At 45.9% G+C, this 72,089-nt stretch overlaps 1 protein-coding gene across 1 annotated transcript; it reads right to left on the reverse strand.

Moving 5' to 3' along the window:
- Positions 1-25,989: 25,989 nt before the first annotated feature.
- cyyr1 (cysteine/tyrosine-rich 1) lies at positions 25,990-49,290 on the reverse strand. Its single transcript, XM_039743453.1, has 4 exons — positions 49,011-49,290; positions 37,026-37,125; positions 33,803-33,966; positions 25,990-26,705 (listed from the first exon to the last, which is right to left on the reverse strand). Exons 1-4 carry the CDS (start codon positions 49,060-49,062, stop codon positions 26,572-26,574), a joined length of 450 nt encoding a protein of 149 aa, XP_039599387.1. The 5' UTR covers positions 49,063-49,290; the 3' UTR covers positions 25,990-26,571.
- Between the last annotated feature and the right edge of the window lie 22,799 nt (positions 49,291-72,089).

Consider the following 72,089-nt stretch of genomic DNA (forward strand, 5'->3'; position numbering starts at 1 on the left):
ATAAATATAGTAGTTAGGATATAGCAGGCTGGATAATGGATGGATATATATAATAAATGTGTATATATATATATATATATGTAGCCATTCATTATCCAACCTGCTATATCCTAACTACTATATTTATATTTATATATATATATATTTTATGAGAGGGGGTGCAGTGAGTGTGTACGCCTGATGGGCCCAGAATTCTTTTGTGTACTCGTGTATTATTTGACAGTAAACTATTGAATCATATATATATATATATATATATATATATATATATATATATATATATATATATCACCGTATAAAGCGTTTTCATGCAGAATGGCGTCCTATAAACCAATACTGTTTTCAGCCTTACTTTCCCACTAGAAGGTAGTTTAGTGGCTCAGTGTTCAGTTAGCACTACTGCCTCTGAGTTCCAATTCCATGTTCTTCCTGTCTCTTTGTGTCTTTTTCTGGGAATTTCCAATGTCTGGCTAACTGGTGCCTCTAAATCGTCCCAGTATAAAGTGTGTGTGTGAGTGGGCTCTGTGGTGATCTGATGTCCTCTCCAGGGTTGGCTCCTGACTTTCTCCTGGTGCTCCACGTACATAATGGTCTTTATATAGCGCCTTTTGCCGTGTGCTCTATTATAAAGAGCTCTGTAAAACATTAAAGCATAACAAGCCATTTACTAATATGTATACAGCTTTGGCTCCAAAGGTGCTGCACAGACCTCAAATAACTCATAAATCAATAAATCTTGATATAGTGCCTTTCACTCTGAATGCCATCATAAAGACGTTTTTCTTAAACCCTTACCTTTACGTCATGTGCCCCACACTAGAAGTGACTACAGTCTTCATATAGCGCCTTTCACAGTGTGCTCTGTCATAAGGAACTCTGTAAAATGTGAAAGAATAGCAAGTCGTGTATTCATATCTATAGAGCTTTAAGCCACTGCTGCTGCACAAACCGTTATGTAGCGCCTTTCATTAAATGAAACAATAATACTTTATATAGTGCCTTTCGGGTGGCATGGTGGCGCAGTGGGTAGCACTGCTGCCTCACAGTTAGGAGATCAGGGTTCACATCCCAGGTCCTCCCTGCATGGAGCTTGCATGTTCTCCCCGTGTCTGCGTGGGTTTCCTCACCATGCAGGTGAGGTGCATTGGCGATTCCAAATTGTCCTTGGTGTGTGGGTGTGTGTGCCCTGCGGTGGGCTGGCGCCCTGACCGGGTTTGTTTCCTGCCTTGCGCCCTGTGTTGGCTGGGATTGGCTCAGGCAGACCCTGTGACCCTGTAGTTAGGATACAGTGGGTTGAATAATAGATGGATGGATGGATGGATGGATGGATGGATGGTGCCTTTCAAACTGAATTCCATCGTATACATTCCTTTATGTTTCAGCCCTATTTATGTGACGTGTTCCACACTAGAAGTGATGGTCTTCATATAGTGCCTTGCACGATGTGCCCTGTCACTCAGTCCCCTGTACAGCACAGAATGCCCATGGTCACCAATGGCACTGACGACATATGACCCAGTAAATCTCTATATAGCTCCTTTCACACCGAGTTAGCCTGCCATCTGCTGTAGGATTTATTTATTTTGGATGGCGCTTTCCTTTCATGATGTATTCCTTCATAAAGCACTTTTGGAAAAGCATTTAGGGATTTTAAATAATTCAGCCAACTTTATATACAAAGTAGTGAAGAAGATGGCCATGACCTGACCAGTATGTCTACTCCGCCTTGCTGTTATTAATCCAGTGGGTATCCCTCGAGTTCCTGCTGTCCCGGGTTCAAATCCTACACTTGGTGGTTGCCGGAGAGGAGTTGGCATGTTCTCCCAGTGTCTCTGTGCCAGGTGGGAGTGGCCTATTGTGGATTGGCGTCCCATCCAGGGTGGTGCCCAGCATTCCCCATGACCCTGAATTGGAGAGTCAAATCTTTCTGTTGCTTTCCTCAGCGAGTTCTTTCTTTTGCCAATCAGAAAATGTGTGCACTCAGTCCTTTATAGCGCCTTTCAAAGGCAGTATGGCACCTTTTTATATATCTGCAGGGATTTCAAATCGCTTTACAAGGAGATTCATCACCAGAGCCCTCGTTAATCCTGTCCCACTGAGTGACTATGACAGACCCTCGTTAACTAAACACAGGAAGCCAGTGCCAGTCTGCCAGTCGGTCTTCACAAGCATCACATTGAATGAATCTGTGGGGCAGGCCTGCTCCATGACCAGCCTACCCACCGCTCGAAGTAATGGCTTTTAACAAAGTGGACCACTTCCAGGTCTGCTAGAAAGCTTATTCTCTCTCTTCTCCCACCATTTCCAGATGAAGTGGCCGTCCACTTCAAACCCTTCTGCCCGGGCAGCCCTCCTGCTATGGACTTCCTTTGTCTTCTTTCAACCTGACGTGACTCCAAACCCCATCAGCTGACCAAGCTGGCAAACATGGACATCATGTATGGAACTGCATCTCCACAGATGTCACTTCACTCCACAAGTCCCACCGCTTTCTTCAGGTCTCTCTTCTCTGGTCCCGTCTTCTCCCTTCCACCATCTGCTCTACTCCATCTCTCCTCCATGTTTCTCTCCTCCTGACCACTCTGTCTTCTCTCCTAGAGCCATCTGAAGACACAGCTTACGGCTGCCGAGAGGAGATGGAGAACGTCAAGGGCTCAGGTTGAACCGGAGGAGTGTGACCTCTTCTGCTGCTACCAGCACTAAGTAATGTTTCCTTCAAAATTCAATTGGCACTACTGGCACTCATCACTTGTTCTCTGCTTTCACGTCTCTCATCAAACCTCCACCCTCAACCTCCTTGGCTGCTGATGACATTGCAACCTTGTTTTCTGACTCTCCACCCTTCTCTCTGGTCGTCCCATGATGTGACCATGTCCCCTCAGACTGTCCGATTTCTGCAGCTACACACATCATCATCATCATCATCATCTCCTTATGCCACACCTGCTGTGTTCAAACTCCTCTTCTCAAGATGCCCACACTTGACCCATCTCAAGTAGGTCATAACAGGTCAGGGTTTGCCATCTCCATTCTATCCACAACACCAATCTCTCACCAAGCCTCTGCGTTATTGATTTATTTTTCTTTTGTCACATTTCACAATACCTGTTGCATATTTAATGATGCGTGAGCATAAAGTATTTAGTATGTCATGACGTGTTCAGGTGGTACCACGGCACAAAGTAGGGCTTACCAGTCCCCACAGCACCCCCTGGTGGCAGCCATGGACGCCAGCAGTGCTGAGCTAAAGAACTCCAGTTCCCATGAGGCCCTGCAGGAATCTGTGGTGCTACTGCCATCTAGTGATCCAGGTAAGACATTACCCTGTGCATATCATCGCCCACAGTCCTTCCAGTTTCAGAGCGGCCCAGCTGGGTAAGGGTCCCGTCCATCCCTCACAACGTCTAATCATTTTCCTCGGATTATGACATCTGATAAGGGATACAAAACTATTTGAGTTCTTTTTGTCCCTTTATGGATTGCTAGCCAAAAATATGCAAACCGTATCACAGGCCTTCACTTGTATGACATGCTCAGATAGGCCTGACCACATTCTGATATTTGGGTGGTCAGCAAGCTGGCAGACATCTGGCACATCCTCTCAGCTGCAAAAAAGCAGAAAAGAGACATGAAATACCGTATTGTACTGTACAGCACCGTCACAAAATACAAAGAGCACGCAGCACGTGTGTGTCACCCTAAGCGGGGCTCGTCCGGCGCACACACCTTTACTTCCCCTTGTGGAGATCAAACTTGGGACGCCTATTTATTTAATGAGCTTCTGTAACAAAAAAAAAAAATAATAATAAAGTTGTATCTCTTCATCTTCGCATTATATAGTGCCTTTCATACAAATAAATCTAAAATACAGTGCCTTATCTATTAAAAAGTGCCTTTCATATATATATATATATATATATATATATATATATTGTGGAGGATGGCCGGCTGTTTATCTCGGCCAATACCCCCAAGCCGCCAGGTGCAGTCCTCCTAGCAGCATGGAGGTCCCCAGAAGACCAGCAGGGCATCATGGACAATGGAGTTTTTATGCACCGCCCTGCTGGATGCCATGGGGGCCATGAGAGGGAGCTGCAGGGAGGACCGAAGAGTTCTTTGTGCCCTATGACCTGGAAGTTTGTCATAGGAAGAGTACTATTTACCCTGACCCGGAAGGAATAAGGACTTGTGGACTGTTGGATAGGAACACTTCCGGGTCAGGGAGTATAAAAGGACTGTGGGAACTCCCAGACAGCGAGCTGAGTTGGGAGGCAGGGTGGCTAAGCAGCTGGGAGTGGAGGATTGGTTATTGTATTATTGTGTTTATTGAGAATTGTGGAGAGGAGCGTGCGTTGTGCACATTATTATTATAATAAATAATAATTGGACTTTTTAATCTGGTGTCTGATGAGTGGTCTGAGGGTACAAGGGTGCGAGAAAACCCTTAATCTACCACTATATACATATATATATATATATATATATATATATATATATATATATATATATATATATAGTCTGGTGTTATTCATATATATATCATTATATTATATAGTGCCTTTCATATATAAATATATATATTTATTGTATATTGTTATTCATATATATTATTATATTATACTAGCCAACCCACGGCGCACCATACGCCGCATAATCAGGCCGTGCTTTTAATAATTTTTAAGCACAGGGAGAAAATTAACATTTGAAAAATCGGTAATGTAATAAATCAGCAAGAAAAGCAACATTGTAACAATGCACGGAACGAACCAACACACAATCGTCCGTGCGGCGTAGTGAGGTGGGAGGGCGGTGTGTACAAAGTGCAGGAGCACCTAAGAAGACGCATGTTTGTCACGCATGCGAATTGCTGTATGTAGCGTGTAAAACAGTTTGCTATGCTGCACGCGGTCGAGCGTTGTAACCGAAAACTCGGTTTTTAAAGACTGCTTACTTCATTGTGTTTTAACCTCAGTTGTAAAGGATTGATTTAAGGATCCCATGGGATACCCCTCGCAAGCCGTTTTACACGCTGCATATGGCGATTCACCTCCGCGACTCTGCAATAAACACGAATCTATGAACAGTCAACGTGGCTCGGAGGTGCATGTGGCCTCTACGACAGATGAATATAAATGACGCCGTTTTTTCTGTGTTGTCGCGTCCGAGTTGGTGGGCGTGGCTCTGTAAGTTGTCGTCGTATCCAATGGTCTTGGAGTTGGTGGGCGTGGCTCTTTCCTGCGTGCGCCATAGGTGTCTTACTTGTCAGCAGCTCAGTGAATCCACGCCCCTTCCGGCGTGCTTTCCATGGGTGTCTTGCCTTAGTGGATTATACAGTATATATATATATATATATATATATATATATATATATATAGATAGATAGTGCCTTTCATTTATATATATATATATATATATATATATATATATATATATTGTGAAAGATAGCGGCCCGGACACACATAGGCGGACACCATTTGCTCCACCACACACCGTTTATTAACAATAATATTTATATTAATTGTGCTCACGTGCACCCCCAGTGCCTCCAGCACCGTTCCCCCAAATGTCCAGGCCTCACAGTCTCTGTGCCTCTCTCCTGGCCGCCTCCCGTCCTCTCTCCAGCTCTGTCCTCTTCCACCCGACATCCACTGCTGACTGAAGGGAGACGGCCCTATATGGGAACCGGATGGGGTCCAGCTACTTCCCGGCAATCAGTCATGGCCACACCCCAGTGTGGCGGAAGTGCCGCTGCGCACCGAAGCCGTCCGGTGTCCCCTGTCTTCTTCCCCAGCACTTCCTGGTGTGGCAGAAGTGCTGGGCTCCAGGGATATGCAGGCATTGGGGCGCCGCCTGGTGGTGGCCACGGGTCCCTACAGGGCTGGGCTTCCAAGCCCTTTACCCGAGGCCCCCTACATAACCAGGACGGACGCCCCTCACGTTCTGGAGGAGGCACAAGCCCTCCTCCGGTCCTCCTGGGCGTCACCCACACGGGATATTCTGGCACGAGCCACCTGGCGTATATATATATATATATATATATATATATATATATATATATATTTTGTCTGATGTTATTCATATATATCATTATATTATATAGTGCCTTTCATATCTATCTGTTATACAGTGTTATTCATATATATTCCAATCTATTATACATTACCTTTTACACATACATACAGTGGTACTTGAAAGTTTGTGAACCCTTTAGAATTTTCTATATTTCTGTATAAATGTGACCTAAAACATCATCAGATTTTCACTCAAGTCCTAAAAGTAGATAAAGAGAAACCAGTTAAACAAATGAGACAAAAATATTATATTTGGTCATCTATTTATTGAGGAAAATGATCAAATATTACATATTTGTGAGTGGCAAAAGCATGTGAACCTCACGGATTAGAAGTTAGTTTGAAGGTGAAATTCAAGTCCGGTGTTTTCAATCAATGGGATGCCAATCAGGTGTGAGTGGGCACCCTGTGTTATTTAAAGAACAGGATCTATCAAAGTCTGCTCTTCACAACACATGTTTGTGGAAGGGTATCATGGCACGAACAAAGGAGATTTCTGAGGACCTCACAAAAAGAGTTGTTGATGCTCATCAGGCTGGTAAAGGTTACAAAACCATCTCTAAAGAGTTTAGATTCCACCAATCCACAGTCAGACAGATTGTGTACAAATGGAGGAAATTCAAGACCATTGTTACCTTCCCCAGGAGTGGTCGACCAACAAAGATCACTCCAAGAGCAAGGCACATGTGTAATAGTCTGCAAGGTCACAAAGGACCCCAGGGTAACTTCTAAGCAACTGAAGGCCTCTCTCACATTGGCTGATGTTCATGTTCATCAGTCCACCATCAGGAGAACACTGAACAACAATGGTGTGCATGGCAGGGTTGCAAGGAGAAAGCCACTGCTCTCCAAAAAAAACATTGCTGCTCGTCTGCAGTTTGCTAAAGATCACGTGGACAAACCAGAAGGCTATTAGAAGAATGTTTTGTGGACGGATGAGACCAAAATAGAACTTTTTGGTTTAAATGAAAAGCGTTATGTTTGGAGAAAGGAAAACACTGCATTCCAGCATAAGAACCTTATCCCATCTGTGAAACATGGTGGTGGTAGTATCATGGTTTGGGCCTGTTTTGCTGCATCTGGGCCAGGACGGCTTGCCTTCATTGATAGAACAATGAATTCTGAATTATATCAGAGAATTCTAAAGGAAAATATCAGGACATCTGTCCATGAACTGAATCTCAAGAGAAGGTGGGTCATGCAGCAGGACAACGACCCTAAGCACACAAGTTGTTCTACCAAAGAATGGTTAAAGAAGAATAACGTGAATGTTTTAGAATGGCCAAGTCAAAGTCCTGACCTTAATCCAATCGAAATGTTGTGGAAGGACCTGAAGCGAGCAGTTCATGTGAGGAAACCCACCAACATCCCAGAATTGAAGCTGTTCTGTACGGAGGAATGGCGTGCAGGAATGAGCAAAAGTTACCGGAAACGTTTAGTTGCAGTTATTGGGGGGTCACACCAGATACTGAAAGCAAAGGTTCACATACTTTAGACACTCACAAATATGTAATATTCGATAATTTTCTTGAATAAATAAACGACCAAGTATAATATTTTTGTCTCATTTGTTTAACTGGTTTCTCTTTATCTACTTTTAGGACTTGAGTGAAAATCTGATGATGTTTTAGGTCATATTTATGCAGAAATATAGAAAATTCTAAAGGGTTCACAAACTTTAAGCACCACTGTATATATATATATATTCTATAGTGTTATTCATATTTCAGTCTATTATATAATGCCTTTCATATCTATCTGTTATATAGAGTTATTCGTATATATCAATCTCTTTTACATTGCCCTTCACATCTGTCACCGTATTGTGGTGGGCCTGTGATTTCCAGAATCACTTCCTTCAAAGCCCTCCATCCGGCTCTGCCCCCCCAGGTCTCTTAGACACTCAGCCAGCGATTTCAGAAGAATTGCAAAAGAGGCCACTGGGAATGAACTGAACGAGGTCATTAGAAGAGCGGGCCGCGCTGTGCTGTGCTGTGCTGTGCCACGTCGCCCTGTGTTGCTGCAGCTGCTGTGCCCTCTTATTATGGTGTCATTAGTCAGTTCTTTATAAACACCACAGATGAAAATGGGCACTAGGGCGAGTACCCAGGGTACTAGGACTTGGGTGGCATGGCTATAGGGTGCCAACTGTAAAATGATGTGCTCATTTCTTATGCCATCGGTTATCATACATTATGTAAAATGGCTCCTTTGGGTTGTGTGTGCTTTTGATTGAGCAAAATGAAAAATCATGTATTTAAATCGTAAACATCTAACTTAAATGTTAAGTGTCCAATGTCAAAGATGAGACAAGAGAGACAAAAAGAAGGTTTGGGGCAGCCTCCTGTAAAACTGATCCACTAGGCGATAGATAGATAGATAGATAGATAGAGACGTGAAAGGCACTATATAATAGATAGATTGAGATAGATAGATAGATAGATAGATAGATAGATAGATAGACGTGAAAGGCACTATATAATAGATAGATAGATAGATATAAAAGGCACTATATAATAGATAGATATAAAAGGCACTATATATCGCATACATACAGTACATGGCTTCACAAATCCCTGGGTTCATTTGCTCGAGTGGTCCCCATCTCACCCTGTGTGCCCCCCAGCGCCACTCTCTGACAACGGGACCCTCGCTTGTCCTTAGTCTCATTTCCGCCTTTTCTTTACCCTTTTATTATTTCCTTATCCCGAGGCTCTCAGCCTTCGCTCTGTGTACTTACTAAACAAGTGAACTGTCAGAGCGATGAATTTAAAGCGGGAGGCGTCTCGTCCCAGCGCGGCACTCAGTTCATCCATCATTTCGTTTCCATCGTCTGTATCCTCCTGTTCAGGGTCGGCGGGCCTCAAAGCCGCGAGGTGGGAGTGAATAATTAAAAAGATGAGAATTAGCAGAGCAGCAGGACGGTCATTAAAGCTCGTTATTAACACGCTAACACTTCCATTTTAATATCCATCCCATAAACTCCCCCATCTCCTTGATCGTTAACAGCCATTCGCTAGACTGCAGTTGGGTGCTTCTGACAAACACAATTAAAACCTCCATTACAATATCGGCGAAGACTTCTAAAAGGCTAAAACAAAGTAGCGTCTCTTAATAACATTCATTACAGTGTGGGCCATCGGAAATTAAAAAAAACAACCCCCAAACCCAAACCCCCAATCAGTAAAATGCAGAAGACTTTCAGGCTTTAAACTAAATGCCTGGCAACTGTAAATGCCACAAGGGGGCGCTGTTTCAGCCATGCTAGGCTCACTTCACTGCAGATGGGGATATTATTTAATAATAATAATAATAATAATAATTTTCAGGTCAGTTATCATAACTCTTTTTTTTTTTTTTACCTAAACTGGCGCTCAGGCTGGTCAGGTGACCCACTCAGAAATCCAAAGGTCCTGTGCCCAGGTCTCTGCCCCACACCGGGTGGCGATGTGGACGACGGCTTGACAGAATAAGGTGGGCAATTCTGCGTGAAACGGTGGCAACACTAATTAAAAAAATAATAAAAGATAGTGAGGCCACAGCAGTGGCACTGGACTGTGGAGGGGGTCTTCTGGGGCTTTAGCCCCTGATCAGTGAGTAGACTAATAAGACCCCCTGCCCCCCAACCCCACCTGTCAAACAGATTTAGGCTTTTAACCCTCGCAGCTCACAAGCTCTGCCCTTTTTCCACCCGTTTTGGTATTCTGGCAATGCTGGTATTGAAAACCCAAGAAGACCCCCCCCCTCCGCCACATTCATTAACCCCATGACAAACTACAAGAAGGGACCCCCAAAGGAGTCCAAAGGAGAATGAGAACCAACTGCTTTTCCATCTACCTTACCTTTGGCCAGATCCTTGATTAAGTGCTGAAGCTAGTGATGCCCGTGGGCATCAGAAGGTCAAAATGCAGACATGCCCCTCTCTGCAAAGTTAAAATGAAATCCACAAGCCAAGTCCTTCCATTCACCAACCAATCCTTTCACTTTTTTAGCCCGCTTGTTCCATCACTGATCTGGACACAGAAATGGAAGGAGGTCTGGGTAGGATGCCAGCTCACCAAGGGGCACACCCAGTGGTGTTGTTTTTTCCCAGGCTTAAGCCCCTGATCTCCGGCACTTGTACCCTGATCTTCCAGTTACAAAAATCCACAATAAATAGTAGTAAGCCCCCAGTGATCATACCCATCATATATAATGTAGCCCCAATCAATGGTAAACTGCTTATTTAACCTCCAAAAGTGACTTCTTTTTTTTTTGCATACAAGTTATGCAAAACCTCAAGTGGGAAGTGTCCCCCCTTTAATGTTGTGCGAAACCCCACTTTTCAGATTCTTATCTGTGTGTCACAGGAGGCTAAGACCCCCTAGAGATGCCCCTGGGCACACCTCCACAGACGGGGAATCTCCATGTTGTTCTTTGTGTTGGTTAAGGATGCCCGTGCGATCAACGTGCAAACTCCTCACTCATGGGGGTCCCTGCGCAGGTCAGGTGAAGGTAGCAGAGTGAACTACTAGGCCACCATGATGAGCCCCCCTAAAGGAAGGGTGGCATTGGGGTTAAGGCTTTGGCCTGCAAACCTGGAGATAGTGGGTTCAAATCCCACCATTGCCACCTCCGCAGGTCACTTCACCCGCCTGCACTCCAACTGGAGGAATAAGAAAAGAAACGGAACCAACCGTACCCTGGAGAAACATGCTAGTCAGATATTAGTACGATTATTACTATCATAAGGGGGTACAGTCAACGATACAGGCAGGCTGGCAGTGCCAGTGACCCCCACCCCCAGACTGGTGACCCCTTGGAGTCTCCTGTGGCTGAGCTGCTGATTCTTGCTGTGTTTTACAACAGCCGCAGGTGGCAGCCAATTGTGTCTCAAATGATGTAAGTCGCTTTGGATAAAGGAGTCGGCCAAAGAAGGAAATGTAAATTCACCCCCCGCTATTCATTCATTCAAATCCACCTTTTACAATTCAGGGTCCTGGGATGTTGGAGTTTATGGGGGGGGGCACATGGTCATGGGACACACACACACGGTGGGCAAACTCACTGATGCCACATAAACTCACAGCTTGAGGAAAAAAAACTATTTTTATATAGCGCCTTTCACACTGGGATGATCGAGACAGGACCCCGCAGTGTCTGCCACGTGTGCCTTCACGACTGCATAGAGGGTTAGGTACACTGCCGCTGCTAAACTGGCCCGTGCGTGTGTGTTTGTGAGTTTGTGTGTGAGTGTGTATGTGGGTGTGTGTTTGTGTGCGTTTTTGTGAGTATGTGTGAATATGTGTGTAAGTATGTGTGTGTGTATGCGTGTGTATGTTTGTGTGTGAGTGAGTGTGGATGTGTGTATGTGTGTACGCATGCGTGTTTATATATGTTTGTGGGTGTGAGTATGTGTATGAGGGTGTGTGTTTGTGTGCGTGTGTGGGTGTGTGTGAGTATGCGTGTTGACCCCGTGATGGACGGGCCCCCTGTCCCAGGACTGTCCCCACCCTCTGCCCTTTGACAGCTGGGATCGGCTCCAGCTTCCCTGCTATAATGTTCAGGATTGAGCGGATAGTCAAAACGGACGGGCGGATAATAAAACGTGAAAGTCACCCAAGAGAAGAGCCCGTTCTGACTGTACACCACCACCTGCTGGCTCTTCTAGGTACTGCAGTGCACCTCTAGAACGTCAAAAGGCCACCACTCTCTGGTCACAGCCGTCCCTCAAGGGTGCAGGCCACATGTGAGGGGGTCGTTAGACTCTCCCAGCTCGGATGGGTCAAAGAAGGCAGAAAGCATCACTTCAAATGGAGTCTGACGTCTGCTGCCAAGACTGAGGGGCAGCAAATCAAAAACATTAAAAAAAAAAAAAGGTTTTTGTGAAAATGTTTAAAAAGAGGAGCAAACATTTCACAAAATATTCAGAGCTTAAAAAAAAAAAAAACAGTGTGAAGTTGAAGATAAAATCATCTGGCACTATCTCCTTTAACAACAGCTCAGTGAATTCATCTCAAGATGTCCTTCCCACTACAAATAAGCTAAGAAGAACAAACCGACATCCTGGTGATTTTCACAGAAGTGGCAGCGTGGCATGGCACAGTTAGTCCAGCAGGGGGCGGGCAGCAAAGAAACCTCACACATGAGGAGAGACCACTCAGTCCATTTGCTGTTCATTCATTTGGATAGATAGATAGATAGATAGATAGATAGATAGATAGATAGATAGATAGATAGATAGATAGATAGATAGATAGAAATGAAAGGCACTATTAGATAGATAGATATTATAGTATAGTAGGCAGGATAACTTAGATAGATAGACAGATAGATAGATAGATGTGAAAGGCACTATATAATAGATAGATAGTAAAGTTGTTCCCGTATCTCCAGCTCCGTCTTTAAGGCCATCGGAGGTTTTTTTCCTTCAACTCCACGTTTCAGGAGTTTGTTCCCGATTCCCACGTCTCTTTGAATATGGAAGCGTTTCCTGGCGTTCCGTCCCCTTATTTAGCATAAAGGTGTTCTCAAATGTGGGATTCACTGTCAAGATGAAAGAATTCTGCTGGATCTGCTTTGTCGTTAGGCGATTTCCCACCGAAGGATTCCAAAGAGTTCCCATGCTGACCACTTTTTCAAGTGTTACGTTCCCACCACACAACAGGAACTGCAGCCTTTATGCAAAATATGTGACGGGCAAAGAAGAGTGGCATGGTGAGAAGCAAGGTGTGTTCAGGTGTATCACCGGGAGACCCCCAACCAGACTGCCTCAAAGCGATTGCAACTTCATGTGGGGAGTTGCTATGAACGGAGATGCGGTGTGAAGTGCGGCGCTCCGTCTTCACCAATAACTCTCCAAAATTCAAACTACTGACACATATGTGAGGTGTCGCCAGTGCTTGTGGTCACCCGAATCCAGCCCATATAGCTTCTGGTAGAAAGAAAAGTACAGTCGTGGGCAAACGTTTCGAGTGGTGGAAAGGCCCCTAATGCCTTTGAGCATTTCAAAGACCTGGGTGAGGGTCCCCATGCATCTCCTCTGCTCACAACTGAACAGTTTTAATTCTGTCACAGCAGGAGGTGTCCTTAAGCCCCCTGATGTTGTCCAAATCTTTCCAATTTGCTGGAACACCTCCAGTTTTAAAGCCATTTGTGAATCGGACAAGTTTAGTAACTCAGTGGCACTAACATAATGCAGAAAAGTTTAACGGTCCAAGGGCAGACCCTCTGAGGGACTCCACTCCACATCAGAGGCAGATCTGCCATCAGGGAGTTCTGGGTGGTGCCTGCCCGGCAGGGAGTTGTTTCATCCCCCTCACACTGAAATGTTTAAATGTGTCTGCCATGTGTTGATTTTACCTAAGGGGGGTGGACCTTCATACCCCACCTCCATGGAACGATCGAATGTCCGTAGTCACCAAGGGTGGCGCACAGAAACGATCTGTCGAAAGTAAAATCGACTCCTTGTTAAGCAGCTCAGTTCATTAAGTCACCCGGGGGACTGCGGGGGTCCCGCTTGCTCAGTAATGGAGCAGTCCCCTCTCATCTGTACTCTTGGTGTCCTGCCGGTGTGTGGACTTGAGATCCACTTTTGCAGGTCACCTCTGATGCCTACAGGGCCTTTTAAAAAGTCTAAGTCGAGTCATCCCAGCTGATGATATTCCCGATTACACCCTACAATTCTGGAATGTTCATCCATCGATCCATTATCCAACCCGCTATATCCTAACTACAGGGTCACAAGGGTCTGCTGGAGCCAATCCCAGCCAACACGGGGCACAAGGCAGGAAACAAACCCTGGGCTGGGTGCCAGCCCACCGCAATCTATCTATGTATCTATGATATAGTGCCTTTCACTCTATGATATAGTGCCTTTCACTCTATCTATCTATCTATCTATTATATAGTGCCTTTCACTCTATCTATCTATCTATTATATAGCGCCTTTCACTCTATCTATTATATAGTGCTTTTTATCTATCTATCTATCTATCTACTATCAATCCATCTTTCAACCCGCTATATCCTAACTATAGGGTCATGGGGGTCTGCTGGAGCCAATACCAGTCAACACAGGGCGTAAGGCGGGAAACAAACCCCAGGTGGGGCACACACACACACACTAGGGACAATTTCAGATCGCCAATGCACCTCACCTGCATGTCTTTGGACTGTGGGAGGAAAGCAACACAAACACGGGGAGAACATGCAAACTCCACGCAGGGAAACAAATCCGGGTTTCCTAACTGCGAGGCAGCAGCGCTATCCACTGTGCCACCGTGCTACCCAGAATTTTCATCAGTATGCAAAATACTCCCTGGTAATTAGGGGGTCCCATTAACTCTCGGTGCAGGTAAGAGCCCTGAAATCTCATTCTGGTGCTGTGGAATACGTGATACAGGAGCTCGTTCAAAGCCGTCCCTAGACTGGTGTGATAACATTGACCTCTTGTGTAAGTCACTTTGGATATTGTAAATGTATTGAGAATATGATTCCTTCTTATATGCATACCTTAAGTGGATGAACCACGTCATTCACGGACCCACACACCGATAACAACAACCCACCAAACAAGCGGAACGTCCCCTTATCTTATCTACTGGGATGTCTGGTGAGGGTAGCGAAGGCTGACTCCCTCAAATTGCTGGCTTCCTCCCATCAACCCCTGTGCTCCCCCAGTTGACTTCTGGGAACTGAAGTCCTCTCAGTGGCTCTCAAATGGACCCAACCTCCTCGACTAAACTTTTCCACAGTCCCACCATTGCTTAGAATATCTGATTTACCGGCTCCTAGTTACTTAACGTTGAACTTTTTGACAAGTGTCCCCTTCTAAAATGGACGATGAAATCTGATGTCACCTGCTCGTTTTATGATTGGACAAAAGTAATCTCTTTGTCACCCTAACATAACACTTTACTGCACTGCCGATTGGCAAACGAGAAGCCCATCAAGTTGGAGACACAGAAACTGTGAGCACAGGGTGGCCAATGACCTCCATAACTCTTAAATGGATGAAATTTGGAGCAACCACAAACTCTTCCTATAGAGATGGCCACCCAGCCATACTGAGCAATCATGGGAGATGGGCTTTGGGCAAGGGGAGGTGACCAACAACCTGACAGTCCATCTGGCCGAGCTCGAAATGGGAGAAACTTCCAGAAGGACAGCCATCACAGCAACACTCCAATAATCTGGGCTTTAAGCCAAGGTGGCCAGACAGAAGCCACTTCTCGGTAAATGACACAAGGAAGCCAGCTTGGAGTGTGAAAAGAGGCACCTAAAGGAGAAACAAGAATCTCTGATTCTGATGAAACCACATTAGTGCCATATCTGGAGGAAGCCAGGTGCCACTCATCACCTGTGCAATGCCATTAAAAGTGTGGCAGCGTCAGGGGACTGGCAGACTAGTCAGGGTTGAGGGAAAGTACAGAGATGTCCTTGAAGGAAACCTGCACCTCAGACTGAGCCAAAGGGACAACCCAGAAGTGGCTCAGGGACACCTCAGTGAATGTCCTTGAGTGGACCTGACCATCTCTGGAGAGACCTGAAAACAGCTGTCCATCACCGGTCTCCATACAACCCCACGGAACTTGTGAGGAACCACAGAGACGAACGGCGTAAAATCCCCAAATCCAGGTGGGTGAAGCTTGTGGCATCAAACCCAAAGAAGGCCGAAACTAATAAAATGTTGAGCCATCTCTCTCAATATGTGTTAATGGAATATTGTAATCTATACTAATAAAAGGCAAAGCCCTCACTGACTCACTCATCACTAATTCTCCAACTTCCCATGTAGGTAGAAGGCTGAAATTCGTCAGGCTCATTCCTTACAGCTTACTTACAAAAGTTAAGCAGGTTTCATTTCGAAATTCTACACGTAACGGTCGACAACGTCTGCCATGTTGAACGTTCTTATTTATGGCCCCATCTTCACAAAATTTGGTAGGCGGCTTCCCTGCGCTAACCAAAACCGATGTCGATACTTATTTCGTGGTATGATGCCACTGTCGGCCGCCATATTGAACTTTTCAACAGTCTTTGTTACTTATGGGCCCATCTTCAAGAAATTTGGTACGCGGGTTCCCAACGCTAACTGAATCCTACTTACGTACATATATACGTCCATAGCCTGCAGCTCGGTCACCGTGTGAGGTGGCGTTGGGTCCCCCATCTAAACGCCTCCCACGTTGTTGGCTGCCTGCCTATATAAGGCCGTCCGTCGCTCCGGTCCCTACATTCCCTTCCTTGCTTCGCTACGGGATTCATGTCTCCCTGCTGATAACTACAGCCTTTAAATTTAATTCACGGCTTCTCCGCTGTTTTATTATTCGTTTATTACAATTATAGTTATTGTGTAGGTATTTTAGACTTCCTTTACATTGTTCAGGTACCCATTTCCTTTATCATTCCAACCGTACCCCCATTAACATGTCTATCAAGGTGATCACCATCGATCAAAGAACTGTCACTTACCGAGTGGTTTCCATACCACCATAGATGGCACCTACCTTTTCAATTCTCTTTGTTACATATTGCACGGCCATATCAGGCTCACTCTTGATATCCATTGTGTCTTATGTATTGAATGACTGGACAGGTTCAAGGTGTGGAATGCTGACGGTACAGGAGATAATTAGACTACACAGGAGCACTAGAAGAGTGAAATGCTTAAGCCCTTCACCTGTGGATCTGCATGTGAGTTGATGGCTGCCGCTGAATTGTTCGGTTGTCGCTTTCAAGTGTACCGAAATGGCCAAATATTTTACACCTTTGGACAACCGCCAATGCCTCTTAAACATCTTAGATTGACAGGTGACGATTTCAGTAGTGTACACTTTGATGTTTATGAATGTTTAAACTCTCAAAAGCTGGATGTGAAGTTATCGATATATTTATACTTACAACGCTTGACAGATGCCGAATGTCACTTCAACACAAGTCCTACAAATACTGTCGTCATTGAAACAAACCATGAAACTCATACCGATTATGACAGCAGCAATCCAAGCTGTGAGATCTGAGACAAGATTACTTTTCAATGGCCGACTGTACGTTACATGCTCAAGAGTAAGCTCAGCGCACAGCTTGGTCAGATTACAACCGGAGGGCCGAACTGACAATGTGGTATACAAAGAGATCCTTAACAAATAATTATTGGCATATTTTCCCTCAGTTTAAAAAGGTTTAATTTTCTTCTTAATAAAAATTTTAAGGCAGCTGCAAAGCGCGGGTATTTTGCTAGTTCTTAATAAATGTGCTAACATTTCTAAAATCCTCCTTTCGTTTTATCGTTCGTAAGTGTTGAATGATTGGGGGGAGGTTATGAATTTAAATGATTTTGATGCAAGGCTGCAACGTAACACAATGTGTAAAAAGTGGACGAGTCTGAAAACTTTCAGAAGGCGCTGTAAATGTGGGATGTTTTCCAAAAAAACAAACTTCTAACAAAAAGTTGATCATTTATTTGATAAAAGTTAATTATTGAGTTTTAAATCAGTTTCTCACTGGTTAAAAATCGGTGGACGGAGTCCTAGCGCCTATAGCGCAGTAAACGCCAGTTAAAAAGTTTCTCTGCCACTCCCACACACCTTGCTATAAACTTCTGGCTTCCATACCGTACCGTCTCTCTCGAAGCACAACTTTCTCCCCGATTTCAGCTGCCATTTATACTGTCTGCCTTCTGCCGTAACAATGAAAACGAGGAGACGAATGTCATACACCTTTTCACGAATTTCACTACGAGTGCTCACGACTCACCTTGCGGCAATACATCCAGACGGCCATCAGACGACGAGCGCCAATTACCACCTCCGCCCTCGGATGAAGTGCGCATGCCCTCCAATAAGCCGCCGAAGGAAGGATTCAAAATCCCGAGAGTCAACGCGCTGAATCTTGGAATTTTGAGTTCTCCTGGTCAGTCTCGGCTAATCACGTCAGGTTATTAGAAAATACGGCATCACCGTTTCACAGCGCAATTTGTTCAAAGCGCCCGCATGAAAAAGTTTGTATTTCTTTTTGCCTATGAAAAGACTGACGAACGAGAATGCTCTTATTTAATATACAGTATCTTAATTAATAAGCTTCATAAAATCTCAATGGTCCAACAATCGTTACCTTTCAATGCGCTTATCCTTTTTTGAGGGGGACTTTTCAATTTCACGAAGGGGAAAAACAAACGAGTCTTACTGTATATGTTTAAGGTAAAGGTCGATATTCGGGAGGAGCACTTTTACCCTCTCATTAAAAAAGTCGAAAATGTTATGTTGTTTTCAGTTTACTAAGACAACATCTTTGAACCAGTACCGACTTCATCGTGTAAGACTGCATGGGAGAAAGCAGCAGGTGAACATGTAGATAGACAGATAGATAGATAGATATATAAGATAGACAGATGAGACAATATATAAAAGGCAGGTATAGAGACACAGAGAGAGAAATATGAAATGCACTGTATAATAATAGACATGAAAGGCACTATATAATAGATAGATAGATAGATAGATAGATAGATAGATAGATAGATAGATAGATGAAAGGCACTATATAATAGATAGATATTTATGAAAGACACTATAAAGATAGATAAATATATAAGATAGACAGATGAGACAATATATAAAAGGCAGATAGAGAGACAGAGAGAGAAATATGAAATGCACTATATAATAGATAGATAGATAGATAGATAGATAGATAGATAGATAGATAGATAGATAGATATATAGATATGTGAAAGGCACTATATAATAGATAGATAGATAGATAGATAGATAGATAGATAGATAGATAGATGTGAAAGGCACTATATAATAGATAGATAGATAGATAGATAGATAGATAGATAGATAGATAGATAGATAGATAGATAGATAGATAGATATGTGAAAGGCACTATATGATAGATAGATAGATAGATAGATAGATAGATAGATAGATAGATAGATAGATAGATAGATATGTGAAATGCACTATATAATAGATAGATAGATAGATAGATAGATAGATAGATAGATAGATAGATAGATAGATATGTGAAAGGCACTATATAATAGATAGATAGATAGATAGATAGATAGATAGATAGATAGATAGATAGATGTGAAAGGCACTATATAATAGATAGATAGATAGATAGATAGATAGATAGATAGATAGATAGATAGATAGATAGATAGATATGAAAGGCACTATATGATAGATAGATAGATAGATAGATAGATAGATAGATAGATAGATAGATATGAAAGGCACTATATGATAGATAGATAGATAGATAGATAGATAGATAGATAGATAGATAGATAGATAGATAGATAGATAGATAGATAGATAGCCGTTTTTTAGACACTCAAAGCACTTCACATAGGCATTGGGGGGCACTTCACCCACCACCAATGCGCCGTATCCACCTGGATGATGTGATGGCAGCCATTTTTGTTTCTCCAGTACGTATTTGTGTTCAGGTCGCTTCACACAGATGTCTTTAGTGTGAATCAGAAGTTAACGTATTTGTTGCCCACTCTGCAATACGCCCCTCAGGTCCAGTGGTTCTCAAAGTGTGGTCTGCCAGCAGGTGCCAGGTGGTCATGACCTGACCCAGTCATCTTTCTTAGATGACTTTTCTTGTGTATGAGGGCACATGAAACGTCCTGAAGACACTGTCTGCAGATCACTGTGTCGGACTTTCTTGCAGACGCTTATGTCTTTTGTTTCTACGCCATTCCTTCCCTCTCCAATCCTGTACTCTGAGCCAGCATGGTTGCTCCTACAGAATTTGCCTGCAGTGTACAAAATGATCTTTTTTGGGCTGAAAGCTTAGCCCCGCCCCACTCCTACAAATGCAGCGAGGCGCGTCCCAAATGTCACCTTTGAGTACACCCAGCGATGGCCGAATGGACTGATATTATACAGACAGAATTTACATACATCACCCCCACACCTCGCGCCTCCCCACCCCACCACTGAAAACGATCTTCTCACGAAATCCTCGAAGCGGCTGCTTGTGGTGAATCAGCTCAGGGTGCGATCACACGTTCAACGGGGATTCAGTCACCAAGCAGATGGCGCATGGTGGGAACTTCTGGCAAATGCGATGGAAGTGAGTGCAACGCCAAACTGGGGTGTCCTCAGGAAAACTTAGCATGGAGGGGGGGTCTTGGGGGTCTCAAACCCTCCGGCAAATGCTCTTCGTCACCCTAGTAGGAATGACAACCCATGTAAAGCTTTAGTGTTGCATTAGTTTGCCTCATGAAAGGCGCTATATTGGAGGACTGGATGACTTTCTGAGGAGAGCTGATTGAGGAACTTCAGGGATTTGGGGTCCAACATGGGCAGTGGGCATTTCGTATGTTCTCCCAGTACCTTTGTGGATTAAAGTGGGTCAGATCAGGTCAGCTCAGGTTAGGTTGAAGTGATAGGAACGTTTCAGTTTTCAGCTATGGAAGACACAAGTGTGGCGGTCAGGTTGTCGTGGTGAGGTGCTGCGTGTTGATTATCACATGCAAGTCAGAATTTCCCTCAAAAACCTACAAAGGTAGATATGGAGCTTTTCTAAACTACTCAAGGGGTCTTCAGTTTCCGCACCTCCCCCTGGTGACAGCCACTAAGTCCAACAGGGCTAAGCTGACAAATTCAGTTCCCATGTAGCCCTGGGGTTGCCAAGTAGCATTTTGGGTGAGATAGTGGCATTCAAATAGACAGTGGGTAGCCACATCAGCCACCACTAATGTGTACCCTCCACTGGGATCAAGTGATGCCAACCGTACTTGCGCCAGTACGTTCGCCACACATTGGCTGTCAGACTTCAATAAATGGCCCCATGTGACCGGGTTGATGGCCTGTCACCCAGTGCCATCCTGAACACTGAAAATAGATGGATGGAGGAGTTACTCAGTCAGGCTCCCTCTCCTATGTTACAGACTCCCTGTTAGGTCATTAGGGGGCTGAAATTTGGGACCACCGTGAATGTGAGTGTGCCACCCATGACTGCTGGGTTAAGCCGTGCCCTTCAAAACCCTTTAATGGATGAAAACGACTCAGAAAATGGGTGGACGTAAGGCACTTCATAATCAAGCAGACAGAGTGAGATTAGCCACGTCAGCCTGTTGGTAGAGTTCTCCCAATGGAAGGCGCTATATTTAATAAAATAAATAACACTGATGGAAAGCATGATGCCCGACGGTCATGCCAAGTGTGAAAGGCACTATGGGAAGTAGACGTTTCATATTACAAGAAATGAAATGGACCGAGCTGTTTGGGAAGCAGGGACCACCGATACAGCAAAAAATAAAAAGGACTGGTGACACTGCTCGAGATGAAGGGCGCTATATAAAAGACGGAGGTGTCTTTACGGTGACATCAGAAGCTCTATGGAGAATGAAACAATCGCAGAGGTGAAAGAAGTGACACACAACTGGTGACCTCATGTATAACGCCGTGCGTAGAACTCGCACTATAACATGGCGTAAGCACAAAAGCCGAAATGTGCTTACGCACAGAAAAATCCGGATGCAGGAATCTGTGCGTACTCCAACTTCCACGTTCTTCTGCTCTATAAATCCCGGTCAGCGTGAAAACTAACGCTCGTGCACGCGCATTTTGTAACGCCCCAAATCCTCCCAGAATTACGCCTATTTGAATATGCAAATCAATATAAATCGCCCTTAAGCGCAGCCTTCTGTGAAAAGACAATGGGAAAAGCACGGGGAAAATATAAGAATTTCAGCGAATACCAAGTGGAGGCAAATGAAAAACATACTATTTGTTCAAATAAACCGTTGTATAATCAACAAAAGGAAGCTGATCGAGTAACATAGCGTGTTGGAAAAACTTGAAAGCTCACGTTCACAAATCGCACAGTGCCGGAACACATATCAAAGTCGCCGTGAAAAGCCGAGTTGTAAGCCCACTGTCTGAGTGTCATATGAAAGCTTATTAGGGTACAGAGAAAAAAGGCACACGGTGGGGAAAAAGCACGAAATGTCAACTTCAATCTCGACATTTCCACTTTAATCACGTAGTTTATTTTGTCATTTAGTAGAACATCATAAACTTCATCTTAAAATCGTTTAATTAACCAGTTTCTCAAATCACATTGTAATTAAAGTAGCACGTTAAATGCTTTGTTTTGTATTTGATCTTCTACTCGTATGTGATCTGTGTGTGTGAATCACTACTTGCTTCTTAAACCGGCTCTCTTCCTCCAACTGGACACAGAGTCCATTACATTCGTGATATTACAGCTCTCTGAATAACTAAAATACTGAGATGTATACGTGATGTCATTTTCATGATGATAGGAAGTAAAGCACGTTATTAAACATGTGTTTCACTTCGATGAAATAATTTATTGCAGCAGTACCAGGGGCGGCTCTAGGCTTGTGGTGGCACTGGGCAGAGGAAGAATCGGTGGCTCCTTCGCCCGCCAATGTCATGCACGGTGGATGGCCACGTATGTTGCAGACACTAGCCACCTCGTGCTCATGACACAAGCATTTATCTTTTGCCGAAGTCTGTCGCTGTGTTTTTAGCTGTGTTGTTATTTTCTCTTTCTGTTTTATATTCAATATATATTGGCGTGGCCGTCACTGCAGTCAGTGCTTTTCTTTCCCCAAGTAACCGATCGCCACACAATCAGCTCTGTAATAGACGTTAAGCCGTCTGTAAGCTTAGCGCCGATTCTTCAAAACGTTTAAAGAACATTGAAATATCTTCGTAGTACATGTTTAATTATTCTATCCTTCACGACACTCCCAGTGAAGAATATAGATTATTTAAATGAAGTTCAAGTTTTATGTGTATAATTTAACAAACATATTTTGCTGCATTTCACCTTAAAAATGATATCGTCATCATATGTAAATACGCGCTTTATAAAGTGACTCAGGTTGTGAGATATTATAACTGTAGTGCAAGTTTACAGTGCGGTGATTGTACTTATAAGTCCTAACAGTTCTACAAGGAGCAATTGATTGAGTGCATTTAAAGTTATTGGGATTAAACTGTTTCTGATCCGCGATCTTTATTATAGAAGTCCAGCCATTCGTTTTCTAGCCTGCTTATCTAATAAATGTCCAGTAATGGTACCATTAGTGGGGAGCAGCCCTGGACACAGCACTGGACAGCATTCGGCAGCCTTAATACACGGTACAGCACTTCACGGTGGTCTTTATTATGGTCCAGCCATTCATTTTATAAGCAGCTTATCTAATTAAAGGTCCAATAATTGGGCGCTTGGGGCGGCAGTTAGGAGACCCGGGTTCGCTTCTCGGGTCCTCCCTGCGTGGAGTTTGCATGTTCTCCTCGTGTCTGCGTGGGTTTCCTCCCACAATCCAAAGACATACAGGTGAGGGGCATTGGCGATCCTAAATTGGCCTGTTTGTGTGTGTCCTGCGGTGGGTTGGCACCCTGCCCGGGATTGATTCCTGCCTTGTGCCCTGTGCTGGCTGGGATTGGCTCCAGAAGACCCCTGTGTTCAGATTCAACGGGTTGGAAAATGGATGGATGGATAATTGTGGGTTTGGGTGGGAAGCAGCACATTTATGAAAATCAATTTATTTTTATTTTCTAGCCTGCTTATCTAGTGTGATGGATGGATGGCTGGGTCCCATTCCCGGCCGGGACGTCCCTGCTGCATATGTTCCGGGGGAGCAACCATGGACAGCTCAATACCTGCCCCGGGACGATTGGTGGCAGCCTCCCGCCTGCAGTTCCATGGGAGATGGAGTCCTCCACAGTCACAGTCATAGCCACTAGGGGGTGCTGCGTCCGGGTGGGCTATAAAAGGGGTCGGGAGGAGCAGAACTATGCTTGGTGAGGAGGAGGAGGAGGAGGAGTGGTGGAGGAAAGTGAGTGTTTTGGGACTGTGTATTGCCTGTGGGGTTCATGGGGAGGACGTGCCCCACAGGTGAAGAGAAATAAAAGCCTGTGATTATTTTGTACGTGCCTCTGTGTCAGTCGGTGCCGGGTCGGGCGCTTATATAGCGCCTTATTACACTAGATAAACATCCAGTAATGGTACCATTAGTGGGGAGCAAACCTGGATGGGGCGCTATATCAAACAACCTTAATACCCTTCTAAAACAAGTATTATAAACGTCCAGCCATTTATTTTCTAACCTGCTTATCTATCTGGTAGATGTCCAGTAATGGTACCATTGGTGGGGAGCAACCCTGGACAGCACATTTATGAAAATCCATCCATTTTTATTTTCTAGCCTGCTTATCTAATAAAAGTTCCATAATGATACCAAATGTTGGGAGCAAACCTGGATGGGGTATTTCAAGCAACCCTAATATCTCTATAATGCAAATCCTGGCGATCTTTATTATAAAAGTCCAGCCATTTATTTTCTAATCTGCGTATCTAATAAATGTCCAGTGATGGTACCATTAGTGGGGAGCAACCCTGGACACAGCGCTGTACAGCATTCGACAGCCTTAATACACGTACAGCCCTTCCTTTTCAAACCTGCTTATCTAGTTAAAGGTCTAGCGATAGAAGATTTGGTCTGAAGCAAACCCAGACATGGCGCTATATATCAAACATCCATCCATCCATCCATTCATTTTCTAGCCTGTGTGCCCTCCAGGGGGCGCAGCAGTTCCTCAACACCTGACACAATAGGCACAGGCATAAACGCGGAAACACACACACATATTATCACAACATACAATGCAGCACTTTTCTCTCTTGTCTGTCTGTCTGTCTGTAGCCCCGCCTCCTGGTGACTCATTAGGGATGTGGTGGAAACCCAAAGTTGGGCTCCGCAGCTCCCCCTGGTGACACCCACGCAACCCAACAGGGCTAAGCTGACAAATTCAGTTCCCATATAGCCGTGTGGGAATCCGAGGCACCTTTGCAACCCTTGGGGGGTTCTGCCAAGTAGCATTTTGGGGGACACAGTGCCATTCAAAAGCCATCTCCCCCATTCCTATTTTAAAGAGGCAGGTAAAATATGCCTGCTGTCCCTCACACCCGAGGTCCAGTAATGGCAGGTTCTGGACGAGAAGTAACCCAGCACAAGGCGCTATATCAGACAAGCCTAATACATTTATAAAAGTCCCTCTGATCATTTTTTAACTTACCTGTAATGGTACCAATCCTGGATGGGGCTCCATATGAAACACCCCTAATGCATTATAAAGCACCTCGTGACAATCTTCAGTATAAAAGTCCATCCATTTATTTTCTCACCTGCTTGTCTAGTTAAAGGTCCAGTCATTGCGGATTTGGCTGGGGTGAAACCCTGGAAGAGGGCGCTATATGAAACAACATCTCTACGGTACTTCATCATAGTCTGTCAATTCATTTTCTAGCCTGCTTATCTAAAGGTCCAGTAACAGTGGGACACAACCCTGGATGGGATGCCAGTCCACCGCAGATCCCACCGTCACACGAAGCACCCGATTTATGACGAATTTCATTGGGATACGGGAGACGAACACCGAGTGCTTGCCAGGAAGCTCCACACACACACACACACACACACACACACACAGAGAACATGCAAACTGTACTTGGGTGAGAAGCACTCACGTGTGGGAGCTGCGGAGGGTACCGATATACATTGGCATTCCCCTAAACACACACCCACTCAGGTGCCCCCAGTGTGGTGGGGCTGTAAGGTGCTGTGCTGAATATGAAAGTCGCTATATGAGAAAGGCAGTTTGATGCCGTAATAAGCCCAAAGTAAGGTATTTCACTGTGAATTTTTTATCAAATAGCATTTCCTTTTGTGTGAAAGGCGCTATATGGATGACCCCAATCTGCTTATAAAGTATACACTCCTAGTTACTGCAATATGATTTGAATTGGCAGTGCCCAGCAAGATGGCAGTATAAGACCAGACGCTAATGTCCACTAATACAGGAGCTACCTAAAGATTGGCAGAAGGGTCTTGTAAAGGCCGCTAACTGAAACAAACCCGAGTTCTCATTTTGTGACATCCGCGCACTGAGACAAGGCGCTCTTCTGGGTAACACATGAAACAGACGCATACTTAGATATAATAAAAAAAACAACTTATTGCATAGTAAATAAACATTTTCAAACGATCCCGCATAAAAAAAAAAAACGTTTGCTCCAGGTTCTCCCGAGCATTCCGTCCAGTAATTCCAGTCCTCCATTTGTCAGCTCTGTAGCTCGTCAACAGGCTTCACCAACTCCAGAGCGCCCCCTGCTGGCTTCTCGTCGTAGTGGCCGTGCGGAGGGCTGAGGCTGCTCGTTTCACTCTCTCTCTCTCTGTCTCGAACTGGTCAGACGGTACTGGCAGGTCCACCACTACCGAAGACCCCCGCTTCCAGACGGACACATCATCCACAGATGGAGACAATCAAGAGCTGCGAGTCTGCAGGAGGAAATCAGAACAGCAACGGATCGCGCAGTGCAGTGCGTGGAGGCGGACGAGGCGTCTCATCAGCCGTCGCTGTCCTTGTGTCCTCGTTCCACCTCAGACTGGAGGGGGCGGGGCGATTCTGGCGTCACCGACCATTAAGAACACGTGCAACGGGAGGCGGGTCACTTCCTGGAGTATCCGGGATACGGCGGGGGAGGAGGGAACGGCACCGTCCTGGGAGGGGTGGGCGTGTAAGGAGGCGGCAGGTCAGTCTGCGAGTCCATCTCAAATTCATAGCTGTATGGAGGCGGCGCCACTAGAGGGAGACAGAGAGACAGGAGGAGAGACAGCACGGGCAGGGTCAGCTATTGGTGATAATAAATAATAAGAATAATTAATAACAGTTGGGTGGGTGTTAAGACTTCACTTTCAGGTCGTTGGACTAAATTATTGCATTTGCTTTTAGGATTGTGTTTTATTAATATGACCTTGGTTTATTTGTCCAAGTCAGCTTAAAACATTTACATACAATTGCTTACATTTTCTTTTGTTGTTCCAGGTGGAGCACAGGCAGGCGAAGTGACTTGTTCAGGGTCACACAGTGTCACCGGTAGGAATTTAAACCCATAACCTCAGGGTTTAAAGGTCAAAGCCTGAACCACTACAGCACACTTCCTATATGACTGATAGATTAATATGAAAGGCAGCATATAATGGAAAGACGGATGTGAAAGGCACTATATAAGTGACAGAGTGATGAATACATTTTCTTTTTTTCTGTTGGAGCACAGGCAGGTGATGTGCCTTGCTCAGGGTCATACATTATCAGTAGCACGGTTTGAAGTCATGCCCTCAGGGTCTTAGGTCCAAAGCCTTACCCACTATGCCACACTGCCCATCATTAAAGAGTTTTCTTCTTCTATAAATAACTCATCATGATAACAAACAACCTAACATTCTCAAAGCTGCCTAATCTAATTCAAGGTTGTGGTGGGCTGAAGCCTACGGTGATGGCACAAGGATGCCAGTCCATAGCAGGGCACACACCCACACCGGTGCCAGTTTAGACCTGCCCATTTCTAAAAATGGACAGATTTGGAGGTGAGGGAGAAATACAAAAATAGTAACTGCAATACATTTTGCTCATATAGCGCCTTTGCCATGCTCAAAGTGCTTCCCAGATATTTAAAAGGAATAAAAGCAGAGAAAAAGTTCAAGTTAGTAACACTGAATACAAACTATTACCAAACCTTAAACACCAAAAAAAGAAATTCTCAGTTTTTGGGTTAAACATACTAATCGTCCATCAAGTATCCAACCCGCTATATCCTAACTACAGGGTCACGGGGGTCTGCTGGAGCCAATCCCAGCCAACGCAGGGCGCAAGGCAGGAAAGAAACCCCGGGCAGGGCGCCAGCCCACTGCAGACATAATCATCCATCCATCCATCCATTTTCAAACCCGCTGAATCCGAATACAGGGTCACGGGGGTCTGCTGGAGCCAATCCCAGCCAACACAGGGCACAAGGCAGGAACCAATCCTGGGCAGGGTGCCAACCCACCGCAGGACACACACAAACACACCCACACACCAGGGCCAATTTAGAAGCGCCAATCCACCTAACCTGCATGTCTTTGGATTGTGGGAGGAAACCCACGCAGACACGGGGAGAACATGCAGACTCCACGCAGGGAGGACCTGGGAAGCGAACCCGGGTCTCCTAACTATGAGGCAGCAGCACTACAGACATAATCATTTTAATTAAATTCCTTTAATTTTCTTAACATATGCGCATATAGGGGTGTCTTGTGGATCATTTAGGTCGTTTAGTAATTCTGTCCGGCTTCTCCCTGCCAGGGCAGTAACGTCAAACGGATTGATGAAGGCGCAGGAAACTTGTGCTGAAATAGCGGCACCCTGTGGCTACATGAGAGCATTGCATTAAGGGAATATTACAATGGAAAATGAACCACGGCGCAAGCGCATTAATTAAATGATACGGAGATAGAAACAAAGAAACATATAAAACATGGCATTCTGTGCCCATAAAGAGTTCGCACGTTCTCATTGGGCTTGTTTGGGATGTCTTCTGGGAATTCAAGTTTTCCACCATCATCATGGGAAAGGCACTAACCCAGCCACAGGGGATGCACAAACCAGTTTGTGTCTTCGTGTCGGTCCCAAACCCGGATACATCGGGAGGGTTACCTCAGGAATGGCATCCGGTGTAAAATTTTAACAAATCAATATGCAGACAGCAATATAAATTTCCTTACCGGATTGGTCGAGCCCCGGGTTAACAACGACCGCCATCAGTACTGTTAGCCAACAGGGTGCTGGTGGAAATTGGACTACTGTTGGCCAAAGAAGAAGAAGAAGGAGAAGAAGAGGGGGAGCCGTGTCTGGAGGCAGAAGGTAAAGAGAGTGGAACTGAGGGTAGGAACTTTGAATGTTGGCAGTGTGACTGGTAAGGGGAGAGAGTTAGCAGATATGATGGAGAGAAGGAAGGTTGATATATTGTGTGAGAAGAGACTGAATGGAAGGGGAGTAAAGTCAGGTGGATCGGAGGTGGGTTCAAATTGTTCTATCATGGTGTGGATGGGAGGAGTAATTGAGTAGGAGTTATTCTGAAGGAACAGCATGTCAAGAATGTTTAGGAGGTGAAAAGAGTGTCAGACAGAGTAATGATTATGAAGCTCGAAATTGGAGGTGTGATGATGAATGTTGTTAGTGCATATGCACCGCAAGTTGGGTGTGTGATGGGTGAGAAAGAAGATTTCTGGAGTGAGTTGGATGAAGTGATGAACAGTGTACCCAAGGGACAGAAAGTGGTGATTGGAGCGGATTTCAATGGACATGTTGGTGAACGGAACATTGGAGACGAGGAGGTGATGGGTAGGTAAGGTGTCAAGGAGAGGAATGAAGAAGGTCAGACGATAGTGGATTTTGCCAAAAGGATGGACATGGCTGTGGTGAATACATATTTTAAGAAGAGGAAGGAAAATAGAGTGACGTACAAAAGTGGAGAAAGATGCACACAGGTAGATTACATCCTATGCAGAAGAGTGAATGTGAAGGAGATTGAAGACTACAAAGTGGTGGCAGGGGAAAGTGTAGCTAAGCAGCATAGGATGGTGGTCTGTAGGATGACGTTGGAGATCAAGAAAAGGAACAGAGTGAGGGGAGAGCCAAGGATCAAATGGTGGAAGTTGAAAAAGGAAGAGTTTAGGGAGGTGGTGAGACTGGCACTGGGTGGTGGTGAAGAGTTACCAGACAGCTGGGAAACTACAGCAGATGAAGTAAAGGTGACAGCAAGAAGGGTGGTTGGCATTACATCTGGAAAGAGGAAAAGGAAACCTGGTGGTGGAATGAGGAAGTAGAGGAGAGTATACAGAGGAAGAGGATGGTGAAGAAGAAGAAGTGGGATAGTCAGAGAGATGCAGAAAGTAGACAAGAGTACAAGGAGATAAGGCGCAAGGTGAAGAGAGAGGTGGCGAGGGCTTAAGAAAAGGCGTATGATGAGTTGTATGAAAGGTTGGACACTAAGGAGGGAGAAAAGGACCGGTGGGCTACAGAGAGGGGCCGAGCTGGGAAAGATGTGCAGCAGGTCAGGGTGATAAAGGATGAAGATGGAAACGTACTCACAAGTGAGGAGAGTGTGTTGAGCAGATGGAAAGAATACTTTGACAATCTGATGAATGAAGAGAATGAGAGAAAGAGAAGGTTGGATGATGTGCAGATAATGAATCAGGAAGTGCAAAGGATTAGCAAGGAGGAAGTAAGGACAGTGACGAAGAGGATGAAGAATGGAAAGGCCGTTGGTCCAGGTGACATACCTGTGGAGGTGCTTAGGAGAGATGGCAGTGGAGTTTTTCACCAGATTTTTTAATGAAATCTTGGAAATTGAGAGGATGCCTGAAGAGTGGAGATGAAGTGTACTGGTGCTGATATTTAAGAATAAGGGGGACGTGCAGGACTGTAGTAACTACAGGGGGATGAAGTTGATGAGCCACAGCATGAAGTTATTGGAAAGAGTAGTGGAAGCTTAGTTAAGAAGTGAGGTGATGATCAGTGAGCAGCAGGATGGTTTCATGCCAAGATAGAGCACCACAGATGTGATGTATGCTCTGAGGATGTTGATGGAGAAGTTTAGAGAAGACCAGAAGGAGTTGCATTGCGTCTTTATGGACTTGGAGAAAGCATCTGACAGGGTGACTGAGAGGAGCTGTGGTATTGTATGAGGAAGTCGGGAGTGGCAGAGAAGCACGTAAGAGTGGTACAGGATATGTACGAGGGAAGTGTGACCGTGGTGAGGTCTGTGGTAGGAGTCACGGAGGTGGGATTACATCAGGGATCGGCTCTGAGCCCTTTCTTATTAGTAATGGTGATGGACAGGCTGACAGACGAGATTTGACAGGAGTCCCCGTGGACTGTGATGTTTGCTGATCTGTAGAGAGAGTAAGGAGCAGGTTGAGGAGACCCTGAAGAGGTGGAGATCTGCTCTTGAGAGGAGAGGAATGAAGGTCAGTAGGAAGAAGACAGAATCCATGTGTGTAAATGAGAGGGAGGTCAGAGGAATGGTGAGGATGAGGGGAGTAGAGATGGAAAAGGTGGAGGAGTTTAAATACTTGGGATCAACAGTACAGAGTAATGGGGATTGTGGAAGAGAAGTGAAAAAGAGAGTGGAGGCAGGGTGGAGTGGGTGGAGAAGAGTGTCAGGAGTGATTTGTGTATCAGCAAGAGTGAAAGGGAAGGTCTACAGGATGGTAGTGAGACCAGCTGTGTTATTTTGGCTGGAGACGGTGGCACAGGAGACGGAGCTGGAGGTGGCAGAGTTAAAGATGCTAAGACTGGCATTGGGTGTGACGAGGATGGACAGGATTTGAAATGAGGACATTAGAGGGTCAGCTCAGGTGGGATGGTTAGGAGACAACGTCAGAGAAGGCGAGACTGTGTTGGTTTGGACATGTGCAGAGGAGAGATGCATGCTGGGTATATTGGGAGAAGGGTGATAAGCTGCCAGGGAAGAGGAGAAGAGGAAGGCCTAAGAGAAGGTTTATGGATGTGGTGAGAGGGGACATGAAGGTGATGAGTGTGACAGAGCAAGATGACGAGGACAGGAAGATATGGAAGAAGATGATCTGCTGTGGCCACCCCTAACGGGACCAGCCGAAAGAAGATGATGATGATGATGATCATGGGAAAGGCACTATATAAATAAAATGTATTACGGTATTATTATTATTCATAAAGATGTTTAAGGTTTGGGTCCTGCCATGTGCCTTATGCTGCTGGGGAAGGCTTGAGCTTCTCATGACCCCAAAATGGATTAAGCAGGTTTGAGAATATCATGTTATTTAGTACAATTCTGTGTAATTGTGATGTTTCTATTCATTAATGTCTTTTAAAATTTTCCACCACAAACGCTTCGACAGCACAGAGTTTTTCAAGTAGATTACTGAACCTTAGGGTGAGCCTCCATAATAAAAACTAAGAGTGCACCCTTACTAAATTAATGAAGAGTGCTTCACAAATATTCAGCTGAGTATGGCAAACAGCACAGAACAAAATCGAATTAGTGAGACTGCGTACAACATGAAACACTAAACACTCAGGGTTTCACATTGAACAGACTGATGGGTTTTTTTTTTTTATCAGTTTTCTTTACTTTTATTTTAAAATGTAAGCATACAGGAGGTCTTGTAGATAATTTAAGAACTCCGTCCGGGTTTTCCTAGCCAAGTCAGTAACTTCAAACTGAACGATTAAAGGGCAGCAGTCAAGAAAGGAAATCTGTAGGGAAACAGCGGCGCCCAGTGGCCACATGCATGTAGTGGATGAAGGGCGCTCGCTGGAAAGCTGCTCGTCTGCTCCTGCCTGCAGTGTCACTGAGACTCGCACTGTCACACGTTATTCACGAGTGACGCTGAATTGTGGGGGATGGCAGGGGTTCAACATTAACAGCACATCTGTCAACCCCAGGGTGTTTTCATTAAAACATCAGGATGGGAATTTCATTCGCAAGTCATCATCATCTATGGTGGAACATACCAGAAAGCTTGCAATGGTGCCAGCTTCTTTGGCATGGAAGAAGCAACACTGGCACATTCTCAAAGCCCAACAAATCATTCCATTCATTTATTTTGACACCTAGCTGTGCTACCCCATCAAAGACAGGTAGAAATCCAAATGATCAACGTAGACCTCAGCACTAACATTTGCAGTGTTCCATCTATTGGAATGTGTTTCGTAAAGCACGAACTGTAGCAATAAAATGCATGGCATTTATCAATCGCACAGATGGTGCATCACAAACAGTTGTAGTGCATTACTAGAAATGTTTGTGCAGCTCCATCTGTGTCAAATTCAATGCATATGTATCTGTTATATGCCATTAGTTATGAGATTCATAAAATCAAAGTTAATGTTTGTGATGCACCATCTGTTGGAATGACAAATGCAATGCATATGTTTTTATTATATGCTATTTGGTACGGGATTCATAAAAGTAGTCCTAATGTGTGATACATCATCTGTTTGAGTGACAAATGCAATACATTTTATTACTATACATATATGGGACACACCATTTGTTGCAATAAGAAATGCAATACATTTTCGTACTACAAAAGTTTGGGTAGCTCCATCTGTGTGAAATGCAATGCATATGTCTCTGTTATATACCTTTTGGTATGGGATTCATAAAAGTAGTGCTAATGGTGTGATGCACCATCTGTTGGAATGACAAATGCAATGAATTTTAGTACTACAAACATTTGTGCAGCTCCATCTGTGTCAAATGCAATGCATATGTCTCTATTATATGCCATTTGGTATGGGATTCAATAAAGTAGTGCTAATGGTGTGATGTGCCATCTGTTGGAATAACACATGCAATGCATTTTAGTACTACAAACGTTTTTGCAGCTCCATCTGTGTGAAATGAAATGAATATGTCTCTGTTATGTGCCATTTGGTATGGGATTCATAAAAGTAGTGTTAATGTGTGTGGTGCACCATCTGTTGGAATGATAAATGCAATGCATATGTCTCTGTTGTATTCCATTTGGTATGGGATTCATAAAAGCATTGTTATTGGGTTGATGTGCCATCTGTTGGAATGACAGAGAAATACCAACCAAACAGGCACAGACACACAGACAGATACCCTTATATTAAGGTGGATGACACTACATGCGACAGGCAGGCTCTAGTGTCTACTGCTTTTGATGTTGGCACTTTGCTTGGGTTCAGAGAGTAAAACTCCAGCAATCACTAATATGATTGTTTTTCTAAGATGTTAACAAGTAAAGTAATGGTGTTATAATTTGAACAAAGCCATTAATCACTTGTTAAGTGCCAACCCCAACTCTGGTGCTTTGTAAAGTGGGAGGATCCTTTTGTACACCCACCTGGGTAGCTGCTGATGGTGCTGATATGCATAGGCCTGCCCCTGAACACGCCCACTCGGGAGCCACGCCCATTCTTCATACACATGCAGATGCAGATGGCCACACCTGCAATGACACCCATCAAGAAGACAATGCCAAAGACGATGCCAGCAATTGCGGTACCCCTGAAAAATAAAAGAAAAAAAAAGTAGAAATCAAAAGGAGTAGATGGTGAAGCAGCTTGGGTGTGTGTCAATGAAATCTAAAGAGCCTGCTGCTTGGTTTGTAGGTGCAGTGCTTTTCAGTCAAAGGTAAGAACAGCCAGGCGCTGCTCTTGGAGGACCTTAAAATGATTACTGTGTACTAAATTACAATACATCATCTGCTTTTTATATAGCGCCTTTAACGGAGCGCACCATTACAAAGGGCTTCACAAAGCCATCTAAAATACACTTTTGAGCCGACTTCTGGTACAGATGGCACATAAGGGAGCAACGACTGGAAATGTCACCTCCACGTCCTTCATGACTTTCATTACCATTAAAGGCGCTATATAAAATGGAGTAAGTAGCAGGGGCACGTCCCCTTTGGCTTAGTGAGAGTCAGTGTGCACACCTTCATGCCAGGGCTCATGCCCGCCTTTTTGAATAGAATAGCACAGGTTTACTTAATTGGCAAGTGGTCTTCACACACACCCCTGGGTCAGCTGGCAAAGTGGTACCACACATGCAGAGGGTGAGTGTGCCAGGCCAAGTAGGGCACATGTAAACTACTTGTCTGTCTCCTCTCTCCACTCCCAGTGTGTGGGGTATCAACGGGGTCCAGCCATCTTCTACCAGGTTTGAGCGTCAGCCAGTGGGAGGACAATAGCCTTTAGCATCAGACGCCCTGGGTGGTCTTCACTTCAGTATGTGTGTGTGTGGCAGGCTGGGGGTTGGGGGGCAGGGTGTAATTAACATGTGGCAGGAACATAAAAGTGCTTGTTCATGCTGGGGGTGGGGGTTGTTAGCACTGTGGGATCTCCTAGGGAACTTGAAAAGCCTTCACAAATGGGGAGGTGGGTTTGAGGATGGGCTGCCATCCCTGGCAGCAGTTTGTCAACTTTCACAGTGAACACACGCAATGCACAGCGCACTTTGGGGGTCACCCTGTGGGAGCCGAACTACCGAGAGTGAAGTTACACTTGGGGGACATATGGATCCTGGCCTATGGGGTCCCAGCCTTTGATAGAATTTAGCATGAGATGTGACGTTGGTGACACATTCACAGCTTCTTCAAGTGGGAATCATCACCCTTATGGGGGTCTGGCTGTACTGCTCCTCTCTGCAGGGGGGATATCACAGCCCCCAAAAGCTCAACAGAATCACCGACCACCCAAAAACAAATCGTAGCTTGACTCAAACACAACTTTATATTTTGTTTCATTGCTGTGAGAGTTTTATTTGTAAAGAGATTCGTAATGTGATATAGCGCCTTTCACAAATGAATCTTAACTTAGCTCTCTGTAAAGAGACATGCAGACCAGTGACTCTAAACTGGCCCCTCGTGAGTGACGGGGTGGGTTGGCCCAGTTGTAGACTGTGGTGGGCTGGCGTCCGGTCCCCTGGGGAGTCCTGATGTTTCTATGGATGGACAGCAACTTTCACTGCCTCTTCATCATTAGAACTGATTGATACAATAATGTCTTTCAGCCCTTCATCCATCGGATATCACACCCTTCCTTTCTTTATAAACGTCCATTTCTGAAGCCCCTCTGAGCAGCGCATTTCCATTTGTATGTATGCTAACTGGGTGGCTGGGTGGTGCAGCAGTTAGTGCTGTTGATTCACCAACCCACCTGGGCTTCCCCCCCACAACAACAATGATGGGCCACTGGTTAGGCTAACTGGTCACAAAAGATGGGATACCCTGCTCAGCGTGGTCTCCTGCCCTACGCCCAGAGCTGCTTTCATATACTGGATATACCAGAAACCCCCCAAAAGAGGGGCTGACAATGGACGTGTGCTTTACAATCAGACTTGAATGGAGCTGCAGCCATCTGTGTGCTGTGCAGCAATCGTTACACCATCACTGTCTGTCTGAACTTATATAGCGCCTTTTAACACCGATTACATTAGATAGCACCGTTTATGGGCAGAGACAGACCCCCGACACGGGAAAGGCGTCACTTTGATTAATCTGTGTAGAAAATAATAATAATAATAATAATAATAATAATAAACAGGAATCAATAAATTTACCTTTATCATATAATAATAATAATAATAATAATAATAATAATAATGGAAATGCAATATAAATCTCACATTTATTAATCACAATTAATGATAATATAAAAGAAAGATTTGTGATTTGTATTGTAATCAGCATAAAATTAATAATACTATTATTATTATTATCATCATTTATTTTTGTGATGATTAAGATGAGATTTGTGATTAATATTTTTCAATAATAATAATAATAGAAATAAATTGATCACAATAATAGAAAGGACTCACAAATTACATCTAGCATTGTTATAATAAATATTAAAAGACATTAATCACAAATCTGACCTTCATTAATCTTCAGAAAAAGAATGATAATAATAGAAAAGTGCAAACAACAACAATAATTATTATTATTTTATTGCTATAATTGATAATAATAATAATAATAATAATAATAATAATAATAAAAGTGTGATTAGTGATTCCTTTCCATTATTATTATTTTATTATTATCATCATCATTATTATTATCATTATTACTATTATTATTTCTATGATTATTTATAAATGTGCAATTAGTGAAAACTTTCCATTATTATGATTATTATTATTATCATTATTACTATTATTTCTATGATTATTAATAATGGTGCGATTAGTGATTCTTTTCCATTATTATTATTATTTATTTATTATTATTACTATTATTATTTCTATGATTATTAATAAAGGTGCAGTTAGTGATTCTTTTCCATTATTATTATTATCATTATTATTTCTATGATTATTAATAAAGTTTCCCTGAACTGACCCTCATTTCTATAGCGCCTTTCACCAGTCAGTCCGCTGTACTCGGTGGCGCCCCCTAGCTGTCACTAACTCCAGCCCTTGTCTCCATTTTACCAGTCACTAATGTCTCGTCCACGGTACTAATGTCAGGTTTAAAGCACTTTTACCCAAAACAACCCCATCTACTAACTGAATATAGCGCCTTTCAATGCATATCCAGCAGTGGTCTGCAGAGTACTTACGAGAGCACGTTTCCGATGTAGGCATAGTATGAGCAGCAGAAAGGTGGCACACCGTCACAGCAGTAAGCAGAACAGTCGTCACACAAGGCCTGGCAGCGTCCTGTGGCAGAGACACACACACAAATCAGGGTGTCAGGCGGGACAAAGTCGAGACAAACCAAACGGTGCAGCCATGTTTCCAGAAAAGAAGACTCAGGGCTGACCAGACTGTATACTGAGAGAGCAATGGAGGGGGCACAGAGGCCTGAGCCATTTGTCCATCCCAAGTGACACCCACCCCCACAACAAGCAGCTGCAACCCGCAGAAGAGCAAGAAGATCAAAGAGACCACCGCCATTTGGCACATTAAAGCTCCCTTCACGGTTTGTGCTGCCACACTCATATCACCCATGTCCTCCCACAATAAACACCCTGCCAGTCAAAGCTGGCACCTGAATCCACGTGACACCATCTTGGCTCAAACAGTTTTATGATGGGTCTGTCGCCAAGTAGCCACGAGGCATATTCAGACTTGGGACGGAGGCTTCGGTGAAAGGTGCCATATAAAATAAGGGAATTATAAATCCACCAAGTGGATTCTGGGAACGCCTCATATTTACCCACTTTATACTGGACTGCTGTGTCGCGGCTTATTTAGGGCAGAGAGTACCCTGTGTGACCCCCGACATATTTATTTCTGTTTTTGAATCACTGTGGGTATTTATTTGTATTGCACTGTTTATTCATTTAGAGGGACACCGTGGCTTGTGGTTATCACCACTAGAGGGCAGTCAAGTCAGGTCAGGACAGGTTGGGGGGCCTGCACTGGTACTGCACACCCACCACATGATGAAACAGCCCGGCAACCCCCCTGGCAGACCCGCGGTCCAGTCCCACCCATCTATCTGCCACAGCCAGGTGTTACGTAGGCATCCCCTTAGAATGGTCCTCAACAATGAGCCGGACCACCCTCGGGTAATCACTCCACATTGGCTGTAGTGTTATAATAACTGACGCTCTCTCACAATGCAGGTCATGTGCCTCATTCGGGACCCCAAAGTCAAACCAGTGGTACCCAAGGATTCTCTGAAGAGACACTAAAGGAGTCCAGTCCTCGTTTGAGGTCATTGGATAGCGTCCACTTGTCACAAATCGGGACTCCTTCGTCCTTTTGTGCCACACACCCCTTTCCAGTGACCTCATGACCCCCATGCTCTCCCACTCCATCTACTGACTTCATAGGAAGAGTCACCAGAGTCACATAAATGTCACTGCCGAGGTCGACACTCTTGCCGCTGACAGACACACTGCTGATGGCCGTCCCCAAGATGCCATTAAAGGCGGAGTCAATGGAGGCTCTGATGGGGGCTCTTGAGAGACGGAGCCAGGAGTCTGAATGTCTGGAGTTTCCTGATAAAAGTCAAAGATGCTGGCTACTAGAGGGCACCCCTAAAATGGGCACCTGGGACCACACGTCAAAAACCTGCTTATGCTTGGCAGGCCGTTTCATATGCAAAAGTCACAATTCATAAAACACAAAGCATGGAGTGGAAATCGGCTTCAAGCTACGGAACATTTCGGCCCCCCGTAAGTCCTCCGCGGACTCTTTTGGTGGGTCCAAGGGGCAGGAGAGTGGAGCGAACAGAGAATCTCAGTCCATTGCGTGTTTCAGTGAAGGGTCAGTCACACTCCGATGTCCGTCCATCCATCCATTTTCTAAACCTGCAACGGAGCAGTCATACCGTGATTGCCACGTGGTGGTCTCTGTAATGTGGGCTCCAATTCAGCGGGCAGCTCCGAGGGGACACCTCTAGGACCTCTAAATGGCCGTATAAGGCAGTCAGTCGTCATCGCACACATAACATTAACAAGATTTGTGTCTCTCCATGTATTTCAATTGCCGCAAAATAAGCGCTTTCCTTTTTGAGGAATTTCGAAACGGTAAACCCAGCGTTTGGCCGTGACTTAGATTTGAACGTTGCAGCATTTTCTGTTATTTATTTACTTCATAAAGGAGGCAGATCTGACTTTTTTTTTTCATATTCTGTCAGAGTGTAACGTGTACTGATGATTTGTTCAGACCGGCAAGCCACTGTTTGTATATTGGCAGCAATGAACCGCAGTGAGGCACACTACCGTTACTGACCACGTTTCTCTGTCTGTTTTAAGGATGTGCCAGCGACAGCTGCTTTGGGCAGGACAGATTGTAGTATCCATTGTTGTGTACTCTAAACCCGCTTACCCACCACAGCGGGCAGCTGGAGACTATCCCAGCATGCAATGGGCACAAGTAGGAATAACCACTGGACAGAATACCAGATCATTACTCACACATATGAGGGGCAATTCACTTAACTTGTAGGCCTTTGGACTGTGGGAGGAAATTGGAGCAAACCCACATGCAAAATCTACGCAGGGAGCACCCGGGATGAGACCACCAGAGACTCCTTAGTACAGGAGAGCAGCACTACGGCTGTGTCATCACGCACCTTATTATTTGATTAATGTGCCTAAATTAATTGTGGGCTTCAAAATTCAGGAAAAAATATTCTCCGAGACACGTTCGAGTAACACAATGTGTCTATTTATGGGGTGGGGAAACAGCCCCCGGCCACTCCTTAAACTCCTCCAAATGTCAGTTAATGCGTCGTTTTCACATTCGCTCAAGTTTCATTTTCTGTGTTCTATTAATTGAAAGTCAATATGTCTTTCAGAAAAATGGCCAAAATTATACAGTCATGAGGTCATGAATATTCAAAAAGGGTGTGTCTTAAGCCATACATGGTTAATGGTTAGAGGTGATGGGGTGTGGCCAAAAGCAACATGGCCAAAATTATACGGTCACGAATATTCAAAGGGGGCGTTTCTAAAGCCATACGTGGTTACAGGTTAGAGGTGATGGGGCGTGGCCAAAATCAACATGGCTAAAATTATACAATCATGAATATTCAAAAAGTGTGTTTCTTAAGCCGTACGTGGTTACTGGGTGGAGGTGATGGGGCCTGATCAAAAGCGACATGGCCAAATACGGTCATGAGGTCATGAATATTCAAAAGGGACATTTCTTCAGCCGTACATGGTTTCTGGTGGGAGGTGATGGGGCGTGACCAAAGTTATACGGTCATGAATATTCAAATGGGGTGCTTCTTAAACCATACATGGTTACTGGCTACAGGTGATTATGCGTGGCCAAAAGCAACCTGGTCAAATTATACAGTCATGAATATTCAAAAGGGGTGTTTTTTTTAAGCCATACATGGTTACTGGTTGGAGGTGATGGGGCGTGGCCAAAGCAAGTGCACGAGTACATAGTTTCAAGTCAATCTGAGATTTATAAAGAAGGGCCCTTAACCTGAAAATTTGCTCCCTGGGCACTGAGCTCTGCACTCTGACCCCCAAAGGACAGTTTCCCCTCAGGGATTAACAAAATATACCAAATCAAAAAAAATTGGGTGTGAGACCTGGCGTGTGCACAATTTTATAAACACTGCTTTAGCATTTCTAGTGTAAGCAGATTTGTAATGAGGTATCTAAGCAAGGTTTCATAGGTGAGACCCCTGGAGCCTGGGCGTCTAGTCAGGTATCCCAGGCTAAATCAATCACGAACCCAGAAGTCAGCCAAACAGCAAAGGATGGACCTTATAAAACAGAAACATCAAAAGACCAGTTCTAGCTGGTCCACGGTGGTCCTAACCCTGCTTTTGGTTTCTTTTTGTTTTGTATATGGACGGCATTGTATCGCGGTCTTTCATTTACAATATATATACAGTAGAACCCCTGCTTATCCACACCCAAAGGTTCTGCATTATCTGACATGAACTTGTAAATGTAATACATTAATTTTCTTATAATTCATAAAGGTTTTGCCATGAATACCATGTGAAAGTAATCACGTCTCTTGGGAACATGACCAAATTTAGATGGTCATGAATATTCAAAAGGGCCTTTTACTAAGCCATACATGGTTACTGGAGGGAGGGGAAGTGCAAATACCACACTGCAAGTGAGTGGTCAAGGAGCTGGGGACTCTGGGAATGTGGGCGTGGCAAACTGTCCCCTCCCCAGCCACACCCCTCGACTACAGTCAGTGTGTCGCCAGGGCTGACCGGGTACACCTGCTCTGCTGTTTCATTCATTCGGGATATTCTTTCAAAGCACTGGGGGTGAACTGCCAGTGGGCAGAGGTGGGCACTTTGTGGCGGGAGCTAAATGGAGACCTAAATATCAATTTAATCCCACTTGCAAACACGGACTGCCTACCACCTCTTTGATGATACGTACGACACCTCGGCCCAACGCAAGGCACACGCACACCCCAAGTAACATCCGCTATTACGGTGACCAATGTGGCATCACAGAGCGGCACACAATCAGATTATCGTTTTGCATTCCTCATAATTTGTGCCTGCGTTTCCAATTTCTGAATATACAAGTGAATTCTGCCCTCAATTAGGTTGTCACCAAAATGCCCAAATCACATCTTTCGATGTCCTCCATTGCAGCCCCCCCCATGTCACCTGTTACTATCAGAAGCGACTGGCAAACGAATCAAAGAGAAAAAACGTTTAACAAAAAAAAAAAAAAAAAGCACGGTCTGAGGTTACGGCTCTCACGGTAAAATTAAAACAGCAAACTAAATACTACAGTTAAGGGGGCATGGGACGCTTCTCCTGTTTAACACAGTCGAGTTTGCCAAGTCTTCTCAATGAGGGACTTGGTCAATTCCAAAATGTGTCCGGCGCGTTGCTGCTCAGGTTCTCTCGGAGAGAACGGTCCTCTCCCAACAAACATCCTTAAGGAATAAACATGGAGAGTTTCAACAAAATCGGGTGAGCGGAAGCTGGATTGTTTCATGCAGACAGACAGACAGGCAGGGCTGTCACCGCCGGCGCTTTTCACATTGTATGAGAAGGATCACGGACTAAACAATCAGACCATTTAGCACTAAAGCTGACTCAACAGTTTATGAAACTGCTTGGAATGAAACCTGCAGCCACTGAGGTACCCCAGGAGTGAACCTGAGAACCCTCTTAACCCCCCCTACCCAAATATATATCTGGGCACTAATAATGAAGCCCATTATTTTCACTGTAAGAGCTGACATTTGGAACTTCTGCAAAGTGCTGTTGACCACTGCTTCTGGTTAAGGACATCTGGATAAAAGTTTATCTGTGTAGTGGTCCTAATGAGCCCCCTCAAAGTTCAATAATGATTCAGTGTTGCAGTTCTGGAATACAAATTCTGGGCGGGAAAACAAAGTGCTGTCAGAAGGGGAGGAGCCCGAGAGAAGCACAACCAATCAGAAAGCGAGAGAGAGACAGATGCTGTCAAAAGGTGCAGGGCTACAGAAAAAAAGAGAGAGAGAGATACACACATGTGATCAGGAGGGGCGGGGCTAGAGGTAGAGCACGAGGCATACCCGCATGCCATCAGAAGGGTTAAGGTCTGAGATTAGCACACACAATCAGAAAGGTCAGGACCTGAGACAAACATACACTGCCAGAAGAGGCGGGGCCAGAGAGAGACAGAAAAAAAGGCGGGGTTAGAGATGCGCATACACTTACTGTTAAAGGTGCATAGGGCCTAAGAGGGAGACTCACATACTCAAAAGGGACGGGGCCAGAGAGCAAGAGAAAGAGACATACAAAGATGTGGTCAGAAGGGGTGGAGCTTAAGAGCAAACGTGAGACATGCTGTCAGCAGGGGCAGACCGTGAAAAATAGAGCGAAAGACGCACACGCTGTCAGAAGGGTTGGGGCCTGAGAGGGACACACACTAGAAGAAAGGTCAGGGTCAGAGACAGACACACACTGTCAGAAGGGACGGGACTTTAGTGGGAGAAAGGGAGGGATAAAGAGAGAGACACAGTACATATACTGCCGGAAGTGGGTGGGGCTTAAGATAGAGCAAGAGATATACAAACATGCACACGCACACACACACTCTTAGCAGGGGTGGGGTCTGAGACAGAGAAAGACAGAACAAGAGATGTCAGAAGGGGTGGGGCCCAAAAGAGAGAGAGAGAGAGAGAGACATATTATGAGAAGGGGTGTGGCCAGTGATAAAGCAAGAGACATTTACAGACGCTGTCAGAAAGGGTGAGGGCTGAGAGAGACACACGCTATCAGAAAGATCAGGCAGAGCTAAGACAGACTCAGGGTTTGTGTAGAGAGAGAGCAAGAGATTTACAAACTCAGAGTCAGAAGGGGTGGGGCTTTATAGAGACACATATTATTAGAAGGGACAGGGACAGGGACAGGGACAGAGATAGAGCAAGAGACACATAACACACACTGTCTGAAGGGGCGAGGGCTGAGAGAGACGCACGCTATGAGAAAGATCAGGGACTAAGATGGACACACACTGTCAGAAGAGGCGGGACCTGAGAAAGATATACCCTGTCAGAAGGGGTGGGGTTTAAGAAAGAGAAAGAGAGAAAGGGAGAGACACTCATACACATACTGTCAGAAGTCCATGGGACCTGAGAGAGAGAGAGAGACACACACTGTCAGAAGGAAAGGGAGCCAGAGAGAGAAAGAAACAGAGAGACACACCCATACTGTCAGGTTAGTGCGGACCGGAGGAAAATACACTGCAAAAATGGGCGTGGCCTAGGAGAGTGGGAGAGGCTATAGAGAGAGTGATCAGGGGGAGAGAGAGAGAGAGAGAGATACACACTCACTGTCGGTAGGTACAGGTCTGCGTAAGAGACGCTGTCAGGAGGGCAGCCTGGAGGGTGTCTATGTATGACGAGGAGAGTCAAGGAGATGATGAAGCCGATCTATGACATCTACTCCTCCATTTAAATCAATTGGCTGGGATCAGCTGACTGACTTGGTGGAATTGAGCCGTGCAGATGGTTGATGGCGTTTTTTTTTCTCACACCAGGTGAGCAGTGTAGAGTGGAGTCAGTTTTACGAACGTGCAGGCAGAAATAAAAATCATTGGAGCCACATGTAGAAGACAGGAGTAGCAGCAGCTGGGTTGAAAGATGGCCAATGAAGCAGAAGGCCTCCAGTAAACCTCATGTTTAGTGGGGTGAGGGGGACGCACTGCACTTGATGATGTATTCAGCAACAGTTCAGTGACCCAAAGCACACAGACAAGACAATGGTGGAGGACATCAGGACAAGTCTCCAAGTGTCCTCGAGTGGCCCAGTCCAAGCCCAGACTTAAACCCCATATAACATCTGTGTGGTGAGACCTGAAGATGGCAGTCCAGACACTTCCCATTCAGTCTCACAGAACTGGAGAGGATCTGCCAGGGAGAATGGGATAAAGTGCCCAAATCCAGGTGTGCAAAGCTTATAGAGACCCAGCTAAGAAGACTCAAAGTGTCAAAGGGGCTTCTACAAAATACTTCATTCAACGTCTGAATACTTCTAGGAATGAAAGATTTCAGTTTTTGATTTTAAATAAATCTGCAAACTTTTCTGAAACGTTTTCACTTTGTCATTTATCTGTTACCGAGTGTAGAGAAGACATATGGGCCAAGATTGTAAATGCGTCCATTAAAAGTTAAACCTACAACGCAATAAAGTATGCAGAAAATGAAGGGGTCAGGAAACACACACACAGAATATTATACAGCCATTATCCAACTCGCTATATCCTAACTACAGGGTCACAGGGCTCTGCTGGAGCCAATCCCAGCCAACAGAGGGTGCAAGGCAGGAACCAATCCCAGGCAGGGCGCCAACACACCGCAGGGCCCACACCCACTAGGGACAATTTAGGGTCGCCAATCCAGCTAACCTGCATGTCTTTGAACTGTGGGAGGAAACCCACGCAGACACGGGGAGAACATGCAAACTCCACGCAGGGAGGACTGGGGAAGTGAACCTGAGTCTCCTAACTGCGAGGCGGCAGCGCTAACCACTGTGCCACCCACACAATTTATTTATATATATAGGGGGGTTTGGGATGGATCATAAAGTCTTATTTATTATTTAGGTGTCGTTCTTTTTAAGCATGCAGGGTTCAAGTCCAAGAGTCTGTTAATGGCAGTTTCAAAACCGTATCACAGACTGTCGCTTCTTATATATATATATATATATATATATATAGGCGAGGCGAGGCGTTTCCAGGGCAGCCGGGAGATATAATCCCCCCAGCGTGTCCTGGGTCTGCCCCGTGGCCTTCTCCAAGTGGGACATGCCCAGAACACCCCCCTAGGGAGGCATCCAGGGGGCATCCTGACCAGATGCCTGAACCTCCTCAACTGACTCCTCTCAATGCGGAAGGAGCAGCGACTCTACTCCGAGTCTCTCCCGGATAACTGAACTCCTCACCCTATCTCTAAGGAAAAAAGTCCGGCCACCCTGCGGGAAAAACTCATTTCGGCCGCTTGTATGCGCGATCTTGCTCTTTCGGTCACTACCCAAAGCTCGTGGCCATAGGTGAGGGTGGGAACGTAGTTCGACTGGTAAATCGACAGCCTCGCCTTTTGGCTCAGCTCTCTCTTCACCACGACGGACCGTTGCAGAGCCCACGTTACTGCGGACCTCCCGCTCAATTCTTCCCTCACTCGTGAACAAGACCCCGAGATACTTGAACTCCTCCACTTGAGGCAGTAATGTGATCCCAACCCGGAGAGAGCATTCCACCCTTTTCCGGCTGAGGACCATGGCCCCGGATTTAGAGGTGCCGACTCTCATCCCCGTTGCTTCACACTCGGCTGTGAACCGCTCCAGTGAGAGCTGGTGGTCACTGTCCGATGAAGCCAACAGAACCACGTCATCAGCAAATAGCAGAGACGAGATTCTAAGGTCACCGAACCAGACCCCCTCCGCTCCTTGGCTGCGCCTAGAAGTTCTGTCCATATAACTTACACACAGAATCGGTGACAAAGGGCAGCCCTGGCGGAGTCCAACCTCAACAGGAAACGAGTCCGACTTATTACCGGCCATGCGGACCAAGCTCCTGCTCCTCCTGTACGGGGTCTGAATGGCTCGTAACAAGCCTTGTACCCCGTACTCTTGGAGCTCACCCCACAGGATGCTTCGAGGGACACGGTCGAATGCCTTCTCCAAATCCACAAAACACATGTGGACTGTTTGGGCAAACTCCCATGCCACCTCCAGGATCCTGGCCAGGGTGTAGAGCTGGTCCAGTGTTCCATGTCCGGGACGGAATCTGCATTGTTCCTCTTGAATCTGAGATTCGACCATCGACCAAACTCTCTTCTCCAGCACCCCTAAATAGACCTTACTGGGGAGGCTGAGGAGTGTGATTCCCCTATAGTTGGAGCACATCCTCTGGTCACCCTTCTTAAAAATGGGGACCCCCCACCCCGGTTTGCCAATCCAGAGGCACTGCCTCCAATGTCCATGCGATGCTGCAGAGACGTGTCAACCAGGACAGCCCCACAACATCCAGAGCCTTGAGAAACCCAGGGTGGACCTTGTCCACCCCAGGGGCCCAGCCACCTTGGAGCTTTTTAACTACCTTGGTGACCTTGGCCCCCAATATGGTCGAGCCCCGGAGTCCTCCAGCTCTGCTTCTATTAAGGGAGACATTCTGGTGGGATTGAGAAGATCCTTGAAGTATTCCTTCCTCCGGTCAATAATGTCTGCAGGGCCCCATCTCCACTGTACACAGTGTTGATGGAGCACCGCTTTCCCCTCCTGAGGTGCCTGACGTTTTGCCAGAACCTTCTCGGTGCCGACGGAAAGTTGTTTTCCATGGCTTCCCCAAACTCCTCCCATGTCCGAGTTTTTGCTTCTGCAACAGCTGATGCCACCACACGCTTGGCCCACCGTTACCCCTCAGCTGCCTCTGGAGTCCCACTGGTCAACCAGGCCCGATAGGACTCTTTCTTCAGCTTGATGACCTCTCAAACCATAGGTTTAAACCACCGGGTTCATGGATTGCCACCACAAGAGGCACCGACAACCTTGCGGCCACAGCTCCGTTCTGCTGCTTCGACAAGACTCAATGTCCTTCGCCTCCCTCCGAATGAGACTAAAGTTCTGCCAGAGGTGACAGTTAAAGATCTTTCCGACCAGTTCCTCCACTAGATTTTCCCAGCAGACCCTCACTCTAAGTCTGGGTCTGCCTGGTCTGTCCGGAAGCATCTCCTGCCATCTGATCCAACTTACCACCAGGTGGTGGTCAGTTGACTGCTTAGCCCCTCTCTTCACCCAAGTGTCCAAGATCCATCCATCCATTTCCCAACCCGTTGAATCCGAATACAGGGTCACGGGGGTCTGCTGGAGCCAATCCCAGCCAACACAGGGCACAAGGCAGGAACCAATCCTGGGCAGGGTGCCAACCCACCGCAGGACACACACAAACACACCCACACACCAAGCACACACTAGGGCCAATTCAGAATCGCCAATCCACCTAACCTGCATGTCTTTGGATTGTGGGAGGAAACCGGAGTGCCCGGAGGAAACCCATGCAGACACGGGGAGAACATGCAAACTCCACGCAGGGAGGACCCGGGAAGCGAACCCGCAGGTCTCCTAACTGCGAGGCAGCAGCGCTACCACTGCGCCACCATGCCGCCCATAGCGTCCAAGATGATGACACGATTACAAAGTCGATCGTCGAGCTGCGACCTCGGGCATCCTGGTGCCAAGTGCACTTATGGACACCCTTATGCTCGATCATGGTCTTCATTATGGACAATCCATGACCGGCACAGAAGTCCAACAACTGAAAACCACTCGAGTTTTGATCGGGGAGGCCGTTCCTTCCAGTCACACCTCTCCAGGTTTCACGGTCATTGCCGACGTGAGCGTTTAAATCTCCCAGCAGGACGACAGAGTCCCCAGGAGCTGAGGGCAGCACGGTGGCGCATTGGGTAGCGCTGCTGCCTTGGGTTTCCTCCCACAGTCCAAAGACATGCAGGTTAGGTGCATTGACGATCCGAAATTGGCCCTAGTGTTTGTGTGTGTGTGTGTGTGTGTCCTGCGGTGGGCTGGCACCCTGCCTGGGGTTTGTTTCCTGCCTTGTGCCATGGGACTGGCCCGTGACTCTGCAGTTAGGTTATAGCGGGTTGGAGGATTGATGGATATCTAGAATATGTATATAGTAGTATATACAGTATAGTAGTATATTTAAGAGCGCTATGCAGAAATAAACTGAATTGCCCCGAGCACTCCTTAATTCCCGCTGCCCTCTGAATAAGTCGCTGTTGATCCCATCCCTGGACGTCAATGCTGAGATATGCTAAAGATCAGATAATGAGTGATGTAAACCGTTTCGGGTGTGTAAACGCCCACATTCAAGCACACACACGCGTAGCTCACGTGCAAGTCGTAAATGTCCGTTTATGATTTAACACCACTTGTCCTAAATCCATTCGAAAAAGTTGCGACTCCGTATCATATTGTTCACGTTTTCCTAAAAAAGTCCAGACTTGGTCTTGGTGACGTCCTCGATTAGCCAGTGTCTGTGGATCGAGTCTCACGCGCAGTTTGTGTGGAGACTGCACGTTCTCCCCGTGTGTACGTGAGATGAATGCGTTACGCATGGAAAAGGCGCTATATAAATAACATGCATTATTATTATTATTATTAGTTTCCTGCTATTCTGAATTGGTGATTGCCTACTGAGTGTGTTATGTCCGCATGGGGCTGAACAAAGTCATGTTACGTAAATTCCGACAAAAGCAAGCGTACAGGCGGCACTGCAGACCTGACACCCGTTTAATATCGATCCGGAGGCGGGCGACTGACTGCCCTGCGCACACACACACACACACACATTGCCGCCCCCAGCCAACCCCCCCGCTCGCTCAGACGTGGCTGCCACTCTGTGTCCCCCCCTATCATTATCGGCACAGGCGCCGACTCGTCGCTCACAGTAACTGGCCATTCCACAACACGTTAACACGCGCGACTTGAATTCCTATTGGGATAGACAGGCTGTTTGGAAAACGCCTGGGATCCAAGGAGAGGAGCCGGCCCGGGTGACACTGCCCAGTTCTTCTTCTTTATTCTTTCTGCGACGGTCCCAGGCGCCCTAATCTGCTTTTCACGCTTCGAGCATACTTACCGAGGCAACAGCAAAACACGATCGGCAACAGCGGCAGAAGTTGTCTGGCCATCACCACAGCAACAGCTCCGAAGTTGTTGACGGGACCTCCTGGAAAAAAAGGCACCGGTGGTGGTGGTGGGCCGACCGGCTCGAGTCGCGATCCTTTAGCACCGATCGGCAAAGCCAGTGAGGTGGGTCTTGGGTCAGGGTGTGTAGAGTCTGATTGGAGGAGACCCGCTGACCCACGTGCAGAGCTTCCCGACTCCTTTGTCTCCTCATACCGGAGGAGGGAGGTGGGGTGGGCGGAGAGTGGATTGGAGGGGGTGGCCGACACTCTCACTCTCTCTCACTCACGAATCAAATTAAAAAGTAATCCACTTCTCTCAAGTTTCAGTCCCGCTAGGGGGCGCGCGGGGCTTCCGTGAAGTTAACTTCACATTCCGTAGTAGACGGGGACGCTGAAGGTGACGCGATGGCGCAGAGTGAAAAGCGGACCCCATTACGACCAGCGAAATGTTTAATTATTTGTAAAGTCACACGTCTCTGTCCCGGACATCTTTCTTGAAACATATTTTATCCGGATGACCTTTTTTGCTTTTCTCAACTACAGCTTACTTTAATAACTCCCAGTTATTTTAAACGCAGTTGTTTTACTATTGGTCAGGGTACACGGGCCATATTTTCTAAAGACATTTCCTAATTTATATTTCAACATGTCTTTATTTACGTATCCCCTAACTGTAAATATATTATTGTTTCTGTATTCTTAAAAAGCGCATTGTAAATGTCAACTGTAAATAAAAAATGAAAAAAGATCCATAACTCCCTTGATTGTCTGACTGACTTTTTCTGAGACCACTTTTGTCTTTCTGGGCGGGATTTGAACTGCCAGGTCCCTCAACTTCTGGATCCTGATTGATTTAATTAATAACACTTTTGCTTTACAGGTTAAGAATCTCATCTCCCAAGATGTCTTTCTTTCTTAATAGCGTCTTTCACTCTTATATTGAACTGACTTTGTGTTATCTGAGTTCATCATTCTTTCTTTCTTTCTTTCTTTCTTTCTTTCTTTCTTTCTTTCTTTCTTTCTTTATAGCGTCTTTCACTCTTATACCAAACTGACTTTGTGTGATTTGAGTTCATCTTTCTTTCTTTCTTTCTTTCTTTCTTTCTTTCTAGCGTCTTTCACTCTTATACCAAACTGACTTTGTATGATTTGAGTTCATCTTTCTTTCTTTCTTTCTTTCTTTCTTTCTTTCTTGTTTTCTTAATAGCGTCTTTCACTCTTATACCAAACTGACTTTGTGTGATCTGAGTTTATCTTTCTTTCTTTCTTTCTTTCTTTCTTTATAGCGTCTTTCACAATCTTTCTTTCTTTTATTCTTTCTTTATAGCGTCTTTCACTCTTATACCAAATTGACTTTGTGTGATTTGAGTTCAGCTTTCTTTCTTTCTTTCTTTCTTTCTTTCTTTCTTTCTTTCTTTCTTTCTTTCTTTCTTTCTTTCTAGCGTCTTTCACTCTTATACCAAACTGACTTTGTGTGATTTGAGTTCATCTTTCTTTCTTTCTTTCTTTCTTTCTTTCTTTCTTTCTTTCTTTCTTTCTTTCTTTCTAGCGTCTTTCACTCTTATACCAAACTGACTTTGTGTGATTTGAGTTCATCTTTCTTTCTTTCTTTCTTTCTTTCTTTCTTTCTTTCTTAATAGCGTCTTTCTTTTCTTTCTTTTATTCTTTCTTAATAGCGTCTTTCACTCTTATACCAAACTGACTTTGTGTGATCTGAGTTCATCTTTCTTTCTTTCTTTCTTTCTTTCTAGCGTCTTTCTTTCTTTCTTTCTTTCTTTCTTACTCTTTCATACCAAATTGACTTTGTATGATTTGAGTCTGAGTTCATCTTTCTTTCTTTCTTTCTTTCTTTCTTTCTTTTCTTTCTTTCTTTCTTTCTTTTCTAGCGTCTTTCACTCTTATACCAAACTGACTTTGTGTGATTTGAGTTCATCTTTCTTTCTTTCTTTCTTTCTTTCTTTCTTTCTTAATAGCGTCTTTCACTCTTATACCAAACTGACTTTGTGTGATTTGAGTTCATCTTTCTTTCTTTCTTTCTTTCTTTCTTTCTTTCTTTCTTTCTTTCTTTCTTTCTTTCTTTCTTTCTTTCTTTCTTTCTTAATAGCGTCTTTCACCCTTATACCAAATTGACTTTGTGTGATCTGAGTTCATCTTTCTTTCTTTCTTTCTTTCTTTCTTTCTTTCTTTCTTTCTTTCTTTCTTTCTTTCTTTCTTTCTTAATAGCGTCTTTCACTCTTATACCAAACTGACTTTGTGTGATTTGAGTTCATCTTTCTTTCTTTCTTTCTTTCTTTCTTTCTTTCTAGCGTCTTTCACTCTTATACCAAACTGACTTTGTGTGATTTGAGTTCATCTTTCTTTCTTTCTTTCTTTCTTTCTTTCTTTCTTTCTAGCGTCTTTCACTCTTATACCAAACTGACTTTGTGTGATTTGAGTTCATCTTTCTTTCTTTCTTTCTTTCTTTCTTTCTAGCGTCTTTCACTCTTATACCAAACTGACTTTGTATGATTTGAGTTCATCTTTCTTTCTTTCTTTCTTTCTTTCTTTCTTTATAGCGTCTTTCACAATCTTTCTTTCTTTTATTCTGTCTTTATAGCGTCTTTCACAATCTTTCTTTCTTTTATTCTTTCTTTATAGCGTCTTTCACTCTTATACCAAACTGACTTTGTGTGATCTGAGTTCATCTTTCTTTCGTTCTTTCACGTTCTTATACCAAATTGACTTTGTGTGATCTGAGTTCATCTTTCTTTCTTTCTTTCTTTCTTTCTTTCTTTCTTTCTTTCTTTCTTTCTTTCTTTCTTTCTTTCTTTCTTTCTTTCTAGCGTCTTTCACAATCTTTCTTTCTTTTATTCTTTCTTAATAGCGTCTTTCACTCTTATACCAAACTGACTTTGTGTGATTTGAGTTCATCTTTCTTTCTTTCTTTCTTTCTTTCTTTCTTTCTTAATAGCGTCTTTCACCCTTATACCAAATTGACTTTGTGTGATCTGAGTTCATCTTTCTTTCTTTCTTTCTTTCTTTCTTTCTTTCTTTCTTTCTTTCTTTCTTTCTTTCTTAATAGCGTCTTTCACTCTTATACCAAACTGACTTTGTGTGATTTGAGTTCATCTTTCTTTCTTTCTTTCTTTCTTTCTTTCTTTCTTAATAGCGTCTTTCACTCTTATACCAAACTGACTTTGTGTTATCTGAGTTCATCTTTCTTTCTTTCTTTCTTTCTTTCTTTCTTTCTAGCGTCTTTCACTCTTATACCAAACTGACTTTGTGTGATTTGAGTTCATCTTTCTTTCTTTCTTTCTTTCTTTCTTTCTTTCTTTCTAGCGTCTTTCACTCTTATACCAAACTGACTTTGTGTGATTTGAGTTCATCTTTCTTTCTTTCTTTCTTTCTTTCTTTCTTTCTTTCTTTCTTTCTTTCTTTCTTTCTTTCTTTCTTTCTTTCTTTCTTTCTTTCTTTCTTTCTTTCTTTCTTCCTCATTGTTTCACTATCAAAGATTCTCCTAATGAATGTATTCATTTTTTAATCTTTACTCCGTTTCCCTCTATCTACCTTTTATTGGGCACTGGCCGTGCCACCCATCACCACACACATGCTGTACCTCTGCAGCTCTGCGCCACCCTGGAGCTCCAGGTATGTGGAGTTGACTCCAACAGAGTCCCACTGCAGACCTCTGCCCGGTTACCCTTTGGTTTGGATTAGGGATGTTCCAAGTTATCTCATTCAGGTAGCACCAAAGGATGTTAGCTCAGTATTGGAGAGAAAACCGCATGACTTGATGGAAAGTTTATGATGGGTAAAAGGGTTTAAAGTACACAACAGACTCGAGCTGCGGACCTCCAGAGCTCCACTCTATTGAGGATGATGTCGCTTTCTATTATACGTGTCAGTGATGTTTCCTGGTCACTCTAATTTCTAATGTGAAGATGATGATGATGAAGATGATGATGAGAATGACGAAGATGATGAAGATGATGATGAAAATGATGAAGATGATGATGATGAAGATAATGATGGTGATGGTGAAGTAACTTAATGCCAACCTGGAGCACCTTTAAGAAGAAACTGGATGAGATCTTGGGGCAGTTTAACTATTAGCTAATCAAACGGGCTTAATGGACGGAATTGTCTCCTCTTGTTTGTCAAATTTACTATATTTTAATCTGATGATGATGATGATGATGATAATGATAATGATGAAGATGATGATGATAATGATAAATGCCACTGAGAAGAATTGCCGCAAACATCTCTGAGGTCACAGACAAGGGGCAGTTGCCAGTGATGAAGAGAAGGGTCTCCAAATCTTAATAAAATCCGTCAATGTGAAAGGTGCCTGAAGCTAAAATCCTAGTGGGAGCGAGAGATTAACGGTCACAAGAGAAGGCCGAGGTGAGAGCTTTGTGACCCATCATATGCAGACAGTTTAAACCACCTAAGGAGAAGCTCTTGAGAAATGGTGGGAGGTCCGCACCAGTTGTCTGGACAGGTGGCTTTAGGTGAAGTATCTCCCCTATTTGAGAGACCCCCTCTGCTGCCCTAAAGAAGACCCCCCACTTAAAGTGAATACTCAACACTGATGAAGCCTTGAAGCTCCTGTAGATGTACAGACCCAGAAATGACTCTGAGAAGGGGGGCTTACAACGCCTCCTTGAATCAGTAACTGGTTACGTGAGACGATCAAAGAAATGGCGGCGAGGCTCATGAGAGAAGAAGAGAGGCAGACGAGGAGGGCAGAAGGGACGTGTGAAGAGAGACGGGCTGTGGCCAAGTGGGCCAACCACCCCAGGTGGGCCTAGCGGGGTCTTTTCTTGGTCGGCTTTCTTTGGTGATTTGTGTTTCTCTCTTCGTGTTTTCATTTTAAGCCAGCACTTCAGAGACCAGGATTTGGTTCGTCATCAGTTCAATGTTTGCATGTTCTCCCTGTGTTTGTGTGGCGTTTACTCCATACACTATATTATATTATGGGTATTCAAAGTTCACGTTGACGTTAGTTTGGTCAAAGTTAAGTTGATAGGATTGGTGAGCTTGTTGGGCTGGACAGTCTGCTCTCCTTCCAAATGGACCGCAGTCCCAATCAGCGTTGGTGTCTGCTCTTGTCCATCACATTAAATGGGTACGGAGAGTATTCAGACCCCCTTTAATTTTTCACTCTTTGTTATATCGCAGCCATTTGCTAAAATCATTTAAATTATTTTTTTCCCTCATTAATGTACACTCAGCACCCCATATTGACAGACAAAAAAAAAGAATTTTAGAAGTTGTTGCAGATTTATTACAGAGCCAGAGCCCTGACTTCACCCCAATAGAGCATCTCTGGAGAGACCTAAAAATGGCCGTCCACCAACGTTTACCATCCAACCTGACAGAAATGGAGAGGATCTGCAAGGAGGAATGGCAGAGGATCCCCAAATCCAGGTGGGAAAAACTTGTTGCCTCTTTCCCAAGAAGACTCCTGGCTGTATGAGCTCAAAAGGGGGCTTCAACTAAATACTGAGCAAAGGGTCTGAATACTTAGGACCAGGTGATATTTCAGCTTTTCTTTTTTAATAAATCTGCAACAATTTCAAAAATTCTTTTTTTTGTCTGTCAATATGGGGTGCTGTGTGTACATTAATGAGGGAAAAAAATAATTGAAATGATTTTAGCAAATGGCTGCAATATAACAAAGAGTGAACAATTGAAGGGGGTCTGAATACTTTCCGTACCCACTGTAAATGGTGCGGAGCTACTTTTATATCACAAAATGCTTTAATTTATGGGTTTATTTATTTTGATTTTGCTCCAATCAAATTAACACATGAAACCCTGATCAGCATTCGTCCGCCCCCAGAGTCTCGTCTGCTTCCACTGAACTCTATGAGGTCATTGCTGCCCTCTTCTGGCCAAATCCAAAATGACACCGTTTTCATTTCTGTAGTCAAAGTAATGCTGATTGATTGACAGGTCAGCCAACCAACCAGAGTCGGGCCGCTGCGTCATTTCTGGAGACGCCTTTCCGTGGTAGAGGAACGCAAATAGAAAGTGCGCCTCTCTGAAGCCCCTCGCTACCCCTACGGCGTCCAAATGCGACGGGGAGACTTTGTGAAAATGTCCGATGTGTCTTTCTCTAAAGTCCCTTCACATTGGCGCACAGGAACAGCGGAGGTGGGGATGATTTTTTTTTTTTAGGATCGCTTTGTACTACTTGTAGGTGGGATCATCAAACTCACTCAAGTAGTGTAAACTGCCACGCGCTCTGTGAGCTTCATTTACAACTTTAGATGAATGACAAACGTACTTTGGGGTGGCACGGTGGCGCAGTGGGTAGCGCTGCTGCCTCATAGTAAGGAGGCCTGGGTTCGCTTCCCAGGTCCTCCCTGCGTGGAGTTTGCATGTTCTCCCCGTGTCTGCGTGGATTTCCTCCTACAGTCCAAAGACATGCAGGTGAGGTGCATTGGTAGTCCTAAATTGTCCCTGGTGTGTGTGTGCCCTGCGGTGGGCTGGCACCCTGCCCAGGGTTTGTTTCCTGCCTTGTGCCCTGTGTTGGCTAGGATTGGCTCTAGCAGACCCCCGTGACCTTGTGTTCGGATTCAGCGGGTTGAATACTGGATGGATGGACAAACGTACTTTGGTCTTTCCAAGAACTTCCATTGTGGGGGGCTTCCAAAATCCAAAACTCACTTTCTGTCTGCACTCCATAAGATTAAAGCCCTGCTGCTTACTTTACCTCAGGCCAGTATGTTAAAGAGCACCCCACCAGCCACTTTATTAGGTACAACCCGGCTGGACCCCCTTTTTGCCTTCTCAACTGCCATCATTTTTCATTACCCCACCCGGGCAAAGTAGTACATTGGGGGCTTCTACCAACACAACCACTCAGCAAGTCACAACATACATAGATAAGCATGGGGGCTCATGGGGGGGGCAACTGCCCAAAGTGTCCATGCGTTAAGATGGCCCTGAGTCCGAACATTTCTCGGCTACCACCAGTTTGCACCCTGATTTTCCGAGGGAGTGGCGCCCTTGACTGATTTGACTAAGAAAAGGGTCCTGAACAATGTGGCATGGACTGGTAAGGCAGACATTGCATTTGGTGTCTTACATCAGTGCCAGTCTACCTTTCATTCTCCAGATGGATGCTTTGGACACAGGCCTGGGTGCCAGGGCCATCTTAACAGCATTACAGACCCCCGAGGCAAAGCAGTGCACTGGGGCCCCCCTTACTACACACCCACTCAGCAAGTCACAACATACATAGATTTGCATGGGGCCCCTATGCCCAGCGTGCCCATTCATTAAGACAGCCATGTGGAGAATGTGCCAACTCCACTTAGAAATCAACAGGGTGAGGGTTGCTGGATCAGGAGGCCACAGCATCCAACCATTGGACCACCGCACTGCTTTGGTACAGACTGGCATGCCAACCAGGATGGAGAGTTGGGGGTCATAATGGATGGACTACATTAGTGCAGGTGCACCCTGGCCAGGTTGGCTCTAAGCTCCTATCCCAGTCAGGGCGAGGTAATATAATGGACAGACTGGGCAGAGACTGGCTATCAAGATGAGTTTATCCCCCAGGGTGAAAGGTGGCAGCACTACTAGTTTAGACCCCTGCAAGGTTCTATTCGGAAATGGCAACCAACAGAGAAGATCTCCCTACTTTGAGGAGCCTCCACATGACCTGGAAGTGCTTCTTCCACCGTATTATGTCACGACATCAGAAGAACCCCAAGGTCCAACATAAGAGGAGCCATCATCTCAGCTCACTTAGAGGAGTCGGAGTCGGGAGGCAGAGAGCAAACCTCACGTGAAGAGTTTAAGGAGAGGGACTTGTAGAGCCGGGGTTGTCTTCTTTGGCCATCGTCCAGCTGTCGAGGTACGGTGATCAAGCCAGTATCATTTATTTGAACCTGGGGGGGCTGTGTTTGGTGGAGTTGTGTCTGCTGGTGGCGCCCCTGTGTGGCCACATACTGTACTTTTACATCACAAATTCACCTCCTTCCTCTTTATGGTCCTCTTAGAGCCGTTTACATTGCAGAACACGGCAGGACTTGCAGTCCTCACACCACTGAATCTCCACACTTTGGGCAAATCTGGAATAGGTGAGCGGCCTGATTTGAACCCGGAGTAGTGGGCCTGCAGCCCCAGCCACCGTGACCTCCCCGTCTTTATCAATCTGTCACCAGGGTGCCAGACACATTCCTCAAGGTCCATATTGACCTGATGGCATCACACAATTGCTGCTCATTTGTCGGGTGCACATCTACGATGCGAATCTCCCATTACACCAGGAGAGTGGGCATCCTGGCCGGATCAGAGGACGTGCCATTAACCGGACAGGAGGCCCAAGAGGAGCAATGGACGGATTGGCCAGCTGGGCCGAAAGAGAACTCTGTGATCAGCAGGTATAAAATAATTTGGGAATTTGGGAGTAGTTAATCCCCCCACGCTCTAGGTGGCAGTGGTCCTCATATGAGAACCCAGCCGAGGACACCTGCAGGGGTGCTATGGGAAATGTAGTCCATGCCCAAACTGGACTATCTATGAGGGACCACCCAACTTTGTCTATGGCCCTGAAGTGCTTCCTCAAGGAGACAGAATGCCGGTCTGGCATAAAAGAAAGCCACCCATTGAGAGAGTCAGAGTCGGGCAGCAGCGGGCAAATCTCTACTGGTGGATGGAAGGGTGAAGATTAAGGAATATTTGTGTTTTGGCTGATCGTTGGAGAGACGTCTGTAGAAAGTTAGTTTAGGGAGGAATAAAAGTCCTTTTTTTAACCCAATCAACGTGTGGCGCTTTATTAAAGATGTGGTTTGGGACTCTCTGGTGCCCCCTTGTGGTTACACAGCACATCTCGAATGGATTGAGAGCTGGTGACCCTGGAGGCCATTGGAGTCCAGTGAACTCACTGCCTGAGCTTGGTGACATGGTGCATTGTCCTGCTGGAAGGAGCCATCGGAAGATGGGGACACTGTGGTCATAAAGGGTCAGCAAGAACACTCAGGTGGACTGCGGCATTTAAACGATGCTCAGTTGGTACTAAGGGGCCCAATGTGTGCCAAGAAAATACCCCTCACACCATCACGCCACCACCAGCAGCAGCAGCCTGAACCGTTGATTCAAGGCAGGAGGGAACCGTGCTGTCATGTTGGTGACCCTGCCATCTGAATGTCACAGCAGAAACTGAGACTCACGTTTTTCCAGTCTTCTGTTGTCCAATTTTGGTCAGCCCGTGTGAAGTGTTGCCTGTTCTTAGCTGACAGGAGTGTCACCCGGTGGGGTCTCCTGCTGTTGTAGCCCACCTGCTACAAGGTTTGATGTGCTGTGTGTTCAGAGGTGCTCTTCTGCACACCTCAGTTGTAACGAGTGCTCGTTTCAGTTCCTGTGGCCTTTCTGCCAGCTCAGACCAGTCTGGCCATTCTCCTCTGACCGCTGGCATCAACAGGGCATTACCACTCGCTGGGTATTTTCCCTTTTCCAGACCATTATCTGGTCGTGTGTGAAAATCCCAGCAGATGAGCAGTTTCTGAAATACTCAGAGCAGCCCGTATGGCACCAACGGCCGTGCCACGTTCACTTCAGTCCCCAGTTCTGATGTTCAGCAGGTGGTCTTTTCAAGGTCTGCAGGCCGAAATGTATTGAGCTGCTGCCCTGTGATTGACTCATTAGATATTTCAGTTAACAAGCGTACCTAATAAAGTGGCCAGTGAGTGTATATACGGGCCTGGCCATCACACAACACTGCTGCTGGGAACACCCAGGTTGTCCATTTCTCCTTCCCAGGGTTTAAAGGTTAAAGAGATTTGGAGGCCGAGTTGACTTGAAGGTTCACTTCCTGCAGTTCCAAACTTCTGGGCCTATCACCTCCTGATTGGCCCCCTGTTGTCCTGTATTTCAGGTCCTTAACCAATCAGTGACACATGAGGTCTACAGGCTGAAATGCATTGAGCTGCTGCTCTGTGATTGGCCGGTTAGTTATTTGAGTTAACAAGCAGATGAACGGGCGTACCTAATAAAATGGCCGGTGGTTAGGACTTAGGAGAGCAGGCCATTCAGCTTATCCGGTCCCCTCCACTCAACCCTTCTGAAATAACATCAAGTCGAGTTCTGAGGGTCCCTAAAGTCCCCCTGTCCACCACCCTGCCTGGTGTCACTAATTATTATGGTGTCTGTGGCTTTATTCAGACGTCACGATGCCTCGAGTTGCGTCTTGGCCTTTCTCCATTTTCCTTGGCAGACCCTCTTGAGAGCATCGCAGAGTCCCCAACCCGCCGCCTACGTCTTTCAAGGAAACAGAAGAGCCGGCTGCCCAAACTAAACAAGGATTCATTGGAAGTTTTTCCCTGGAAATGTTTGGGCTGTCCAGGTAGATGCAGAGACGCTCGTCCATGCCTTTGTCTCTTCCGGGCTGGATTAATGTAATGCGCTCCTCATCGGGATTCCCGGTAAGAGTATCCAGAGACTTCAGTATATTCAGAACAGCGCTGCCAGGATCCTGATGAGGGTGCGAAAGCCCCCATCCTGAAAACTCTTCATTGGCTCCCTGTCCAGCTCAGAATAGAGTACAGGGTCTCCCTTCTTACCCATCAGTGCATTTATGGACATACTGTGCCCCTCTTCACCTACAGGAACTTCTTACTCCTTATTCTTCCTCACGGGCCTTCTGCTCTGTACACATAAACACCCTCCAAGTCCCCAGAACTGAGCTCAGCAACGTGGGTGACAGGGCCTTTTTCATCTGTGGTGCCGAACCGTTGGAATGCCCTCCCTGATTACCTGAGAGCTCCACAGTCGACTGATGTTTTTAAGCGACAGCACATGTGAACGCAGCAAAAAAAGAAATAAATAAAATAAAAAATAAATAAATAAAAATACAAATCAGAAATGTGAGGGAATGATGGAGGTCTCCAGCACCACCTAGTGGTTGCTACAGTACAAGTGGAAGAGATCACGAGGTCAAAAGAGGTCAAAGTGTCACAATGGTGATGGGAGGAGTAAAGACAGGAACGAAGCGGAAGTGTTAATCCGTCAAGCACCAATCGTCTGTCAGCTCTGTACGCTTGTCGTTTTGATTGGCTCGTGAAGGGTGATGGGAGGAGTAAAGACAGGAACGAAGCCGAAGTGTTAATCTATCAAGCACCAATCGTCTGTCAGCTCTGTACGCTTGTCGTTTTGATTGGCTCGTGAGGGTCGTACTCTTGATGACGCTGTGTAACTGGTAAGCCGCATTCTCCAGGTCCCTGCACAGCTGTTTCTGTCGGGGGACACTCCAGGACACTCAGTGACCTGCCCTGAAGTCACACCGCCGCCGTTGTCTGGCCTGCAAGTGTTGGCTCGTTGAATGGTGAGCCGCTTCCCCCCCCCCAACACCCCACCCAGTCTGAGGTGGTCTGCACGCTGTAGTAGGTTCTCTTCAAGGATCCATCTGTTTTGTCCCTCCATTGTGACCACTACCCCTGTCCCTGCCGATTACAAGCACCCCCATAGCCTGATGCCACCACCACCATCCTTCCCTGAAGAGTTGGTAATTGCAGTGCCCGCTGTTTGCCAGACCGGTTGAATTTTTGTTCCATCAGACCAAAGAAGCTTTTTCCTTGCACCCTCACCGTGTCTGCTCAACTGTCCTGTTCCTTTTACTCAAGGGGGTCTTCTCTCTGTTCCTCTGATTGACGGAGAGCTGCTGAGATGCTCTCCCGTCTCACCTTTTGACGGTCTCTTGGGGTGACCGGTGGGTCCCTTGTAACCTCCTTAACCAAGGTTATTCACTTTGGCCAGGTGGCCAACTCTATGACGAGTCCCACTGGTTCTTCTATTTCACGATTATTGGGAACACTTGAAGCTTTTGGAAGCGGTTTATAAACCCCCCCGGTCCGTTCTATGCCTCACCAAAATTTGATCGTGGTGGTCTGCAGAGAGTCCCATGGACTTTGGAGCTGCTTGAGGTCTTGACATGCTTCGTGAAGGGTGGTGTGAGTCTGTGTGTGTGTGTGCCATCCTCAACGCTGCCTAGTGTCACAGATGACCGGGGACACTGTCCGGCTGGGACGCCTGGATAGTCCCCGAGTTGGACAATACTTTTCCTCGGCCACTAGAGGGCAGCCACCCGGGGCTATTTGGGGGCCACAGGGACACAGCTGGGGCGCTCTTTATGAGAGGACGTGGCCACCGCCAGGGGGCGCCCGGACAGTGAGAGAAGCTTGGATGACAGCACTTCCGCCACACCAGGAAGTGCTGTCGGAAGTAATTCCAAGGTCACCCGGAGGGCTTCCAGGTGCTTTCCTGACACTTCCGCCACACCAGGAGGTGACGTCAAGGGGAGCACCTGGGGCTCAATCGGGTCATGATAAAAGGGGCCGCCTCCTTCTAGTAGAGGAGCCGGAGTTGGGAGGAAGGAGACGAAGCTTGTGAGGAGGAGAGAGGAGGTTAATAGAGAAAGAGAAAGAGAAAGAAAGAAGAGAAAGAAAGAAAGAAGAAGAAGAAGAAGAAGAAGAAGAAGAAGAAGAAGAAGAAGAAGAAGAAGAAGAAGAAGAAGAAGAAGAAAGGAAAGAGAGTTGGTGGGAGAAGGCATTGTGGTGCTTTGGAAAAATCAAATAAAGGAGTGTGCTTTGGACATCCTGGTGTCAGTCTGTCTGCGTTTGGGGGTGCGTTCTCCACACCAGTCAGTCCAGTTTGGGCACACAGGTGGAGAACTCCAGTGACAAATTCAAGCAAACAAGGTGGAACCTGAGCCCAGTTTGGGGGGCTCACAGCCAGGGGTCTGAAAACATCTAGTAAGGAGAGATTTCAGGTGTCTGATTTTCATTTAATTTGCAGATGCTTGTGACAACATGTTCTCAGTGTGACGTTGCAGGTTATGGGGTGTAGATGGATGGGCACAAATCACAAATGGATTCATTTCACAGTGAAGTATGTAGTGCAACCACAAGGGGGCGCCACCGAGCCCCATGCCACAGACATCATTCTGGGTTGACTTTAAAAGTTGTATTTGCCACCAGTGCTTTACCAGCCAAAATACACAAATATACGCGGATTCTCTTCCTCCGTTCGTCCACTTGACGAGTGTCACCGCTGCCTCGCGACTGTGGCATTGGCATTGACATTGGTCATGGGGAGCAATTCTGGGTCCGGTAGAAAATGAGGTAGACCTCCCTCAGCAGCGCCCTCTGGTGGCACCCAAAGACCTCAACAGGGTTGTACTTCTGGACTCCGGCTCTCCCATGCCACCCTGTGGGTGTCTCAACTGGGTTCAGTCTGGAGGAACACTGCCACCTGCTGTATTGGGTGGGGAACGAACCCCTCCTGGCATTCACATTCACCCAGTCCAATCATCATATTGTGCCAGGATGAAGAATGTGAGGTGTTCTGGTCGGGTCGAGGTTCAACTCCCACCATCCTTCCACTATGAATCTGGGCAAGAAATCATCCTTACTGTTGAAAGTCTTCCTATCTTCTAAATGTTCCATACGTATGTATTATTTGCTTGCTGGGACAGGCTGCATCCCACCCCTATATGAATATATATATTATATAGTTTACTGTCAAATAATGCAAAGAGTACGCGACACGTGTTTCGCCCTTATTTGGGCTCATCAGGCGTACAGACTCCACTGCACCCCTCGCGGGGATCGAACCTCGGCATCAGAGACGAAGCCCCTTTACGCTGCGCCACGGCGTGTGCTTCGTTTATTTGACAGCCTGCAGGTCGGAGTAATTACATTCATAGCATCCGTAGTCTGAGTCCCGACCTGACCTACCAGGTAACGCATGTGGTTGGTCTGCCAGTCGGCAAACGTCCGCCACGGGTGCCCTCTCAGATCATAGAATGTCACATAGTCAAATAATACAGTCAGATCGGGACTCAGAACATGGATGCTCTGAATATATATGGGAGTGGTACCCAGCCGGGACGCCCAGGAGGACCGGAGGAGGGCTTACGTCTACTTCAGACCACGAGGGGGCGACCACGAGAACTGAGCTTGGACGCACAACCCTATAGGGGCACCGTGGTCACCGCCAGGGGGCACCCCGATCCCTTTAGAATTCTGGTCTTCAGCACTTCCACCACACCCGGAAGTGCTGGGGGGGAAGACGACTAGCGACACCCGGAGCGCTTCTGGGTGCACAGCCGGTACTTCCGTCACACTGGGGAGTGCCGGCCAAAGCTAATCGGGAGGCACCTGGAGCACATCCGGGTAGGGATAAAAGGGGCCGCCTCCCTCCGTTCAAGGGCTGGAGTCGGGTGGAAGTGGACCGAGTCTTGGAGGAGGACCAGAGAAAGAGAGAGGCATTTGGAAGAGGCCTGGACTTTGGGGTGACTGGCGCTGCGGCACTGGGTTGTGTGTGTTCGCCGTAAATAGTAGTCTGTAAATAAACGTGTGTGGTGCTTTAAGAACCGTGTCTGCCTGTCTGTGTCCGGGCTGCTCCCCAAAATATGTACATGGGTGGGCAAAAGTCGGGTTACAGCTGTTTGTATGGAAAAAGACATGCAGGTTATGATTATTAAGATAGTTTTATTAACTGAATAGCTTTAAGAAGAAGATGACCAATAAGTCATTAAACAATACATAAATTAATAAACGAATAATAATACAGGGGCGGCATGGTGGCGCAGTGGGTAGCGCTGCTGCCTTGCAGTAAGGAGACCCGTCTGGGTCCTCCCTGCGTGGAGTTTGCATGTTCTCCCCGTGTCTGCGTGGGTTTCCTCCCCAGTCCAAAGACATGCAGGTTAGGTGGATTGGCGATCCTAAATTGTCCCTGGTGTGTGTGTGCCCTGCGGTGGGCTGGCACCCTGCCCAGGGCTTGTTTCCTGCCTTGTGCCCTGTGTTGGCTAGGATTGGCTCTAGCAGACCCCCGTGACCTTGTGTTCGGATTCAGCGGGTTGAATAATGGATGGATGGACAAATGTGCTTTGGTCTTTCCAAGAACTTCCATTGTGGGGGGGCTTCCAAAATCCAAAACTCACTTTCTGTCTGCACTCCATAAGATTAAAGCCCTGCTGCTTACTTTACCTCAGGCCAGTATGTGTGTGTGCCCTGCGGTGGGCTGGTGCCCTGCATGGGGTTTGTTTCCTGCCTTGCGCCCTGTGTTGGTTGGGATTGGCTCCAGCAGACCCCTGTGACCCTGTAGTTAGGATATAGCAGAATGGATGGATAATAATACAAAACTAGGCTCACAACTGTAAACCCACCTTTGCCCCCTCGCCTGTATATGTAGTCATACATGGCTGTCTCTGCTAAGCTATGCAATACCACTTTGGGACGAGAGAGGGCGCTGTCACTAACAGTCTCTTCTGTTTTTCCATCAGCACTTTGCCAAGAAGACACTCAATGAGGGGGAAACCCAATCCAGGGTCCAGCACCACCCTGAGAAGCTCTGTCCCTTCCTATAAAGACAGACATGACGGACATGACGGAGCCCCCCCCTGCCAAAACCTGACCTGCTTTAACTAAACCGCCAGCTTGGCGCCTAATTTCTATTGTGTGCACTGAGAGCTTGTTTTTTTTTTCGTGCCTTGCATTAAATGGGATGGTTACCCCCATCGCCCCCCCCTCCCCACCCACATAACATGGAGGTCACTTCGATTTGATCAAAATGGCAGTGACAAGTTGAAATATCCAGACGTAAAGCAAATGAGAGAGGGATGATCACAGGGAACAACACAAAGTAGCAGCAAAACCAAAGGCAGAACAACCCGACAAGCCGCGCTGCCCACTTGCTTTTTGTTCCTTTCTCTCAGGTTTGGCCTTCTGTGTGCATCGCCATGCACTGCTTGCCACTGCCATCAAACTCGCCCCTCTACTCTCCATGGAGTCGAATGCCAGGCGGTCCACCGCAGAGCGCCTTCAGTTAAATGCTGATGTGGCCGTCTAGTGGCTGTGCGGAAAGCCCAAAGGAAGTGTTTGACGGCACACCAGCGACTCCCCGAGGGGCCTGCAGTGACCTCCGGCTCACACCGATGTTTGTCTTGTAATAATAAATAACGGGCGGTGGGGCCGGATAAGACCCTTGGCTTCTAAGGACCACTTCTCGCTGTTCTGTCCTGTGCTGTACAGTCGAGACCAGACGTTTGGAAGTGTTGGTGTTCACCCGGTGTGCGTCTTCAGTGTTTTTAGATCTTTGTGTCTGATGTTTCTCTGGCAGACTGAAGTAGAATGACAAGCAGTTCAGAAGTTTCAAAGGCTTTGAGTGACAATGACATGAAGTTGATGGCCAGAGTCCATATTTGCAGTGTTGGCCCTGGCAGGCTGGCAATCAACTTCTGGGCCCAATCCTGACTGACCATTCTTGCAGAATCAGAATTGGGGGGTTTTTGTTTGCCCACCCGCCTCTTGAGGATTCTCAATGGGCCATCTTAACAGCATTATAGATAGATAGATAGATGTGAAAGGCACTATATAATAGATAGATAGATAGATAGATAGATAGATAGATAGATAGATAGATAGATAGATAGATAGATAGATAGATAGATAGAGTGAAAGGCACTATATAATAGATAGATAGATAGATAGATAGATAGATAGATAGATAGATAGATAGATAGAGTGAAAGGCACTATATGATAGATAGATAGATAGATAGATAGATAGATAGATAGATAGATAGATAGATAGATAGATAGATATGTGAAAGGCACTATATAATACATAGATAGATAGATAGATAGATATGAAAGGCACTATATAATAGGTAGATAGATAGATAGATACCCCCCACAAGGCAGAGCAGTGCACTGGGACCCCCTACCTACACAACCACTCAGCAAGTCACAACATACATAGATTAGCATGGGGGCTCATGGGGGGCATCTGCCCAGCGTGCCCATGTGTTAAGACAGTCTGTGGAGTTTCCTGGCCATGGACCCCAAATTTTAATGTTTTGATCCCCGAGCCACTCAGGTGTCACTTTGGCCTTATGGCCCGGTGCTCCGTCATGCTGGATTGTTCATTGTTGGTCACCAAGCTGTCCTTGGATGGTTGGCAGGAGTTGCTCTCAGAGGATGTTTGGGTCCCATTCTTTATTCATGGCTGTGTTCTTAGGCACAATTGTGAGTGAGCCCTGCACTGCCTTGGCTGGCATGAGTGGTCTCAGGATGCTTTACTGTTGGCGTGACACAGGACTGATGGTAGCGCCGCTCAACCTTTTCTTCTCAAACAATCCGAGACAATGACTTGACCCCAACAGTCCAATCCCAGAATATCAGTCTGTCCCTGATGGCTTCTTTGCTGCCCTTCTTGACACCCACCAGGCCCTCCTCCCAAACTCTTCACCTCACTCCCACCTGCCTACTGCCATTCCTGAGCCAGCTCTGCCCTGGCAGTGCCCATAGCTGTATCCCCTTTAGGAGACGGTCCTGGCGCTTTTGGGCACCCTGAAGCCTTCTTCACCTCTCTGTTGTTACTCAGTCAGTGTGACAGTGTGACCTCCAGCCTCGTCATCGTCGACGCTCTCACCCGTGTTACTGAAGTGATGTCAGCAGGTCCTTTGGTGGCAGTGCTGACATACAATGGTATTTTGAGGGCACAGAGGGACTTTGCCATTCATTGCCATTCATCTGATGACTCGTCAGAACATTCTGGAGTCGATGCAAACTGGCATCATAAAAACGGAGGCAGTAGACTTTGTGAACATTCATATTGGTGTCATTTTTTTGAAACTTCTGGCCACGACTGTACACGTGGCGCTGGACCCCAGCAGTAAACTTGGTGGGTGTCCTGTCGGTTAGACCTGAGGGTCGCCTTCTGCTGCTCCCCGGGTTATCGCTGGCAATTCAAGGCAGTCCATCTTTGGATTTTTATTATGCATGACGAGGACGCTCTCTCTCTGATTACACACACACACAATGACACGCTTCATGTAAAACACACTCACATTGTGCTCCCCCCTGACAGAAACGCATGCTTATCAATGGACGGGCACACTAATAAATAAAAGGGTTGGTGGGGCGGGCATTCGCAGTGTAATTCGCCCGCCCACGTGCACATTCTGCTGACATGTCCATCTGAAACAACACCGGACCGCTGGCAGGATGCAGCCTTCCGGCCGGAAAGCAGCCTCCCTGCTCGGCCATTTGTAACTGTTACCTGTCCAGCTGGCAATGCATTGTGGGTGATCTCTGAGTGAGCGTGAAGGGTGCAGGTCACAGCCTGCCCAAAGTGGTGGAGCGAGGGGGGGTAGAGAGGGGGAGAGAAAGCGCCGCTTGTGGAGTACACGTCCCGTCAGATACGACATCAAAGCCTCCTAATTCCCTCGCGTCTGCTTCTCCAGCAGAGGTGCAAACCAATTATGTCCTTTCGCCCCGTGGGAAAGTTGCCTTTTACTGAAGAGCCCAGGCAGTTTTACGAGGCGGCTCCTGACCAATGAAAGAACCAGGAGCCTGGGCCAGATGTCTCACGCGGGCCAGATGTGCGCCTGGCTTCGAGTCACACGCCTCGTCCGCAAAGACACAGGGAAAGCAAATCTTTACGTTTTACGTATCGCCCCTTGAGCAGAGGAATCCATCCCTTTATCCCAGAAGTGGAGGGCCGCGTGGTGAGCTGGAGGTGGGTGGGATTTGAACCCGCCACTCTGTCTTTTCAAGTCCCGACACTTCGTTCGCACGGCCGGTCGGCCAAAGGTCACAGGCAATCTTCCGCTGCTGGTGCCGGAGGTTGCAGACAGCCATTAAACAGAGGCAGGATCGCTTCAGGCTGGTGGGGTGGTTTGTTTTTTCCTTTTTCCCCCTGGGACTGGCATCTTGTATAAAGAAAGGCGAGCGAGGACGGCGAGGATTAGTCTGAATTAGTCAAAATGATCAGCGGCGGCCCTGTGCTTGTCCGTGATGGACACCGTCATTCAGGGGTGGCCCAGTAGTTAGGGCTGATGCCTAGCAGTGGCACCGTCCCGGCTATGAGACAGAAGTGCAGTCCCTTTACTCCTCCACTTATTTCTGTTTGTCTCTCTGAGGCCTTTGTGTCTTTTCTCCGACATCTCAAATGCAAAATGGGTTCAATGGATGGGACATTTTAAATTGGGCCTACATGAGTGCGAGTGACTGGTGCCCCATCCTAGCTCGTGCCAAATCTACCACCAGCCTTAAATTGGATTGACTGGGTTAGAGGATGTAACATTACGTTAATTCAGTGCTTTGGCAGTAAAAATACAGAGGCAAGTGTAGTTTAGAACCTCTCAAAGTTAGGCAAAAAGTCCATGGGGGGCTTAAAAGGCTGATCAGACACCACTGAGCCACAGGGAGAAACCAAACCTGGGTGGCACAGCAAAGCAGAATGTAAACCACAGTGGCAGGGAATCGAAAATGCACTGTAAATACGAAATAAGGCCAGTGGGCCTGAGTCTGCCACTCCGGTCATTTCAGAAAGGCAGGAATGCTAATCTGCAGTATACAGTATGAGTATATCAGTCCGTCAGGCATTTCTTAACTCGCTTAGTCCTGAACAGGGTCACGGGGGTCTGCTGGAGCCGCTCCCAGCTGCCACAGAGCTCCAGGCAGGGAACAAACTGTGGGCAGGATGCCAGTCTATATACAGGCCTGTCTCTATGCCTGTCTGTCTGTTTCTCTGTTTGCCTGTCTGTCTGTCTGTCTGCCTGTCTGTCTCTTTCTCCGTTTGCCTGTCTGTCTGTCCATCCATCTGTCTGTCTGCCTGTGTGTCTGTCTCTCTGTTTCTATGCCTGTCTGTCTGTTTCTCTGTTTGCCTGACTGCCTGTGTGTCTGTCTGTATGTCTCCATGTCTGTCTGTCTGCCTGTCTGTCTCTACATTCGTCTGTCTGCACGTCCATCTGTCTGTCTGTCTCTATGGCTGCCTGTCTGTCTGTTTCTCCGTTTGCCTGTCTGTCTGTCCATCCATCTGTCTGACTGCCTGTGTGTCTGTCTCTCTGTTTGTCTCTCTGTCTGTCTGTCTGTCTCTATGTCTGTCTGTCTGTTTCTCTGTTTGCCTGACTGCCTGTGTGTCTGTCTGTATGTCTCCATGTCTGTCTGTCTGTCTGTCTCTACATTCGTCTGTCTGTCTCTCTGTTTGACTGTCTGTCTGTCTGTCTCTCTGTCTCTCTCAGTCTGACTGTCTGTCTGTCCGTCTGTCTGTCTCTATGTCTGTCTGTCTGCCTGTGTGTGTGTCTGTCTGTCTCTATGTCTGCCTGTCTGTCTGTCTGTTTCTATGTCTGTCTGTCTGTCTGTCTCTCTCAGTCTGACTGTCTGTCCGTCCGTCTGTCTGTCTTTATGTCTGTCTGTCTGACTGTCTGTATCTTTGTCTTCCAGCCCGCCTGTCTGTCTGTCTGTTTGTGTCTCTGTTTGCCTGCCTGTCTGTCTCTACGTCCATCTGTCTGACTGTCTCTCTGTCTGTCTGTCTGTCTCTCTGTTTGACTGTCTGCCTGTCTCTATGTCTTTCTGTCTCTCTGTCTGCCTATGTGTCTGTATATATGTCTGTCTGTCTGCTCCCTAAACAACCATTTGACAGATCTGGACCACATTTTCCATAGTTGCTCTCTAGGACCACATAGATAAGGCAGACTTCTTTGGAACACAACATGTTGACCCTGGGAGTCCCAGTCCATTTTTTTTCCACCCGCCGTGTGTTAAAATTTTCACAACAGTGCCATCTGCTGGTTCAGAATAAGTATTACAATCCTACACCCTTTGTCCGGTCAGCTCCACATTTTGCATAGTTGCTCTCTAGGACCATATGGATAAGCAAGACTACTTTGTAATTGGACATTTAACCCGGGGGTCCTTCTTCATCATGCTATCTGTTATATGAAGTGCAGCAGTCCCTCTACCATCAAAGCACCCCCACGCTTGATGGTTGGGATGGTGTTCTTTGGCTTGCAGACCTCACCCTTTTTCCTCCAAACATAACGATGGCCATTATGGCCAAAGAGCTTGATCTTGGATCAATCAGACCAAAGGCATTTCTCCAGGAGGTCAGATCTTTGTCCCCATGTGCCATTGCAATCTGGCTTTCTGAGGGCAGCTTTGGAGCAGTGGCTTCGACCATGATGAGCAGCCTTTCAGATGATGTCAATATAGGACTTGTTTTACTGTGGATATCAATACTCGTCTACCTGTTTCAACACTCCAGCGTCCTCATGAGGTCCTCTGCTGTTATTCTGGGATTGATTTACACTTTCTGTGCCAAAGTCCATTCTCCTCTATAGGAGACACAATGCGTCTCCTTACTGAGCAGTATGACGGCCGGGTGGTCCCATGGTGTTAATACTTGCCTATTATTGTTGGTAGAGATCAGCGTGGAACCTTCAGGCATGTGGAAATTGTTCACAATGGATGAACCAGATTTGTGGAGGCCCATCATTTTCTGACTAATTATTTTGGATTTTTCCCATTATGTCAAGCAAAGAAGGCATTGAGTTTGATGGTCGGCCTTAACATCCAACCTCATGTTGACTCCAATGAGGCTAATTGGCTCTTTGAAGCTAATTGTCTAAAAGCTTGATAGCATTTTCTGGAATTTTCCAAGCTGTTTAAAGGCCCAGTGTCTGTAAACTTGTGACCCACTGGAATTGTGATAATCCATCCATTATCCGACCCGCTATATCCTAACTACGGGGTCACGGGGGTCTGCCGGAGCCAATCCCGGCCAACACAGGGCGCAAGGCAGGAAACAAACCCCGGGTAGGGCGCCAGTCCACCGCAGTCTCTCTCTCTCTCTCTCTATATATATATACAGTGGTGTGAAAAACTATTTGCCCCCTTCCTGATTTCTTATTCTTTTGCATGTTTGTCACACAAAATGTTTCTGATCATCAAACACATTTAACCATTAGTCAAATATAACACAAGTAAACACAAAATGCAGTTTTAAATGATGGTTTTATTATTTAGGAGAAAAAAATCCAAACCTACATGGCCCTGTGTGAAAAAGTAATTGCCCCCTGAACCTAATAACTGGTTGGGCCACCCTTAGCAGCAATAACTGCAATCAAGCGTTTGCGATAACTTGCAATGAGTCTTTTACAGCACTCTGGAGGAATTTTGGCCCACTCATCTTTGCAGAATTGTTGTAATTCAGCTTTATTTGAGGGTTTTCTAGCATGAACGCCTTTTTAAGGTCATGCCATAGCATCTCAATTGGATTCAGGTCAGGACTTTGACTAGGCCACTCCAAAGTCTTCATTTTGTTTTTCTTCAGCCATTCAGAGGTGGATTTGCTGGTGTGTTTTGGGTCATTGTCCTGTTGCAGCACCCAAGATCGCTTCAGCTTGAGTTGACGAACAGATGGCGGACATTCTCCTTCAGGATTTTTGGTAGACAGTAGAATTCATGGTTCCATCTATCACAGCAAGCCTTCCAGGTCCTGAAGGAGCAAAACAACCCCAGACCATCACACTACCAGCACCATATTTTACTGTTGGTATGATGTTCTTTTCTGAAATGCTGTGTTCCTTTTACGCCAGATGTAGCGGGACATTTGCCTTCCAAAAGTTCAACTTTTGTCTCATCAGTCCACAAGGTATTTTCCCAAAAGTCTTGGCAATCATTGAGATGTTTCTTAGCAAAATTGAGATGAGCCCTAATGTTCTTTTGCTTAACAGTGGTTTGCGTCTTGGAAATCTGCCATGCAGGCCGTTTGTGCCCAGTCTCTTTTTTATGGTGGAGTCGTGAACACTGACCTTAATTGAGGCAAGTGAGGCCTGCAGTTTAGACGTTGTCCTGGGGTCTTTTGTGACCTCTCGGATGAGTCGTCTCTGCGCTCTTGGGTAATTTTGGTCGGCCGGCCACTCCTGGGAAGGTTCACCACTGTTCCATGTTTTTGCCATTTGTGGATAATGGCTCTCACTGTGGTTCGCTGGAGTCCCAAAGCTTTAGAAATGGCTTTATAACCTTTACCAGACTGATAGATCTCAATTACTTCTGTTCTCATTTGTTCCTGAATTTCTTTGGATCTTGGCATGATGTCTAGCTTTTGAGGTGCTTTTGGTCTACTTCTCTGTGTCAGGCAGCTCCTATTGAAGTGATTTCTTGATTGAAACAGGTGTGGCAGTAATCAGGAAATTGAACTCAGGTGTGATACACCACAGTTAGGTGATTTTTAACAAGGGGCAAT

The sequence above is a fragment of the Polypterus senegalus genome, chromosome 2 (genome assembly GCF_016835505.1).
Source record: "Polypterus senegalus isolate Bchr_013 chromosome 2, ASM1683550v1, whole genome shotgun sequence".
Taxonomy (NCBI): Eukaryota; Metazoa; Chordata; class Cladistia; order Polypteriformes; family Polypteridae; genus Polypterus; species Polypterus senegalus.

Bases quoted from the DNA above. Each gene is read 5' to 3' on its own strand.
- cyyr1 (XM_039743453.1), bottom strand. From the start codon at position 49,062: ATGGCCAGACAACTTCTGCCGCTGTTGCCGATCGTGTTTTGCTGTTGC. The intron at 37,126-49,010 runs GTAAGTATGCTC...TCTCTGCCACAG, and splicing joins CGTGTTTTGCTGTTGCCTCG to GACGCTGCCAGGCCTTGTGT. The intron at 33,967-37,025 runs GTAAGTACTCTG...TTTATTTTTCAG, and splicing joins TACATCGGAAACGTGCTCTC to GGGTACCGCAATTGCTGGCA.